This window comes from Pimephales promelas, chromosome 9 (assembly GCF_988280905.1).
Source record: "Pimephales promelas chromosome 9, fPimPro1.hap1.1, whole genome shotgun sequence".
NCBI lineage: Eukaryota > Metazoa > Chordata > Actinopteri > Cypriniformes > Leuciscidae > Pimephales > Pimephales promelas.
The window spans coordinates 33138769-33210857 of NC_142777.1; the positions used below are offsets into that span (position 1 = coordinate 33138769).

Consider the following 72089-nt stretch of genomic DNA (forward strand, 5'->3'; position numbering starts at 1 on the left):
AAAATACTGTTTAGGTAGGCAGCTCACTAGGCAATGGAACAGAGCTACTATTTCTCTCCCATAAACCGTGCTGATCAGCTGAGGGTAACCGGCTTTATCTTATGCTGTTTACTGCTTAAATGTGTCTTGATGCGTTTTGCGCTGTTTTGTCACATCAACTTGGAATCTTCTGGCATTTGGGTTTCCGACTGAGAGCGCGTTGTCCCTGCTCCTCTGTATCTGTAAAATGGCTAAGGACATCGACTCACTAATTGAGGTCACAGGGTCTCTCCAGCCGTGCTTTTCTAATCTCCATAGGCTTCAATCTCGCTCTTTATAACATGCTGAAATGGAGAAGTCCTCCAGGGGTAACCTTTGAAATGAAATAGCCCATATTTCTACCGTTATGTGTCAGTGCCTGTCATTATGAATTTTTATTAGGAGGTGGGGCCTGTAAATGTGTGTGTGGCCTAAAAGTGGCAGGTCCCAAAAGTGACACTGCTCTTCCATCCCATATCACATGTTCTTTTTTACCATTTGCGTGTCAATGGAGCTGTCAGTCATGGTTTCCCCAGGCCACAAAAATGGCTATCATATTTAATTTCAGAGGTTGAATCTCAATTCCGGGGCCAAAAACCTCATCTCTCAATGTGAAGCTGCTCCGATGGAACTCTCCCCCCAATCTTTCCTCTTCAGTCTCATTTACACATCTAATCTCAGAATCTATTGAATGCAAATAGAAATGTCCTGACTGACAGACATGCAAATTTATCGAGAGACAGTCTGGATAGGTGTTTGAATTCTTATGTTCTTGGAGTGATATGTTCATAGGCAGATTTTAGAGAATTCTTGCTAGTCATTCATCATGATTTGAATGAATTCGAATTTATATTTATTTAGTCAGATCATTTATTGCCAATGCTAATATATTTCGCATATTACGATTCTTGGAGACATTCATGCTAGTGTTAAAAGTGTAAACAACATGCAGTCATAGTGCTTAGAGACTTTGTATTGCTGTTCTGGTCTTGTATTAAAATCTTGAACTCTCGACGACTTTTGAAAGTACAACGTGTGATTTAGGGCTTCAGAAATGTGTACACAAAATGATGGAAAGGGGCCTTTAGACTTTTACTTTTTCTGGTATGTCAGGAGCAATAAATTCTCAATACAAATGATAAAAGCTGAAAATGTCTGATCTGACAGCTTGCACTGCATGGTCAGCTTGAGTTGAAAACTGCCTGAGGCATTAGAGGTCCAGTTCCATGTATGGTTACGTATATCCCAAATGTCAATGGAGAAATTGTATTGAAATTTTACTTCTGGCACCGGCTTTGGGCGGGACTGTGATGCTCTATGCAGAGGGGAGGGGAATTTTCAGATTTTGATTAAAGATTACGAAGCCAAAACGTTTTTTTTTTTTTGTGTGTGTGTGTGTGTGTGTATGTGTGGATTGAATTGCATGGATGAATTGTTCACCCCAAAACGATCAATTTAGGCAAACAAAGTATGGTCAATTTTGAATTCATGGGGACTTTAAAGCGATAATTCACTCAAAAAATAAAAATTCTATTATTACTTACCCTCATTAAGTGACTTCCTGGTAACACTTTAGATTACAGCTGGGAATGTACATGCGTAATTAAAGGAGTAGTTCACTTTAAATAAAACTTTTGCTGATAATTTACTCACCCCCATGTCATCCAAGATATCCACATCTTTCTTTCTTCAGTCGAAAAGAAATTAAGGTTTTTGATGAGAACATTCCAGCATTTTTCTCCATATAATGCACTTTACTGTTTTTTTTTTAATTCTCCTTGTTTTCCCTTTATTCCCCAAACTTTACATAGTTCCCTTATCCTTACATGTATATACTTTATAGGTACACTATAATTACCAAAAGTTACACTTTCCGGGCTGTAATCTAAAGCGTTACTGATTTTCTTTCATAAAAGATCCCCACACACATTCAAAGGGTGAATAATTATAATTAAATAATTAAATTAAATTTCATTTTTGGGTGGACTTACCCTTTAAGATAAGCTGAATTCAGGTTGTGGAGAAAGCCACCTCGAGAGATTACCTCAGAAACTTTTCTTATGTAAGATGGGATAAGGGTCTCCTCACTAGCCTTACATAGGACTCAATAGAGACCGTTTAATTGACATAAACTTTTCATGACCACACGACGCCAATTGAAGCCTGGCTCTCCTACCAGCAGAGTGCTGTTCTGAGACGTAGAAGGCAGCTGAGTATGAAAAGGCCACCCTTGAGCGTAAATGATAATGGAATTGATTTTTTTTTCTCCAGCAGTCTCATGTTTTTTTGTAGAGCAGGAAGTGGAGTGTGTGCATCGGGACAAAAGCACAGGCACGGTAGTAAATGGATATGCATGAATTCTCTATACTACACAATTAGAGCTCTAGTCTCTTGATTTCCCCCTTGTGCAGTTTAAAGAGCAACACAGGAGCTATAAGTCGTCTGAAGCGGTTTACTTTCATTAATGGTTTTAGACCAATGACAATTTGGTGAACCAAAACAACTTTACTGTGTAAGTGCTAAATAGTATTTAGGTTTTATCATGCGATTTTAAAACTCAAAATCACTTACTGAATGGTTGAGGGGGTGCCATCTTAATATTAACGTCTAATATGTTTTCTAAACTAGCAATCATGACAAAAGACTTTAAATGATGTTACTTTTCATTGCATTTTGATTGCAATTTTTTAAAAGGTCTCATTTATCTTATTCAGGGTATATTTCATTTTCGACTGGAACGTAAGCAAAGCTGTTATAGGGATAGAAATACAGTGTGTTCAATGGATCAGTGTACCGATTGTTCGATTGATGAAATCTATCCAAAAAACTTTCAGTAGACAAAACATAAAAAGATGTGGGTTGTGTAATTGACACGATATAAGACCTTTGTACAAAAGAATGTATAGGTTTATCTAGCCTTGTTTTATTCACATAGAAATTCAATTTGACTTCAACCCTCACCATGACTAAGGTCTATTCTATATGTTTTTGTAAATGGTAGAGTACTTACACACGCATAGCATAGCTTATAAACGTGACCAGACAATGAGTGCAGGAGAAGGTACCATATACATAACAAACTGACAAGATAATTAATCAATTATGTAAAGTATTAGAATTTTTTTTTCTTTTTTTTTTTTTTGCAGTGAGATTTACCAGTTTCATCTTTTGGAAAAGAGAATCTAATCATCATTTGAATGAGACAGATTGTTCTGTTCAAAGGCCTTTAACTTTTATTGGATTTTTTTTTTTGTTGAAAATCTTTAAATGTAGCAGCATCGAATGAATGCAAAATGAGAAATGAATGCAGAAATTACAGTATACATTTTTGGATTTACATATACAATTTTCTATGTAAAACGGTTACACTGCAATTTTTGTGTCATGTTTTTTTTTATTGTTTTCCAATAAAACTAAAAACCCTTGTATCACTGCACAAGACTCGTTTTCAAAGAGTGCATCTTGAAAACAAATGTATTTTGTCTTACTGAACTGGTTTAATAGTAAAGTCAAAATACAGCTGTATTAAAGATACACATATCTTAATATTTTCTACAACTGTTGCTTTTGAACTAAATCATGTTTCAAAGATTTGAGAAATTTTGACTGGAAAAGACAAAAATACAGTAAGACTTTTTTTGAGAGCGCGCGAAAATGAGTTTTTATGTGCATATGAGACGCAGTTCATTTGCGTGTACTACACACGCACCCCAAACCACTAATTCTACCCAAATGTAGCCTATAATACACACGCACCTAAACCTACCCTAACCTTTAACTTTAGCGTATATATTACACGACAATACACATGCGTGCTAAGACGCATTTAGTGTGATTGGTTTGCTTTATAAGCTATTATAAGCTATAAGAATCCTCTTTGTAATATGTCTTGTTTGCTCTTCATATGCTAAAATGTCTGTTTCTGTTTTTCTTTAAACTCAAATAACAGGAGATTTTGCTGCCCAGCCGAAAGCAGGAACACACAACCATAAAACAATTATATGAAATCACTTTATTATCCTTGTGTGGTGATTCCATTTGGCAGGAATGTTACAGTCTAAAATCTGTCTATAACGGGCATGCAGTGAGGCCTACAGGTGGAGCGCTCGAAAAAACACAGAGGACACACAGAAATATCATTTACAACCTCACCTACAGTCACATCATATGCATGCATACAATTCATCAACAGAGAGAGAGAGAGGGAGGTGAATCTACAGTGACTTAAAAATGCACCAAATAAGAAACAGAATTTTTCCAAAATACAACCACCTACAGTAGAGACAGGAACAGATTACAGACTGAAAATCACACCAAGATAACCAAGATAACCACATAGGACAATGCAGTACAGTAGACACGTACATTCATATAACAACAATGGAATATTTCATAACGTTACTGTGTTAGGCAGTATCTTCATTAGCATCTGAGAGACACGGAATGACTGAGTAAATGCATGTCGAATGTTGATTTACATTTAGAGAACATCGTGATGATTACGCATTTTTTTTACTTATAACATACAAAAGATGGTCAGGGAATGGGAAAATGTTTGTTGTTGATTGTTTTTTTAAACTTTAAATTGAATTGTGTGATCATTTCGTTCGTTCTTTGTTTTAGTGATCTGTTTAAGACAATCACAAAACCCAAAAAGCCCAGAGAACTGACATGGGAGTCACATATTACACCACTTTAGACAACAACGTAAAATTAAGGGGGGGAAAAAAGTTAATTTCACAAAACAGGAACAGTCTTTGGTTTAATAAAACAGGTGATGACATAGGATGAGTGATGGGTTTCGGGCAGTATTAAATTTATCAGTGCGGGGCTGATGAAAATTCACCACGTCACACCGATCACACTGTAAGAGCGGCAGAATCGAGGGCAGTTGATATTCATTTAGAAAAATCATGATTGTGCTCCAAAAATGGCCTCTGTTGATTGTAAAGTACACTCTGGGTGGCAGAAATGTGAGATATTAAGTCATTTGTACGTATTTTGTTTAATACGCTAATGTTTTTAGCTGAATCTCATCTTTCCGAAAGTGGTCACTTCTTGTGAGTAAAGGCCTTAAACACAAGTGGCAGTAAATCTGACAACATTCAGGATGATTGACCACTGGCATTAGTCTGTTCAGCTGTTGAAGGACGCCATTCTAAACTGTAAGCACATTCATATAATAAACTTTAATATAAATGTAATCAACTCCTTGTTTCATGTGGTACATGGCAGGAAAGCTATATGACATCGATGTGCCTGTGTGCTTTAAAACTATTTTACTCTCAAAGCCACGGCTTGTATGCTTTACAGTAACACAGTCTCATCCCAAAAAGTCATATAACTGACGTTTTGGGACGTATTTTGACCATACGTCAATATCAGCCTTTTTAGGGCCCCCTTAAACGTCGGATCCCATAACCTCATCTACCGACGTTTAAGGGGGCCCTAAAAAGGCGAATATTGACGTATGGTCAAAAGACGTCCCAAAACGTCAGTTATATGACGTCTTGGGGTGAGACCGGGTTGTTTACAGAGACACTGAAAAAAAAAAAAAAAAAAAAAAAAGGCCAGCATGGATTGGGATATGTTCAAAACAATGGAGTGGCCTGATTCCTAGTTGTATTTACTTAAATGTTGTTTAAATTTCAACATACACATCTGCGCCTTACAGGTTTTCCTGAATGCGTTGATATTTACAATAATTGCAGACATAATCTAATGAGAATACAAGCACACGCTATCAAATCACATCCAAGTAGCTTATTTTTTTTATTTTCTTAGTAAAAAAGAGAGGATGGATAATACAATCCGACGTTGCGTCTTTCAAATCTGATTTTCTGAAATCAGTTCCGCTGTTTTCCCTCTTGTCAATGCAGTCACAACAATGAGAAATAACGTCATACATAATCTAGCAACAAGCAGGCATAAAACACGAGTCAGATCCGTTCGTAGCTCATAAAATAAGAGCCGGGCTTTGTTTAGAGACTCTAAAAAGTAAGAATCGCTCGACTGATACTAGGAAGACGACACAGCATTTGCAGACAAACATTCTCTAGCAAATAAGCTGAATACATAGCCATGAAGATTGTCTGTTATTGCTGATCTGGGATCAGAGTCCCTTAAACAACCAACGGACACAGGACATCTTCATTTAGAAACAAATATTGCACCATTGTCACTGTCTGTTTACGTAATGTGTGCTCACAACCATGTTGTGAGAGCTAACGTAAATAAATGTAGACGCTAAAGAACTAGATTCTACTGTACAGCAGTGAAGAGGAAGAGATTATATCATTATTTTAATGTATAGCCCTATTGATCCAATTGTAGTTGTATGTGATCGATGTCACCCCACACGATCTTATACAGAAAAAGCACAAACAAGTCAATTCAAGAAACACCTAGCGCTATGGTTTCTCTCGCTGTGGCTATAGCTAACACATGTGATTCCTTTTTAATCAGTCAAATCCAGTTTACAAGAGTGTGATGTGAATGTGCATGACAACGTAATGAGGGACGTGTATGCTTTTCTCCAAACAAAGATCTTGTGAGCAATATGCCATTTAACACTGGACAACAACATCCAAAACCATAGTTATTGCCTTAAATTTCAGTGTATTTCAGCTAAAAATGCTAAATTAAAATGGATATAGTTTACTGATAAAAAAAAAAATGGTAGCATGCTTAGAAGAAACAGCAAAACAGCCAGATCATGTACGTACTCTTTCATATTACAGTTTTCAGTCATATCAATCGGATACAATGTGATCATGATGACAGGAACTGTATACTAGTTTGAAGTATGGATGTTAAATTAATCTGTATACAGTTTATATCTATAGGTAAACCACATGGATTCATTAATAATATCGATAACAGAGCAACAATCAAAAATATGATATAATTGGCGAAATCCCTCCAAGATAAATTATGGCTTGTACTCATAGTCATTGTGTGTGTGTGTGTATATATATATATATATATATATATATATATATATATATACACATACATATACAGTATATATATATATATATATATATATATATATATATATATATATATATATATATACATATACATATACAATATATATATATACACACATACAGTTTATAATATATATATATATATATATATATATATATATATATATATATATATATATATCCTAAAGTCATATACAGTTATTTTTTCATTTTCTATTTACAAACAAAATTAATGAAGCATGAGGAATATTCTTGCTCTAAGGTCCGGACTCAGGGGGCATTCAATTTGTCTTTAAGCAGAGCGTTCGCAATGTAACATTTCTAGTGCACAAATTGTATTTTTCCTCATTCTTTTAATAAAAATAAAAAAGTCACTTGTGTCGCAGCTAAAAACAGATGTTATGGCACACGATTTGAGTCCAGAGATCTTAGAACAAATGCGAGAGAGAGAGAGGGGAAGGAGAAAGAGGAGGTGGCTTTCATGACATTAATGATTCCCGTTTTATCACGACTTGTCATGAAATGCTGTTACTTTTTATTGAACATATCTTGAATCGAGCCTGGGAGAAACTTCATGACGGTGTCCACGATGCTCTCCTCCTCCTCTTCTTCATTCCCACAGCCGGCAGGGATTGCTTTCTTGGGACGGGTCAGACTGCCCTCTGACGCCTGCTCCATGGCTGCCTGAGCTTCTGCCTCCTTCTCTTCCTTCTTCTTTATTCCATACTGAAAAACACATACACAGCAGCATGTTAGGCCCTTTCCACTAGAATGTCACCTCTTGCTGTTAACTCGTTTTTTAAACTAGTTTTTGGTAGTTTTTCTGCTGTATCATTTTTAAGAAATCCCAAATTTTAAAGAGGACATATTTACATTACATTTTCAGCTTTCTTTAGTGTGTAATGTTGCTGATTTATTCTCTATATCAGTGTGCGCTGTTTCAGAACTCCCTGAAACGCCTCGTAGTCTTGAGTTTTCTTCCGGGAAGAAGCACATCACAGTATTCCTCATTTAAATAATTCACATGCACAATAAAGGGGGTCAGGCATGATATGTATACTTTGAATTCAATATAAGTTACTCTGAATAAAAGAATATGCTAAAAAGCAGATGAAAATAAATGAACATATTTAGGATAGGAAAGGATAGGATAGGAAAGGATAGGATAGGATAGGATAGGAGGATAGGACAGGATAGGATAAGAGGATAGAATAGGATAGGATAGGATAGGATAGGATAGGATAGGATAGGACAATAGTGGGATGGGATGGGATAGGATAGGATAGGATAGGATAAGATAAGATGAGATGAAATGAGATGATAAGATAAGATAAGATAGGATAGGATAAGATAGGATAGGATAAGATAGGATATGATCGGAAAGGATAAGATAAAATAGGAAAGGACAGTATTATATAGGGATGGGATAGGATAGGATAGGATAGGATAGGAAAGGATAAGATAGGATAGGAAAGGACAGTATAGTATAGTATAGTATAGTATGGGATGGGATGGTATGAGATGAGATGGAGATGAGATGAGATAGGACAGGAAAGGACAATATAAATCCTATCTTAGGAAAGGACAGGAAAGGATAGGATAGGAAAGGATAAGATAAAATAGGAAAGGACAGGGAAGGACAGTATGGGTCTATAGGATATGGTAGGATAGGACAGGACAGGATAGGATATGATAGGACAGGATAGGACAGGATAGGATAGGATAGGATAGCATATAGGAAATTATAGGACAGGAAAGGAAAGGAAAGGACAGGAAAGGATGAAAGGACAGGAAAGGATAGGATAGGAAAGTATAAGATAAAATAGGAAAGGACAGGATAGGTCTATAGGATATGGTAGGATAGGACAGGACAGGATAGGATAGGATATGATAGGACAGGATAGGACATGATAGGATAGGATAGGATAGCATTTAGGACATTATAGGACAGGATAGGAAAGGAAAGGAAAGGAAAGGAGGAAAGGACAGGAATATATAGGATAGGAAAGTATAAGATAAAATAGGAAAGGACAGTATAGATCTATAGGATATGGTAGGATAGGATAGGACAGGATAGGATAGGATAGGATATGATAGGACAGGATAGGAAAGGAAAGGAAAGGAAAGGAAATGAAAGGAAAGGAAAGGAAAGGAAAGGAAATTTCCAAGATGAATCACATGAATCATGTGACTATTTCCTGTTGATTAGCATACAATTTTTTGAGCATTGGAGAATTCTGCTACACTAACGTTCTAGATTGTCTCATGACATGAATGATAGAAACATTTAAATTGGGATGCTGTATGTCCATAAAACCTTGGCAGACTGCCATTTGGCAAGTCAGTGTAATTATTTGGGCTTGGCAGTTAGCTTAGCGATTCATAGAAGCTTCATTTCGATCAGAGACACTTTCTCATTTACAAATAAATGCCCTGATTTAAATGGTATGCTGAATATTGGAGAGGAAAACCACTTCATTAGAGAAGTACTTAGATGACAAATGGTCCATTTCGTCTTTGTTTCACCCCCAAAGGGTCTTTCACCCCCCAAAGGGTCCGAGGCTCGTTAATTCTTGCCCATTCAACTGTTTTACACTTTTGGCTACACTAGAAAGACCACAAAGAGATTAAGGAATCTTCCACTTTAATTGTGCTCTTGCTGTTATTAAAGTACTGTAACTGTTTTCTATTTTAAAATATAATGTATTCATGTGATCAAAGCTTAATTTTCACCATTATTACTCCAGTCTTCAGTGTCTGATTCCCTTCATTTCTGATTTGTATCAATGTTGAAAACAGTTTTTTTCTGTTTTACATATTTTTTTGTGGTAACTATCATACATGTTTTTTTTTTTCCGGATTCTTTGATGAATAGAAATTTCAAAATAACAGAATTTATTTAATATAAAAGTATTATGTGACATTATAAAGTATGTCACTAGTAATCAATTGAATGGTTCCTTGCTGAATAAACAGCAAAAGTATTAATGAAATTGATAAAAAAAAATCTTAATGGCCCTTTAAATACTTTAGAAGGTGTACATGTTTATTGCTTGCATAACTCGTACAACCTGCAAATGATGGGTTCTACACTGTTTCCTGTATCACTCCGGGAATCATCCAGAGGAATGATGTATAGTAATGGGAAGCAAGGAGATGTATATCCCTTAGGATTCTCAGCATCTCTGAGACATAAAATTGTGACATCTTGTCAATAAATGGATTAAACAATGGATGGTTTCTTCCTCTGACTACTGAGGTCACAATAGCTTGTGCAATCAGCAGCTGACCTTATTAACAATAATTTTCTTCTTTTCTTAAACTATTAGGAATAATATGGATTCTATCCCTCATGTAGACATGAAATCATATTAATGCAGCTTAATTTGAGAAATACTTAATGGCTTACTTGAAGGGAGCGCATGGTAAACCCATCGTGAACAGTACATAAGGACTTCCATCAGTATTGCAGTCACATTTTGTACAGAATATGAAGATTCTGCCTTAATCCTTGTGGTAAATTAGACCCATGGGGTGATGGCTTATAGCAGAAAAAAGACAGGCTTTCTTTGGCCTCCCATCCTCTCTTAACATGGCTTTGCATAAAAATGTATCTGTTTTACTCCAACTCAGTTTGTCAGAAAAGGAAATCACCACTGAGACTCGGGAGCCCAAGGTAAATTATCATGACAAATTCGTAAATGCCAAGCCTGTTAAGCAGAATAATTATTTTTAGCTCTGACTTTAGTACATCTGATGAAGCAAATGTTCTTGATGTCATTTACACAAGTTTTCGGCCTGTAAACTCAAGAAGAACATTTTAAGTACTCATCCAATTCAGCTGTTGTGGTTTGATGAAGTAAACTGGTCTATATATTGTGGTATTTTTAAAGTCACTCAAAGACCGTTTAATATACTGTAATCTGCCTAAAGACTATCTAACAATTTATAAATTAACTTTCATTAAAAAAATTATTAAAAAAAACATTCTGTAATAGCTCATTTACATTTAAGTGATCATAAATGAGAGCAAATTTTCATTGCAGTTCAAGTATATGAATGTAGATTAACTAATGCTCTGCATTGCATAGCGTAATAATATTTGTAATAATGTAATAAAGCTGTGAAATATCACTGTCTTTTTTTAGAACATTTTCATTTGAATAATCCCTGGGTCTTCCCTTCCATGACACCTTTTTCTTTTCTTTTATTATAAGCAGCCATATGGCAGTGTGAGCGCAGGGACTGGAGCACAGTCAATCTCCACAGCCTCCACAGTAATGGAATGCTTGCCAGAGCTAGACTGTTATTTTTCCAGTCCCTCTGGTTCACAGCATGCACCCTCAGGGCCCGTCCATTCTCATACACCACGTTTCCACTCAACTACATCCAGCCTCCCCAAGAGTGAAACAAACAAAGAAGAATGTATGTAAAGGAAAAAATGTACAGTATAGTACAGTATTTATACACTATGTACAGTATTTTTTCCTTTACAGTATGTATATTGTAGTCTGTATAATTCACCATTCACTGTGAACCACTATTTTACAACATACTGCCATTCAGAAGTTTGGGATTGGGAAGAAGTTTCTTCTGCTTACCATAGATGCATTTATTTGATTAAAAATACAAAAGAAACAGTAATATTAATGAAATATTATTGCAATTTAATACAACTTGTTTTTATTTGAATATATTTTAAAATGTATTTTATTCTTCTGATGCAAAGCTGAATTTTCAGTATCATTACTCCAGTCTTCAGTGTCACATGATCCTTAAAATTCTAATATGCTGATTTGATGGAACATTTATTATTATTATTATTATTATTATTAATGTTGAAAACAGTTGTGTACATTTTTTTCATTCCTTGATTAAAAGAAAGAACAGAGTTTATTTGAAATAAATATTTTGTAATTTGTAAATATTTTGTATCACTTTTAAGTGATAATAGGTAGTGTATTTACAACAGCTTTATATTACAGATAAATGCTGTTCTTTTGAACTTTCTATTCATCAAAAATTCCACACAGCTATATAGCTATATTCAATATTGATAATAATAAATGTTTCTTGAGCAGCAAATCATATTAGAATGATTTCTGAAGAATGCTAAAATTTCAGCTTTTCCATTACAGGAATAAATTACATTGTAAAATATATTCAAACAGAAAAGATTTTTTTTAATTTAAAAAATAATATTTCACAGTATTACTGTTTTTTTTATTGTATTAAATAAATGCAGCCTTGCTGAGAAGAAAAGACTAATTAAGAAAAACGTAATAAACCATTCTGAAACTTTTGAACGGCAGTGTAGCCTATTATTATGATGCTACGTTCACACCGGACGCGAATAGCGTGTCAAATTTGCGTTTACCGCGTCTAGTTTGACGCTTGACCACTTTGTGTTAATTTGTGCGTCAAGAGTGAAATTGACGTGCGTAAAAACAAAAGTTTGAAGGGAAATTTACTCGCGTCAGAATCGAAATCCATTGGCGGCCATTTTGTTTTATGTCGACCGAGAGAGTCTGTATTTTCTCTGGAGAGCAGAACAGGCGAACCGTTTGGCGAGTTTCACCATTTGCTCGCTCCAGGAGCTGTGCAGGATGACAGCCGCTGTCAGCGGTACTTCCTCCAGTTCCGCGCCCAGTTTGATGACCTGTTGTCCTGCATCGGAGCCAGGATCACCTTCGCCCTCATCCATCAGATATTTCAACTGGTGCGACAGACACGAATTCGCGTCAAACACGTGAATGCACAAATAGCACTAACTAAATCATTTGCGCATAATGCGCATAACGCGGCAGACACTCAATTCACGCCATTTGCGTGAACGAGGCGTATTCGCGTCTACTGCGCCGCAGGAATTTTTTACGCGCGTAACGTGTCTTTGCATTGACTTAACATTGAAATCATTCGCGCCTGATGCGCTATTCGTGTCCGGTGTGAACGTAGCATTGCACAACTGGTATATTTTAAATACAAAGATAAGAGATTCTCAAACAAAAACAAAACATGATCATACAGTATACTTTTAAATGTTGCCTTGGCGAGAAGCTGAAATAAAATAAGTTTAAGTTTTCCTCATTTTATTTCAAGTAATATTGGTTTTAGTTTGAGGTTTAGCTAACGATAATAACCCTGGTCTAGACTATACCGTGAGTGATCACACCAACATCTTGACACCTCATAACACTCAATTATCTCACGGTATAGATTTACCTTGTCCCTGATGCCCTGTCGAAGCGATTCCCTCTCCGCTTCCATTTTTGCGTACTTTGCCTTCCTCTCCTCCTCCTGTTGCCTGAGGGCTTCCTGTCTTTCTTCCTCCTTTCTCTCAGCATCAGGGTCCTTCTCCTCCTCGCCCCCCAGCATTTTCCCCATGTCTTTGGTCGCTCCTATGAGAGAATCAGGAACAGAAAATCACTCAACAGTTCACAAACTATACATACTCAACACATTCTCACCCCAAGGCGTCACCTTTTGACCATGCTTCAATATTCGACGCTTTAGGCGCACTTTAGCGTCAGTCACATGACGCGATCCTACGGCGTCATCTAACTGACTCTAAAGGGCGCCTAAAGCGTCAGATATTGAAGCATGGTCAAATGCTTTCCAACACTGTAAATAAAGATGATTTTTTGGTTAAGTAAATACTAGTGAAAAAACCCAATGTAATTTACTTGAAAAAGTTAGTTCAGGCAAGAATTTAAAAAACTAAGTAAATTCCATATCAGTACTTATTTCAAGCGAGTATGAATGAAAATGTAATATCAACTCAATAAAATTAAGTAAAAATTACTCAACTTTTCTGATACTGGGGTTCCCATCATGCACTGGACATTGAATAACTAATGAGGTTCATTTTTCACTGGTTTCCAGCTGTATTTACACTGTTTTATCATTGATTTTTGTTTTCAGTATTAGTAAATTGCCATTTTGTGACATTTCGAGTAAATTTTTTGCTTAAAACGACACATTTAAACACAAAAACGATCCATCAAATGTTACCACCATTGTGTATTGTCTACCAAGTATTGAGGTGTTTGCATTCACATAAGGCTTAAAGTCTGACATGATGTATATATAAATTACTTAGATGATCTAAGTAAAGAACATACAATAAATGACTAATTAAATTCAAGATAATTGTTTTAGTAAAGTGCAATACAAAGGCAAAGGAAATCGGTATTAATAAACCTTTTACAAGCAAGCTGAGTTAAAATTACTTATTTTTTGTAAAGTTTACTTAATTCCACATTCCAAGTAAATTTAACTTAAAGATTTCTAATTAAAGCTACTGATAAATATGTATAGGTTTTTACTTGCCAAATCTTTGTAAATTTACTAGCATTTTCTGAGTGAGATCGTTTAGCAAGGTTTTTTCAAGTAAATCCTACTCCAAATTTTTTACAGTGAAGGCATCAGGTGGGTGATGCCTTGGGGGTGAGAATGGGCTGACATACTGGATCACAAAGAGGGACTTCCAATTTCCAAAGACTTTTGGAGGGCAACCTCTCTCAAGGTGAATTGAACAGCTGATAAATTAGTTCTCACATGTCATCCAGCTTCTCTTATAAATACTCTCAATGGTGACTGCTCTCTTTGTCGTCAGGAGATGCGAGGAGGGCAATAGCCAAGAAAAGCACAATGGGTCAGATTGTTGTAACAAAAGGGCTCCATTAGGGCCATGAGAATACAAGATTTCGACAAAGCAGATAATAAGTTCTGATTGCATCCGCAGCTCACATTCATCTGCCATCACGTCGCTTGTTAGCGCTCCGCAGTGAGACTGTGTATCACTGTTGGTCAAACCGTGCTACACGTTGTTAGGCTTTGTCAGTTAATGAGGGAGTAATTAACATTTAGCAAAAGACGAGTGTTTAAAATCACACATGGTGAAGTCTTAATAACTCTTTGTGGGCATGCAGACAATGTCATGCCCTTTAGGATGGGGGAACGTTACTTTTAAACGTAGAATTGCATTGAACATTATAAAAAAAAAAGATGAACTTTGTAACTCTTCTGTAGTGATATATATATATATATATATATATATATATATATATATATATTAGGGCTGTGCAAAAATAAATTGCGATTAATCGCATCCAAAATAAAAGTCTGTGTTTACATAATATATTTGTGTGTGCTGTATATAATTATTTTGTTTATAAATACACACACATGCATGTATATATTTAAGAAAATGTGTTATTCATATATAAAATATTTATATTTATATAATATAGATTATGTATATATATATATATATATATATATATATATATAGAATTTAAGCGCAAATAATTCTTAAATATATACAGTACATGCATGCATAGGTATTTATATATACATTTAATTGTAAACAAACAAATTTATTTTGGATGCGATTAATCGCAATTAACTTTTGCACAGCTCTAATATATATATATATATATATATATATATATATATATATATATATATATATAATACATCTTTAGCAGTCACCAATTTCTTGTGGTCAGTAAAGCTGAGCCAATATTCAAAAATATTCAAAATAATACTTTCTGCCACCTTTGTGTCTGAGTTAGGCTGACAAAGCAGAACTGAAGTTATCCAAGTTCATGCAATATGTATTCATGTCACGTCGGTTTATGCTGGGAGACAGAGCTCCATGTAAATGCATGACGGGTTCTGTTTTCAGTCCAGGAGTTTTGTTCTCCCTGGATCAGCAGTTGAGGACGGCACACTGCCATTGCCCACCAGTCCATGAGGTCTGCGTTCAACCTGCGTGACACCATGGTCTCGCATTTACTGCTCTCTAGAAATTGATTTTAATGAGGACTGGGTGTCTCTGACAGCAGAGACGTGTGAAGACTTCAGCTTAGATCTCTTTCAGCCTGGGCTGCTCGTACACATCATATCTACATGAAGGTTGAGAGCTTGTGTTTACTCTGGAAAGGGTTGGGGAGCGTATAGCCATATGCTTTTCATCAGGCATTTATGAGAGACCCACTTCGAAAGTTAATGCCTGAAAGAGTTTCTACATGTAGAAAAAGCTTCTAATGACTAGAAGTTACAGCTACAAAAACTAAAGTTTCACTATATTGATTAAAGTTAACATAGCAAATTGAGCTTGCACGTTCCTAATCTTATTGTGTATAATTCATGCCATGTAATTTCGAGGAAAACTTTTTTTCCCCCCTTTTTGTTGTTTATTAGTGGTAGGGAAAATAACTTTTAGGTTCCTCCTTAAAAAGGAAATAATTGTGTTACTAAGTTACTTTTTTAATGAAAAGTAACGCAATACTTTACTTTTGCGTTACTTTTTCTCACCTGGCTAGGTTTGATTGATTGATTTTTAATAACTAAACAAAAGTTGGTATTGTAAAGGCTCTTTCACACCATAAGTGAAATGAATAAACCTTCTGCTGGATTGCAGAAGAATATGATGCTGGAGAAGACAGTTCCACAATCTTATTTTAGCAATAATATATATATATATATATATATATATATATATATATATATATATATATATATATATATATATATTGCTTATTAGCATGCTTTAAGGTCAAAAGCGAAGTCATTGGTTAATAAAGTGAGATTAAGTAAGTGTATTTGTGTAATTTAACGTCTAAGAACTACAAAACCCATCATGTTCACACACAGCACACACAACGCATCGGCATGCTGCGTTCATGTGCTATGGAAATTATGGTAAATACCAAAAGCCAACGTGTAAAATGCACATGAACACCCCCTCATGTGGTATTTTCCACTGGGCAACTCGTAGAATATTTTGATGGACGAGTTGCCGAGATGAGATGACCTTTGAACTTTTCAAAATGGCGGAGAGCACCGCAAGAGTCGTGAATGGTTAAAATATATACTATTCATGATCTAGAAAATATATAGCATATTATTTGCCTTTTGAGTTTTGATAAATAATTGCTGTTGCAGATGACTTAAGCAATCTAAAATAGTTTTAGCTAAATAACAGGTCTGGATCTCCATCTTTTTACCACATTACGACAGCAAAAGCACTTGAACACAACACAATAGTAAATACCAGTTCACAAGTGGAAAATATCCTACTTTTCATAGAACGTGAACGCAGCATTACTCACGATTCTCTTAACATGTGGACAGGAGAGCTGCCAGTCAAAAAACAAAGTAACTTGTGTTACTTATTTGAAAAATTAAGTCAGATATTTTGCTGTAAATGTAAAAGTAATGCACTTTTACTTGGAAAAATTAAATCTGATGACAGAACTTGCATTATTTGTCATGTGTTACAGTACTACCCCCTTCACTGGTTGTTATATCTAGACCACACAGGTTAGCAAATGCTAACCATTAGCATAGCTCTTTAGCTCAAAAAAAAACTTGCCAATCAACTGCAAACTCACATTTTTGATGAATCAAGCTCTACTTTTAGTTTGTCTTGGAAATAGTTGCAAGAGATGGGGGTCATAACATACATTTATATCACAAACCAATTGACTTTTCAGTGTAAGTGACTCACTTCTGTCTTGCTGTAATTCCAACAAAATGAAACAATTATCCCCACTCACATTATACTGGACCCAGCCATTCAGCGTCAGCACAATCAATAGCTTATAAGAGTCAGAACTGTACAACTATATGAGCTTGAACAAAACATGCCCACAAGCACTGCAGGCTTAATACTGTTCTCAAATTGACTTGAGATGGGAAAAATGAGAAAAGTGAAGGAAACATTGGTCTCAATCTTTAACATTTTCGAACAATTGATTTGGAGTTTTCATTTTAAAGTAGGATTAACCTATGAAAACTGACTCAGAGGCAACTGAACTGAAACTACCCACTAGGGCATCCATGGAAAGGATTAGCTGACATTACCGAAAACTTGCTGAAACCGAGAGATTTTGTAGAGAGCTGTCATCCTGAATTACCAGTCGAGTGCAGAGTATATATCCCTGTAGTGAACAGCTTTAGCAAACTCTAGGTTTGAAATGAGGAAATCTGGTGTGTATTCTCTGAGAATATCTTTAGCTGCAGTAGGTACAAACAGTCCTTCTCTCACTGCAAAGCATATTTTTGAATTGCTCAACGTGGGCTGTATTTGTATAATTTCAATGTAAGAAAGAAAAAATTAATGCCTGATATTTGAGGTTGGAATTTAGCATGGCACTCTCTTAAAAAGACCTAAAGCAAAGATATTTTATTAATTCTGTGGTTATTTTTTAAATATATAAGGAATTTTGCATTTAAGTCAACATGAGACCCATTTTACGCCGGTCTACTTCTGAAATGAGTGCATGAGGATATTCAACAAGTAAAAACTCATGGGTAAAGCCATAAACTGTAAAAAAAAATACAGACAAAGCGTCTGTTACGTCACGCAGACTTTCTGAAGAATGGGTTTGAGGCTGTTTATGGGGGTTACGGGCGGCGCCATACTGTTATGAAATACAAAATACAAATTTTCAGAAAGGATGCAGAGGTGTTATGATGTGTTGTGTCAGATCATGGCCGAGACGTCAAATTCCACTCGGTGCAGCCCGTTATCAGCTGTAAATCAAAGTTAACCGCCTTTATTTGTCATACATTTATATCTAAATTCACAGTTGTCGGGCACTCGAAACCTATCGAAAAATTCAATAAAAGTCCATGGGACCAAACTGTAAAAACACGAATTTATGCTGTGAAAACGGACATTTTAACATGGACATCTGCTCACTTTTGGGACCGGCCTCTAGTGGATTTTTGATGTATTGCAGTTTTTTGCACTTCCAGGTAGGCTTCATTTTGTCAGATTAGTATGTTGCCGCTTGGGTGAAGCCCAAACACACCAAAGACGAAAACTATAGCTATAACGTTTTAATAATCAATCTAATTCTCTGAGAATAGGAAAGTCCACAACTATAATAACAACGACATAGAAGAACAACTTTCTTTCTGAACAATTTTTTTTCCATCTGAATGATAAAAAGCATTGACATCCTACCAGAATACCACAAACTTTGAAGAGCTTGAGTAATTAAAGCAGCAGATGAAAAAACTGCAGCATGTACTTATAAAAAGCAGCCGCTAATATAATTATGGTTATAGTTATCTTAACAGTCATTGTTCCGTTTCTTGTATTGTTTGTTGAGCCTTTGTCTCTAAAGACAATTTTCTCCCTCATAGACAAAAAAGCTTTTTGAATTTGAATTAGAATTTGAATGTGCCTTAAGACTTAATTATATCCTTTGGGAATTTATTTTAGACTGAATCTAAAGAAAAAAGAAAAGAAACATAATTAACTTAAAATGGATAATAACTTTGGTTGGACCATGCATGTGCCCTAACCAAAGACATGTGATGAAAAGACTTGTTTCGACTCAACTGAACTTCCAGTCCAATTAATATTAGCCCTTATTTACCCCAAAGTTTTTGAAGATCACAGGCCCGAGCCGTCACTCTTTCTCCCGTTTGAACTCTAGTGTTTTTCATTGTCTGTTTTTAATTAGAGCTGTTTTCAGCAACTTGTCTCAGCTCCTCTGCTTCACGCGCTGTTAATCTGCGCTGTTGAGGCTAATTAGCTCATCTGATCGTGACAAAGTCTCCGTGTGACACACAAACTCTTCACGATGTCTCTGTGCTGCGTGGCGCTCTCTACTGCTCAGCCACTTGTGCAGACCAGACCAGAGTCCCTAAAGTAGATCTCTTCACAACAAGCAGCTAACCACGCTAAAGCTAACGCTGTTCAAGGGTTTCCTCTTCATGCGTCGCGGTACGCCCGTCGTCCGGGAAGCCCTGTGCGGTTTGAAAGACCGCAAAGTGATGCTTGAGTTTTGAAAATAGTACAGTCACTTGGGCTGGAAATGGACTGTGTTATATAGAAAGAGTGTGTATGCTTAAGTATGTGTCTGTTGTAGCGGAAAAAGTGATGGAGATGACGTACTTGACAGGTGGCGTATCCTCACTCCTTTGTGTGGCTGTCAGTGTGTGTCTGTGTCCTTACTGTGAGAGGAAGTGTGGGTAGATGAGAACAAAATGTGCCACTCTTTGGTCGAGTGCCTGTGTAGGAAAGGAAAATATGCCCGTAGGGCCGTGCCGTATATATCGTGTGATAGTTGAAATGTGCCAGCTGGTGCAGATTTTGCTAAACCCTTCATCCCACAGTAGATGTTTTAGTGGACGGAAGGTAACATGGTCTGCCTCAGCACTTAGATTTCTATTAGTTGCCATAGCTGCAAGAAAAAGCTTATTTGTTCGGCGACCCGATCTGTTTATTTAGCTTCATATACAATTTTATTACATTCCTCTGTAGTCAATCATTTTATCCCTTAAAACTCATCTTTGATATTCAAAATGACATATTTAAGTGTTTTTTTTTCCTCTTGAATGCCTTAAAGCAGCACTATGTAACTTTCTCAACCTTTATAATATTTTTCCAAAACTTACAATGGGTTGTTATTGCTTTTGTACTACTTACAATAGTCATTTCCTTACTTACAATAGGTTGAATGACAGGTCTGCCATAGCTTGACAGTGTCTGTATCGCTTTTACTGGCACTCTGTAACTTCGGATTTCGGGTAGGAACCCGAGCACAAAAGAACTACAAAATTCGACTGCTTTACGGTATACGTCAATTCCCCCACTTCCTCAAATTCCGACGCGAGAGCCCAACAAGCGTTTTTTCTTTTGTCTTTTTTTCACCATGTTGTAAGGGCTCCGGTCCGGTACATCAATCTTCCCCCACCTAGCATCCCCGTAGAGCTTGGGAGGGCAGCTCGAGATGTGAAAGTATACTGAGTTATAGGGGCTACATTCTTGCAATTAAATAATACATGATTATTTAAATATTATAATTTAAAAGACGGACAAAATAATCGGTCAGGATAACTATCCTATGTCTGCAGGCTGATAGTCATGTTTGTTATTTATTTTTCTGGTGAAAGTGTCTTGCCTCAGATTATAATGCAAATCGATTTTTCAAATGTACATATTCATCTATGGTAGCTTGACATTATAATATTGACGACATGGCTATTATCTACCACACAAATCATGAATTGAATTAGCATATTATTTTTGTAAAACAGTATCAAATAGGCTAACGTTACAATAAAGTCACTGGCTTGTAAACGTAAGCTACGCGATCTTTTGACGTTTGAAAAAGATAAAGCCCATGACACTGTTTTCATAAGACATGCTGAAATCTATGCCAATGTACCTGGAATGAAGACGTTTCACACGCAACTCTGGCAGTCAACCCAAGATGTGAGAAAGTCAGTGTATTCCCAAGTGTAACCATGGTAGATTTTACGACAGCTGTAGAAGACAATACTGTTTCCCAACTGTAGGGGGACCCCGAGAGCAAAATTTCAAAAGTAACATAATGCTGCTTTAAAATAGTGTTCAGTATATGCAGTTCTATGAATATGCAAATTAGCCCCGCCCTCACTCACTCACACCAGCTCAGAGATCCACTCGTTGACGTGATTGGTTACAAGGTAGTCTGTGACTGTGACGATATTTCAAACCGTGTTCTTTGGTTCGCTACATTTTTAAGGAGAAAATACTCAGCAATGGAGTTGACATGAATTTACACCTTAAAGTATATTAAAAACACCACACAGACATATAAACAACTTTAAAAAACTTGATTTTTTTTTTTTTTTTATCTCAGCGGGACTTTAAAATGATGTCCCTGGATGTCTTGTCAGATTTAGCTCACTTTGGGGAACAGCAGTGGTAAATATTGCTAAGTGATATATAAAGTGTCATTTCTTATGAATAATTGAATCTATTAGTTTGCGTTCTTGACAGAGAAAATAAAAAAGTTTATAATAATAGAGTGCATTTTTATGTGTAAGGCATTTCATTCACTGAAAATACTTCCTCGAAAGTAAAAATACATTGCATACATGATGCTTCTATTCTTTTCAAGGTTCTTGTTCCTCTGTGTGTGTGAATGTGTGTGAGAGTGTGTGTGCGCGTGCATGCATGTGTGTTTGTGTGAGTGTGTGTGTGAAGGTCATCTACACACTGAAGGACTGTGAGAGGGGTGATCAAGTCCCCCTGTGGAGCCCGGGCACATGGAGAGAGTGCAAACTCAAGGACTCTGTGTTCCCTTCTTGCTCCATCTGTCTTAATCTCACACCTGTTAAACAGCGAGAGCCCAGTGGCACACCTTCCTCCCTGCGAGGACATTAATGTCCACCGACAGATCAGATACCACACAGGACACCCACAAACACGTCTCTTCCGCGGTGCCAGGCAGCAGAGAGGCCATGACCTCTGCACTACTCTCCATATGTTAGCGGTAATCACGTGTCTCGTGTGACGTACTTAATCCATCCCAATTAAGTGATGATTTATGGGGAAAGTGCCTCATCTTGAAAAAATCCAATTATCTTTGAGGCTTTGTAAAGAGATTTTTTAAGACTTGGCATCTTGTTCTTGATTATCTCCATAACTCCAAAATAATGATGTTTTAATATTAGGGATGCACAATATATCGGCCAGCCTATCGGTATCGGCCGATATATGTTCATTTTTAAAGTTATCGTTATCGGCCTGGTAAGAAAATGTGGCCGATATATTAAAGCCGATAAATAATGTATTATTCCCTTCAGCTGAGACACTTGTGTAGAACTGTTTATGTTTTTGAATTTCTTGAAATATGATTGAAATCTCTTCAAAAATTGAAAATACGGTTCGGTACAACATGTGCAGCGCAAATCTGTCATATCGGCTATACAACACTATAATGAGAACATCATTATAATTGTGCGCTTGGGACATGGATTTAATTGTGAGACTTTTGTATTTGTAAAAATTTGGATTTAAGTTTATCGGCCGATATATCGGTTATCGGCTTTCAAATATAAAGAATTATCGGTTATCGGTATCGCCCAAAAATTTCATATCGCTGCATCCCTACTTAATATTATAATAACTTCAAAATAGAGCATGTGATTTTCCATTTTTTTTATACAAAGTTTATTTTAAAAAGTTGAATGAAAAAAAAACACTCTTTATATCAATGCCAAGTACTAACTTTTTATTTTATTTGAAATGTTCTGCTTATTTCTAATTATTTAGAAATTTCATATTTAGACAGCAGAAAATGGATTTAGGGGTTTGTTGACTTTGTAGGAAAGCTGTTGTGTGTTTTATATCATCACATCAATAACAACTCCCTAAATTCTAATTTATAATCATGTCATGATTATCCTTTGGTCTTTGATCATAAAACTTCATGTGCTCCTGAATTCTATCAGATTGTGTTAGACAGCTTTTACTCTTTTGCTCACCACACACACACACACTATTCCCAGTATTGAGGAAACCACAAAGAGAAGAGCAGTATGATATATGTCTTTCAGGAAAGGTCACGGTAACTAAGAACTGTGCAAAAGCCTGGAGCCAAAATGGAAGGATTTGGCCAGTATGCTCTAATGAGTGGAGGATTTTTTTTTTTTTTTTTTAGGGACTGGGTTACAGGAAGTGAGGTGTATCCTAAATCTCCCAAGAATAGATAGGAGAAGGTGTCAGGAGTGCTATCACGAAAGCCTTTTATCACCCATTCTCTGCATTATCTTCCCTAACCAGAGTGCGAAGAGCCAGGAAATGGGACCGATTTTGCAGGGCTGGATAGATCCATCACCCGTCTGGGACATTTAACTGGCCACCATCGGTCTGGATCAGTGTTTTTGGAAATAATTTGACTCATTACAAAAGAAAAATCAATTATTTCTACCTTGATTATACGTCTATAATTTACCTTGAGTGGCGCAGGTATGTCTATTTCCCACTGATTCCTTCGAGATTTTTTTCCTATATGGGGTTTTATAATGTTTTTTTTTTTCAATTCATGAGCAAAGTAAAGCCTGTGGTAAACATAACTTGACGATACTTTATCATTTTGATCTACAAAGTACACTGCACACACTCACAACTTAACTTTCTCACTTAAAGGAGTAGTTCACTTTTTAAAAAAAAAATTATTTTGCTGATAATTTACTCACTCCCATGTCATCCAATATGTCCATGTCTTTCTTTCTTCAGTCGAAAAGAAATTAAGGTTTTTGATGAAAACATTCCAGGATTTTCTCCATATGATGGACTTCAATGGGAACCAAACGGTTCAAGGTCCAAATGAGAGTTTCATTGCAGCTTCAAAGGGCTTTAAACAACACCAGATGATGAATAAGGGTCTTATCTATAGTGAAACGATCGGCCATTTAAAAAATAAATCAAAAATATAAGTTTTATAAGCACAAATGCTCGCCTTGATGTGTTCTGCGAAGAGCGTTCGTGACTCACCTGTTCAAACTCGTTCATCAAAATGAACAAAATGAACTTTTTTCGAGTCATGACTCGAAGGGTCCTAGATAAGACCCTTATTCATCGTCTGGTGTCATTTAAAGCCCTTTGAAGCTGCACTGAAACTATCATGACCTTGAACCGTTTGGTTCCCAATGAAGTCCATTATATGGAGAAAATCCTGGAATGGTTTCATCAAAAACCTTAATTTCTTTTCGACCGAAGAAAGAAAGACGTGGACATCTTGGATGACATGGGGGTGAGTAAATTATCAGCAAAAGTTTTTTTTAAAAAGTGACCAATCCTGTAAAGTGGTTACTTATTAGAAACATATGTTTTCACTATGGGTGTGTGTAATTTATGTTGTAGAACAAAACGTCAAAGTATAGTCAAGTTATGTTTAACACAGGCTTTATTTTACACATTAAAAAAAAATATATATAAATCCCTATAGGAAAATATATAAGGAACCAGCTGCAAATTAAATTTTCGTGTTCTGGGATCATAACTGCACCACTCTATTGATCCTATTTTAAAGCTGCAGTGTCTGCCTGTCTGCCTGTCTGTCTGTCAATTGAATTTGCTTGGAGAATTACTGGCTTTCTTGCATTGTAAACCGTATTTGTAGCGTCTGTTCTCAACCTCTCTTGTCGTGCGTGCTAGAAGTACTGCAGTCCTAGGCAGCTCAGCATGCTGATCTTGGGCTGCCAGGAGTTATGTACGACTGCAGCTGCCTCTCTCACACTAGTGCTTTCATCTGACACAGAGTTATAGCGGGAGGGCGAGACCGTCTCGACAGAAACCACTGCACAGCATCTTAACCTGGGGTGAAAGGATTATTCCAATGAAATTCAAAGTGCTGCCATCGTTGCCCACTGATTACTCTTCTTCAGATGCTTGTGTCACGCGTAAAGGCTCTGCGAAGGGAAATGAAAGGGAAGGAAGTGGAGGGCGAGGGGATTGATTTTGAGGACCGGCATCCATTGGATATTTAATCTTCAGCTGAAGGATTCAGGGACACTGCTTTGTCTCAGTAATGGAAGTCTGATCAGAGGAGCTTATGTTCTTGTAACTTTGAAGATTCTTTGGAGGGACTATGATGAGCTTGTAACACAAATCTAGTGTGGTAACCTTGCATGCCAATTACCAAGAAGCCTGCCTTTAGTGTCCTCTGCTCTGGTGTCTAAAGGCACAGGGGGATATTTCAAAGCTGATTATTTTTAGATTCAACGGGTTAAAAATAGTCCGATAAATGATGGAAGCCGTGAAAGTGTGCGGAACAAGATTAAAAATTTACATTCTAGAATTACATTCTTGGGTCTCAGGGTCTTGAAATTCAATATAAAAGACTTCCTTCTCTCCCGAGGAGGTTGTAAGAATAGATCCCACACGTTGTTTAGGAAGAGTAATTCATCAGCAAAATGAAGCATCTCAACCAACTTTGCAAATGCCAAAGAAAAACCAATTTTCTTTTTCCAAAAAAGAAGAGAGAGAGAGAGAGAGAGAGAGAGAGAGGGAGAGAGAGAGAGAGAGAGAGAGAGAGAGGGAGAGAGAGAGAGAGAGAGAGAGAGAGAGAGAGAGAGAGAGAGAGAGAGAGACATGTATGAGATGACACATTCTTATTTATGTTGCCTTGGATACGCCAAACGCATGTGAAGCTGTTTAATTATGCTGTTTTCTTTTATGTTTCCGTCATTTGTGACCTTGAGCATTTTCATGAGATTTTATTTTATGTGAGATTTTTACACACACAGGCAAGCTGTGCTCTTGTATTAAAATACACAATGCCATCAAACGGAGCTCAACATTAAGGGTTTAACTAAAGAAACAAAAAAGCACCTGTTCCAAAACCATAAATTCTGCTTCCTAAATTAAAAACAAATAATATACACTTCTGCTTTGGTTTGTTTTATTCCAGTTTACTTTTGAAATTCAGTGGAACCAGTCCATCTATCTATTGGAATTGTAGGAATATCTATCTATCTATCTATCTATCTATCTATCTATCTATCTATCTATCTATCTATCTATCTATCTATCTATCTATCTATCTATCTATCTATCTATCTATCTATCTATCTATCTATCTATCTATCTATCTATCTATCTATCTATCTATCTATCTATCGATCGATCGATCGATCGATCTATCTATCGGAATTGAAGAGGGCCCACATACTTTTTGTGATTTTTTTTTCCTTGTTCGACAGCTAACAATTTTAGGTTTTGGGAACGTTAGTTTTTTGTTCCCAGGTTCTCAGGAAAGTTTTGTTAACATAAATAGAACATTCCCTTAAGGTTAGAGGAACGTTCTAGAAACTTTATGGGAACATTCCTTTTAGGAGAACCTAAAAATAACCTCCAGGGAACGTTCCCATAACATTCTTATTTGGTTTCCAAAAAAATAACCAAATACGGGAACGTTAGGGGAACATTCTGTGTTTGCTGGGAGCAAAAAATGGAATATGAATGTAACACTTGTCTGTCTTAATCATAACTACAGCTAATTGTAAGTATAAATATCACTGAACAGATGATATGTCACATAAATGGGAGTCAGCACTAATTGTTGATTGCTTTGAAAATCGTGCTGTTCGCAACAGGTTTCACAGAATCTTCTGTTTCTCCACATCTGTGAACAAAACAGGAATTTGACAAATAAAATAAGCCAGCCTACTCAGTGTAATTAAGGCATCTAACTCACCTATTTACTCTATAATTTAAAGAAACCCATACGAATGAACTATAACAAGATGAGGCTCATTTCATTTCCATATCAGATGCAGCTACACATGCCCCTAATTGTGGATTCGACAGCCAATTAAAAACGCTTCTCTGGCAGGGTCACAGAGATGACGCTGGTTATAACACCTACTCTAACACATTTACACATTAGCATTCAGCCAACCAGGAACTGGTTCTGACTCGCTTACTAATTACATGCTGCATGTTTGCATTGTGTGGTCTCTTAATTGTCCTTGTCATATGCAATTAGGACTTTTCTTTAGGCGAGCTATTGGTATAAAAACTTTGAAGTATGAAGTGTTTAAGTTCAACTTTCTTTTCAGACTTCGTATTTCCGTCACTGGTAAAGTGAGGTGTTAATAGGGTGTCTTTTCAAAGAGTGCAAAGACAAGTTTGGAAATATCAAAACAGCTGTTTGTTAGTGTTCATGTGTGCTGTGCTGTCACCTAACACACTGTGAGAACAGATTCAGATGTGCAAATTAACACATACCTGCTTGCACTTGTCCTGACGTGCGTACACCTTTTGTAATTGCACGAATACGCTGTAAAATACAACTGCTGATATTTGAGAGTGGCTTTTAATTGGAATATTTTAAACTAGAAGTGCAACAGAGGTGGTGCTAAATGCCCAGCGACAGGATTTATGGCATCTTATAACATGCACTGTGGTTCAAATATATGATTCAAATGTGGGGTGGTGATGAGACACATGCCTTTGGTGTGAGAGACCCGGGTTCGAATCCACTGTGAGACACCAACTAACCCCTAGTTGCTCCAGAGGCATGCGACCTCTGACATATATAGCAATTGTACGTCGCTTTGGATAAAAGCGTCAGCTAAACGAATAAATGTAAATGCAAATATTTGCATATTAAAAACAAAACTGCATGTGTGCTGTATAGCAGGAGTTGTGCCAGTTCTATTCTCTGCATCTGATTGGCATCTACTAAAATCATATTTTCCTCATGACTGGAGGCTGTGCTGTTTTTTTCTCTGCTGAGTTCTGTCCTTTATCATTTCTGTTTTTTTTTTGTTTTTTTTTGGAGCTCTTATTTCTACCCTGGATCATATTATGTATTATTAGCCAATATGGTTTCTAAATGATAAAAAAATTTGTACTGCTGAAATTGCTTTTTTATCATAGAGGGAGTTTCACTTTTGTGTTTTGAGGAAAAAGAAATTCAAGGGAACAGGTGGTATAGAAGCTGTGCATTTATACAGGCTTTTTAATGCACGCATTGTAGGCTGCAGAAATGTATTCAAACAGAAATCGCACTAAATTAATTTTATTTAAACAATTAGCTCTTGCCACTGGCCTATGTTTTTTTATTTTTCATTTAACCCATTTTTTATGTAGTTTTGCAGCAGATTTTTTTGATAACACTTTACATAAACCCTTTTTTTATAATGCATTATAAAAGTATTTTGTATGCATCAATAATGCATTGATGTGGTTATATAATACACCTTTGGAAAGTATAATGCATTAAAAAAAACATATGTAACAAGGAATCTGTAACTATTTGAATGCATTTAAACTTTGGTTACAATGGCTTATGAAAATATATAATGCATTATAACGTACATAATGAATACCTTTATAAAGCATTATGCATAAATGTTCACTCTAAAAAACGCGGGGTTGTTTTAACCCAATTTTGGGTAAAATATGGACAAACCCAGCCATTGGGTTACATTTTTAAATTACATTTTTAACCCAATGGCTGGGTTTGTCCATATTTTACCCAAAATTGGGTAAAAACAACCCAGCATTTTTTAGAGTGTTTTAAGTAAATGGTCTTTTTCCTTAAGTTATCTGCAGTATTAAACCAACACTGCTTGTCACGTGTCAGTATTGGGCTAGACTAGAGTGACTGATAGCTCATTACTGGGCCTGGTAAATGTCAAAAATAGCTTGAATAAGGTCAGCCTTAAGGTCCACTGTCTGACACAAATAAAGGTCACAGAGAAAAGTCAGACTCAATGATCTGCCATTAGGACAGAATCACTGGAGCCCTAAAGAAACCAGCACCACGGCAAGACTAGCTATTGGCTTCTGTGATTCCAGGCATAACACGTACACATACAAACACCATATCACATCACATATATTTTCCATGTAAATGCCACGACTTCCTCCCCATATTGTTTTAAAGAAAAATCACTTGATTTAATGGGATTAAATGGGATTGAGACGGCAATGTGAAATTAAATGTGAAGCATTTTTTCTTTTTTTTCCCCTCCAGAATCTCTGATGCTAAAAATCTCATATGTGTGGGAGGGGTTGCATTATAAACCCAATCAGCCTGGCTCATGAATATTAATTAGCCGACATAATGTTTACCAAGTAGACCTGATGTGCTGAAGGTACATTAAGATCTCAATTACGACTCATAATGTCCTCACATATGGCGGACGCATGGGCGTCACTAGACACATTTTAGGAAGGCTTTAGCCCCCCTAAAAAATTGCAGACACATTCGTGATTGCCTCAGTCCTGTTTAAAACTCGATTTTGGCTCCTCTCCGTGTTTTATAAATGCAGTTTACACAATATGATGCGATAGCATTACAAGATGATTATCCACATTGCAAAACGTTTTTGCTGCATTAACCCCTCATCACACTACAGGTGTTTTCCTTCAGCCTCCAGGTTTGGGAGGGACACAGTTTTAACCTTATTATCCTGACTAATGCACATTAATTAGGTGGCAATGTTCACCCAGGCTAGTCCTGATTTGCTGGAAGATACATATAGATCTCAATAATATCTCAGTGTGCTCAGTTTCCATTAATATATATATAAAAAAAAAAAAAAAATTCATCAAAATTGTCAAAGATCAATAAAATGAATGCTATTAAAATTAAAACAGCTGCGATAGATGCTTTTAAGTCAGAATTTTAGAATTTTTATAAATATAGAAATAATATAGATTCTATTCACATGCTAGTACAAATAGTAGATAGATGCTGTTTATATTTATTAATACTATTTGCACCTCAGAGTGGTTGTACAAATTAAACGATATGCAATAATAACATAGAGTGTAAATGATTATATTTATTAAAATTATTAAATTAATTGTGCCTTATCGGGACAATAAAGCCTATACTTACACCTACTCCTAAGCCTAACCGATAAACACTTTATTATGAAACACACTTTATTTCCACTTTTCGAATATTTTCATTTTTAATTGAAAATAAAGGCCTTTCAGATCTGAAATGTGATGGGAAAAGTGATAGGAACGAGTTTGGTAAAAGGCGGGTCGATTTGCATCAAACCATTTGACCTCTACAAATTGATACTGCTAACAAATAATGTCTTCCATAATTTTGTCTGGTCTGAACAGACGTTAGTGTGCTTGGTGTAAATAGCCTCTGATAACAAGGCAGGCTATTTGCACTTAGTGTAAATAGACACTCTGTAAAAGGCCATTTTTACAGTAATTTTCTTGTATTGCATGTCAACAATTGTCTCTGTTTTTATTTCCCCTGAGAAGTTTTAGGAGAGGCATCTGAAACAGTTGATACTTAAACAGGTTTGAGAACTCCATGTATGTTAATGAGCTATAAAACGAGCAAAATCTAAGCAGTCAAATTCTCTTCTGTTGTTCACTGGCACTTGACTTTGGCATGGTAGAGTATTAGCCGTCTAAATATGCCTTTTCTTACCCTGTGTAAACATATCAGCCTCCTCACTGTGACTCCCAGAAGTCAGCCATCGATCTCACAGCCGTTCTGATTCCCAAGATAGCTAACATCATTATTCAAATTTGGGCTCGCCTACGTCCCTCCCAGCCTTTGCCAGTGTGTGACGGAATTTGTTTGCATTCAGTTAATCGTGAGATCTATGAAAACTCATTCAAGGACAATCCTGTTCCCAGCATGGCGCTCATGAGAATGCTACGGACGGGTCAAAGGCACACTCAAAACGCTCTCGAGTGAGTCTCATCAGAATACATTATTCAAATGCACAGTGTTGGTTCAGCGGCTTGGTATTTTCCTTCCTCTTTCATCCTTTTCTCCCGGCAGCCTTAATAAACGCCATTCGGCGAGACATTGAAGCATGCATTGAGCCAATAAGCCAAGTTCAAGGACAATTGCAGTCCATGCAGGTCACGTCATTTGTCGATTCAGAGGATTAGACTCACTTTATCTGGCTGACACCGTTAAGGTGAAGCTGTGCTGTTTGCCCGGCTGAATTGAACAGGATAGCTGGTCACCACTTGGCTTCTTAACCAGAAAGAAACATAAAGTATCACCAGTTTTACAGGTGAATTGCGTGGCTTTGTTTGTCCATCAGCTTATTTTTATTTTTTTTTACCAAACTTATATTTATATTTAATAGCTTTTATGTTTTTTTTATAACATTAGTCTAGCAGTACAGTAGCAAGGTCATGAGTTCGATTCCCCTGATTAAATGTACATGTACCTTTAATGCATTGTAATTCCCTTTGGATAAAGTGTCTCTGCCAAATGCACAAATGGTGTCTAGAGTTATAGGTGTATATTTTGTCTCGAAGACCAACATGAAATGCATGATCATCAGTTGATGAGCTTGTTTCTTTAATGTATTGATTATTATTTTCATGATGTTTTTTTTTTAATTAACGGAGTAGTTCACTTTTCAAAAAAACTTTTGCTGATAATTTACTCACCCCCGTGTCATCCAACATATCCATGCCATTTTTTCTTCAGTCGAAAAGAAATTAAGGTTTTTGATGAAAACATTCCAGGATTTTCTCCATATAATGGACTTCAATGGGAACCAAATGGTTCAAGATCCAAATGAGAGTTTCAGTGCAGCTTCAAAGGGCTTTAAACGACGCCAGATGATGAATAAGGGTCTTATCAAGCGAAACGATCGGCCATTTAAAAAATAAATAAAAAAGTTTACGTTTTATAAATGCTTGCCTTGCTCTGTTCTGTGATGAGCGTTCGTGACTCTCCTGTTCAAACTCGTTCATCAAAATGAACAAATCTTTTTTCGAGTCATGACTCGAAGGGTCCTAGATAAGACCCTTATTCATCGTCTGGTGCCGTTTAAAGCCCTTTGAAGCTGCACTGAAACTCTCATTTGGACCTTGAACCGTTTGGTTCCCATTGAAGTCCATTATAAGGAGAAAATCCTGGAATGTTTTAATCAAAATCCTTAATTTCTTTTCAACTGAAGAAAAAATGGCATGGATATGTTGGATGACATGGGGGTGAGTAAATTATCAGCAAAAGTTTTTTTTTTAAAAAAAGTGAACTACTTTAAGACCTGTGAATGACCAGCCCGTTCTCATCCTTTAACGTCATATAGAACGCTATATGCAAAAACGGCGCTATACTACGCACACGGCTCCCTTTATCGTTAATATAACACGCGAACCCAAGACGTTATAAATCCTTTAGCGTGAATATGACACGTACACCCTACCCCACACCTAAACTTAGCCCTCACAGCACGTGTTATATTAACGATAACGGGTGCCATGTGCGTAGTATAGCGCCGTTTTGTCACTAGCGTTCTATATGACGTTGAAGGATGAGAATGCGTTGGAATGACATAAACATCAAAGTAGTTCAATTTATTTTATTTGAACTTAGTCACATTTGAATATGCATACGTATTTATGCGTCCTGTTTGTTACCTCACTTTAATCTCAAAAATTCAACCTTATATTCAAAACCTAGTGGACATCAGACACAACAAGTTGCTTCAAAATAGTAGTCAATTAGAAATGATGGAATGCAATATAATATAAGCCATCTATCCGCACTAGTGTCATCTCAGTTATCTATGTGTCGAGATGTGCTGCAAGTTGTACAAAATGTTCAAATGTTTCAAGGACAGTTGGTGACCTTACAGCTATTCAGAGTTATTTCAAATGTCTCATTCCGTAAGCGAGTTGAAAGTGAAGATTCTATAACCGTTGGCCAAGACTCTGAGGCGTTGGTGTTCTAAATATCAAGAATTCCCCAATGTGAATGAGAGCCAAGCATGTTGAAGGTTTTGATATATGCTGACTCATTCACCGTGACCACCTTCTCCCAGCATGCCCAGAAATATCAATAGCTGTATCTCGCAGAGCCAGGGTGCTTACTTCTCCCAGGTTTCCAAGCTTCCGTTTGCTATTGCCTCGTTTGGCTCATCTTTCACACAGAGCGTTTTAGACAAGGACCGCAGCAATGGTACAGGAATACCCAAAAGGCACAAGAGGGAGGTCTTATTTTAACAGCTCTCCCCTTTTGTTTTCAGACTTTAACTTTGTTCTCAAGGTTGTCAGGGTTTAAAGAGCAGTGTTGGGTTTTTTAACATGTCAAAAACTTTACTGTAGACTTCATTCTTTAGTTAGCCAATGTTATTGGTGATGTCCTTAAAAAGATGTCTTGATGTTTTGTCAAAACATTTTCACATCTGGCAACTGATGTTTCGCTAAGCTCCATCCTCCTTGGTTATACTATCGCTAGCTTAGACAAGTTTTACAGAATGTCACTTCAGAATCCTTTCCATCAACAGTTAAAATTTAAGGCAACCAGGTTACTTACTTTTTTAAGTTAAACCATCAATATATTTTTTTTTTTTACAGTAACTCTCATTATGTTAGGGTTCAAATAAGTGGACAAAGTTACTTATAGTCAACATAATGTTCAAAAGGGACCATAAAAATAAAGTGATACCAAAATATGTTCATAAAGAGATAACAATTTATTATTCTTAAGTATAATATAAAAGTATAAAATTCTAAAATGAATGGAGGCAATGCAAAACATTTTTCTTTAAACAAATTATACAGTAAAATTATCACAAAATACAATCTTAACTATTTGGGAAAATATTTTACATTATCATATATTATTATAAAAGTGCAGCAACATAATTTTTTTTCATGTCTGTAAAATATAATTTAAAATAATAAAAAGACACAGAATTTCCATAGACTTGCATTAGAAAAGAGCAAGTGGTTCTCTATTGTACGATTGGTCAGTTATGTTTTAAGGCGGGGCTTAGCGATGGCTCTACATTAAAAAAATATATATTTTCTTACTCAGTATTTTTGTATTGTTTCCCACCATACATAAACCTCTCGTCTCAGGGGGATGTGAAGGTGGAAAACATGGTAATTCGAAAATACTACAGGTTTCCTACTAATACAAAACACTTTAAGATATTGAATGCTTTAAAAAAGATCACACACACTGTGGAATAGATGAACCTCTTGTGACTTGTTTAACCAGAGATATTCACTTTTCATTCAGCCTTGCAGGCTCATTAAGTGATGGAAGCCTTACACACACTGCATTTACTGTACATCACACGGTAGGCCCGGAAAGCTATCTGACTCAACACTCAATGAGCCATACGGTGAGTGTGTTGACCCTCTGGCCGTTGCTCAAAGACTCAAACACAGTCATTGTAGAGATGCAGTCAGTGTTCACACTACCATTGTCTGGATCTATTACATTTGTCATTACTGTAATGCATCTGACAGGACCTGCTCACTTGGAAGATTAACCTTTTTATCCTTTAGGGGAGACTAGCAACTGGGCTGGTTTTGTGTTTTTCTGTGCAAGATGCTAAAGAAAGCAAGAATGAACATGAACGTTGATTTATCTGGTGCCAGAACCATTTGGGTTGTACGCACACTTGTGGTAAAAGCCTGAGGCCGAACAGTACAATGAAAAGTAGCCTCAAATCAAAGCAAACAAAAGCCCACAACAGCCAGAGCACCAGTAGGACAACCGGCGATAAAACTATCGTGCATCTGTTATTTGTCCGAATAGACGTGTCAAGAAAGTTCTGGAAACCTTAAGGGCTTATACGCTTTGTGTTTTTTATGTCACCAAATTGCTTTGCCAAGGGAATACAGAATCAATGCAGTGATAAAATGCTAAAGTTGTTTAGCAAAAGACATCCAATCATGAATGCCTCAATGGTTGCCTCATTAATTATTCATGCAATTTGTAGTCCCAGAAACTTTCATGTGCTGTGCTTAGTTTCAATGGCTCAGCTGAAATGTACAGTGACATTTTTTAGTTTTTTTGTTCACGATTTGGAAGATTTTGGACACCTAATCTGTGTTTTTATATTGTAAATAACTAAATAAAATATCCTTTTCTCAGTGAGTAAATTTGTGTTATTTTCCTGTAAGATTATTGGCTTAATAAAACAAAACTACATACAGTTTTTACCAGTCGCTTTGGTACATTTCTTGAATCAGCCGTAATATTTGCAATCCAGAAAGTACATTTGTCAAAACAATTCATACAAACAGCTCCACTCAATGGATTACCAACAAAAGCCTGTAACTTGCTAAAAATCTTTTGTTCATGTCTCAAAGTGAGTATTTATATCAGTGAATATCAGTGCCATTACAATGAAAACTCATTGTTCACAAACAAGATAGTCAAATTCTTAGTCTCCATATCTGTTATTTTTTTCAGATGTAAACTATGGCTATGATTTTGATGACAATGATTGAAAATGCACAAGACTGCACTTTATCTGTATGGCATATTTACATTTAAACACATTACGCTATACTGATTGCAAGAGACAAGATTCACAACTACACTTTTACTGTTGTTCTGTCGACAAATTACAGTAAAAACCCATTGTGGTAATAAAAAAAGACAAGACTATATACAAACACACACACTCACACAAGTATTGAGAAATACAGTTGTGATCCAAGAAATGCACCAAAGCGACTGAGAAAAAGATTTTTTTTTTTTTTTTTAAGAATTTCACTGGTACAGTTTTGATATCATCATATTTCCAACAAAATAGGCTATTGTGATTTTTTTTTTCCAGAAATGAAAGTAGAGGCTTGTTAAAGAGCTTGTCACATTGTTGCATGCAATGTGAGAAGATGCAATAATGTATAAACTATTTGGCAACCCAATGCTGCACCTGGTGCTATACAGTCCAACAATGGTATCCATTCTTTACAAACTAAGAACACACTCTCAAACCCATTCCAGTTTTTGTGAGCATTTGGACCCAAACCTGTCCAGCGCTCAGGGTCACCCAGTTACAATGCATGATGGGTAAGTGCATTTTGTCTTACTGTACATGCAGATTTTGTACAAGAGCAAAAATCTGCCAGTATACTTTATAGTGAAGGCACAGCCAAGTGTTAATATCTTACGCGGTGATGCTTATCAAGTAAAGGATGTCCTGGAAAACCAGTCAAATATACTAATTAACTCATTAAGTAATTTTTCTGCAGTGTGTAGAAGAGTTTAAATGTGGGAAGTTGTAAATGAGAGACTCTAGCACTCTGGGAACTCCAAACATGTAGCTTTGATTTTGGGGTTTACACCCACATTCCTGGTTAAATAATCTATTTTAAGATCTTATCATGTAATGAGCAGATTCTAATTAATCAGCTTCACCCTGATTGCATTCCAGCATCCCTCTTCCCTAATCGGAATCATTGGTAATTACTGTAACCGCTTCAAGCATGTACCACTATTGTCCCTGTCTCACCCCTGAAGCCTATAGCATATCATTTTGGTTTCCCTCTCATTAACAAAGCTCGGCATGAATCCAACATGGCCCATGGTGACATCATGCCCTGTGGTGGGACAGCCTCTCTACTATAATGTTTGCTTTTACGAATGCACTTCCAGAACCACCTCCTCTTCTCGTTGATTGTGGATTCTGATATGATAATTCAACTTGGTGATTTTTCTTGATGCTCAAAATGAGCTAATTAAAAAAAACAATAATAAATGAATCATCCCTGGTAGAGGTGTACTAGTGACATAAATCACTATGAATGCTAAGTAAACATGTTGACAGCTTGCAGAGGAAAACAAGTGATTCTTCTTTCACAGGATCTCCAGAAAGTAGTGTTATATTTAATCTTCCATTAAATTGTTATCTAGGTTATGTGAAGTAGTAGGAATATATTATTTTAGACAGACAGGCGGATAGATAGATAGATAGATAGATAGATAGATAGATAGATAGATAGATAGATAGATAGATAGATAGATAGATAGATAGATAGATAGACAGACAGACAGACAGACAGACAGACAGACAGAGAGATAGATAGATAGATAGATAGACAGACAGACAGACAGAAAGAGAGAGGGATAGATAGATAGATAGATAGATAGATAGATAGATAGATAGATAGATAGATAGATAGATAGATAGATAGATAGATAGATAGATAGATAGATAGATAGATAGATAGATAGATAGACAGACAGACAGACAGAGAGATAGATAGATAGATAGATAGACAGACAGACAGACAGAAAGAGAGAGGGATAAGATAGATAGATAGATAGATAGACAGACAGACAGACAGACAGACAGACAGACAGACAGACAGACAGACAGATAGATAGATAGACAGACAGACAGACAGACAGACAGACAGACAGACAGACAGACAGACAGACAGACAGACAGACAGACAGACAGACAGACAGACAGACAGACAGATAGATAGATAGATAGATAGATAGACAGACAGACAGACAGACAGACAGACAGACAGACAGACAGACAGACAGACAGACAGAGAGAGAGATAGACAGACAGACAGACAGACAGAAAGAGAGAGGGATAGATAGATAGATAGATAGACAGACAGACAGACAGACAGACAGACAGACAGATAGATAGATAGATAGATAGATAGATAGATAGATAGATAGAAAGATGGATAGATAGATAGATAGATAGATAGATAGATAGATAGACAGACGGACGGACGGACGGACGGACGGACGGACGGACGGACGGACGGACGGACGGACGGACGGACGGACGGACGGACGGACGGACGGACGGACGGACGGACGGACGGACGGACGGACGGACGGACGGACGGACGGACGGACGGACGGACGGACGGACGGACAGACAGACAGACAGACAGACAGACAGACAGACAGACAGACAGACAGACAGACAGACAGACAGACAGACAGACAGATAGATAGATAGATAGATAGATAGATAGATAGATAGATATATAGATAGATAAATAGATAGATAGATAGATAGATAGATAGATAGACAGACAGAGAGATAGACAGACAGACAGAAAGAGAGAGGGATAGATAGATAGATAGATAGACAGACAGACAGACAGACAGACAGACAGACAGAAAGAGAGAGGGATAGATAGATAGATAGATAGACAGACAGACAGACAGACAGACAGACAGACAGATAGATAGATAGATAGATAGATAGATAGATAGATAGATAGATAGATAGATAGATAGATAGATAGATAGATAGATAGATAGATAGATAGATAGATAGATAGATAGATAGATATTTAAATTTATGAATTTTCTCAATTTACCCACCATTAGCAAGAGTTGCATTATTTTCGGGCTAGACGGTCAGAGAAAAAGCGAACCCAGTTACCTTTGACCTGTTAATGTAAAGTAACAGCCAGTCTGTTATTATGCAGTGGATGGTCTCTGTGTCGGCCTCCATTTTCAGCTCTTACACACAGCTGTGTCTGTGCATTAGCCACAAATGGGTTTCTAATTACATTCTTACATTAGCTTTGCTCGTCCACTGTCTGCTGTGACTTGCAATAACAGCAAATGGCCCTGGTGCTCGGGCCTCTGCTGATGTTTGCTTTCATAGAGGACTCCGTCGTGCACTTTCCGAGACGTGCCTTCAACGTAAATGCCGTTCATTGTTGAAGTGTGCTGGAATATTGCGGTGCAATTCCATTCACGTCTCTGACCTTTCTGTGTGTAGCCATGCATGACTCTGGAATCGTTCACCTGCAGGATTGCTTGATTGCAATTGATTTTGCTCCCATTATTATTTTATGGGAGTCACGCTATCTGTCTATGTCTTTCTCTGTCTCCATCCATCCACCTGTTCCTCCTCCTGTCATGCTCATATGATAATCTAATGCAACACAAACCACGGTGCATCAAATAATCTTAAGCATTTCTTAAAACTTTTTGTTAATTTCCAGCTTCAAATTAGATGTTGAATGTCACCTCTACCTTTCAGATTCCATGTTATCTTTGTTTCACAGGACTGGTCAGTTTTGTCCAGTGGATTTGGCATGTAGTCAAAAGTGTTTATGCATTGGAGTGTATGGACGAGACAGATATCACTACAGCTGTTGTTTCAAGGACAATGCCACACTTTGATGTCAGTCCCAGAAGTCCACCTGTCTGCCAGCCATCCAGATGAGCTCAGCATTTATAAAGACACAAACCACCCTGTTGTCTCCAAAACACAGAGTTGAGTTTTGAAATCAAGTCGATCTGTGCTGCGTTTGCTGGTTTGACCCTCTCGAAGGAGATATTGTTTAGTTTTTAAAAATATTTAGGGACTCATATGGTCGTGGAAGGAACAAGATTGATTCTCTCGGTTTCATTTGCCCTCTGAACCTGCCTTTCTTATTTTCCTGAATGCAGGCCTGTCTGGTATTTTAGAGGCATCTAGGATCAATTGGGAAATCTCAGCTTGTCAGAAAATAATTGCTTTAAAGTGATTCAAGCTTTTGCATCTTAGAATTTTTTTGGAATATCGATTTCTTTCTCAGATGGATCAATTTAAAGGGATAGTTCACCCCAAAATGAAACCCCAGTTTTTATGAATTATTACTTTTATCAATGATGGTGCAATGCTACAAACTTAACGACATTTTTAATGGCATTCCAGCGTAGATTTTCCAGTAACAAGATACTTAATACAAATGATAGCGTGACAAAATAAAAGTAGGCTGAAATGTTCATTCTCTCACCCTTAAAAAGCACTGAGAAGTCCGATTAATTTTTAGTGAATCAGAGAAAACAGTAATGATTCACTGACTCTTAAAGGGATAGTTCATTTTGAAATTAATTTTTGGTATGTTTTAGCTTTGTTTCTTTGTTTCCGCAGTAGTTTCAATTTTGATATTTTTAGGTCAAACCGTTCTTGTCTGTCAGTCATATAATGGAGGTCTATGGTCACCACCTCAAAGAGCATACACAGAGAAGTCCAAATTAAACATAAATGTAAGTACACATTGATGGCCTAAGACACGAAACGAGCGGTTTGTGTGAGAAAACGAACAGTATTATATAGTTTTTACCTCTTGTAACCACAGCCACGTCCAAGTGATCTAAAGGCATGGGCGCTTAGGTCTGCGCAAGCGCCGGAAAACGCCAGAAGTGATCTCTTGTGTGACTGCGAAAAAAATTCGACGTTGTCTGTTGATATATCGAAATTGTCTTCCATTGCAATTTCCTGTCTATCTAAATATGTTTAGATCTTCACAGTGAAGGGTAACACTTCTGAAATCTCTGAGTAAACAAAGATTAACGTACACACGCGAGAGGTCACTTCTGGTGCTTTCTGGCGCTTGCACAGACTGATCACAGTTGTGGTTATAAGAGGTAAAAACGATATAAAGACTGTTCGTTTTCTCACACAAACCGCTCATTTCGTGTCTTAGGCCATCAATGTGTACTTACATGTACGAGTCATTAAATCATGTTTAATTTGGACTTCTCTGTGCATGCTCTTTGAGGTGGTGACCATAGACCTCCATTATGACTGACAGACAAGAACGAATTGACCTAAAAATATAATAATTTAAACTACTGCGGAAACAAAGACACTTACATCTTGGATGCCCTTTGAGGTAAGCTAAAACATACCAAAAATTTTTAAAAAATATGTATATATCCCTTTAAGTCCCATCATTTCCCAGGACGACAGTACGCTTAAAGTGACAGTTCACCTAAAATTATGTCAATTATTTCCTAAAACTCACCTGTTCTAAAATCTATTTAGAGAGATAAGATAACTTTGAGGTCCAAACAACATTTGAACCCATTTGAATTTCATTTTATGGATAAAATATTTGAGAATATCTTCTTTTATTTGTGTCTCTCACAGAAGAAAGAGAGTTTTGATTTCTTGGCAAACTATCCCTTTAATACTCTGTACCTATAAGTGTTGTTGTGGCATGAGGTAAACAGATCTAATAAGGCTGGTGTGTTCAGATTCATTATTCTTGTTAGTGAAACACATTGAATTGGCAAGCCAATGAATTTGAGCGAATCGTCAAAACACCAGCTGCAGCCACAACTGGCGATTTATGTGTTTTCCTATCTTGGTGAGTAATTTGTCATTTTGCTGTAGCTTTATCCAGAGGAACATACAGTACACTTATTACAGGCACAAGCTTGTTTAAGGGCACAATGCTTATAATTCAGCTCAAACCTGTATATCTTTACAATTACCTTTCCAGATTTATTTTTTATGGGGACAAAATGTCCTCACAATTATTCAAAATCCTTGTCCTTGTGGGTACATCATTTGTTTGTTCCCATGAGGAAAACAGCTTGTGTGTGTGTGCATACAGTAAATAGTGATGTTTTATAAAAATCGTGGGTGGACTCTACGATAAAATAATAAAAATATAACATATGAATAAAGAGGCTATAAATCACTGTAGATTTCAGAAGACAGGCATTAAGCAAAAGTCAACTGCAAGTAAAGAAGTGTGTTTGGCAGCTATTGCTCTCCCTGGCATTGAGTGCTAGCTAAATGTGTTTGTTTGGATGGAGGTGGTGCTTTCTGACGGGGCTCTGCAGGGACTCTGTAAAGTGTTGGTGGGTCAGCAGAGGACTCTCCAGACGCCCACTACTGACTTATTCTCTGACGCCTACCTTCACCATGTGGGTACCGCTCCAAACACAAGATTAGTTCTGAGACCTTCAACTCAAATGGAGGAAAAAAAAACCTCCATCACACAAAAACTGTTTTCTATCAAAGTATTTAAAGTAATTTTAAAGATCACATAATTCTGTATTGATTTTTTTTATTACTCTTTCAAAGGCGGAATAACTGTTTGGCCTTTGAAAGAGTATATTAAAAGCACATGCTTTGTAAGGATGCAACCTTTTGCAGCCGTGTTATCATTGTAAACACAACCACGTTTGGAGGCCATGGACTTCCTTTTTTATATTCCTGTGGTTGCTCACAGCGCAAAGCTTACTGTGATGAATGATTTTGAAATGGTGTCAGCGTAGGCCATAACTCTCCACCAGTGTCACGAAGACCACAGTGACTGCACATGCTGCACAATTTCATATACACCGTTTGTTAAAAGCAAGGCCGCTTTCTCTCTCTCCAGGAATAGATTTTAGTGGGTGTGTGGGGCCAGGTGAGGAAGTGCTGAATAGATGCTGAGCACTTCTTTATGCTTTACTTTTTCCAAGGTGTTTGCCTTTTCCAATAAAAATATCTAAACATCATTGAATGAGATAAAATAACTTTTTAAATTAACTTTGGTAATTTTGTTATATTGAAGCATAACACAAGAAAAAAAAAGTTTTTCCATTCCATTTCACTACACTTTTTCATTGTTTTTCAATGTAAACATACGCTAAAGATAGCATGATACTGCAAGAAGTTCCACTTTTAAAGGAGTAGTTCACTTTTCAAAAAACTTTTGCTGATAATTTACTCACCCCCATGTCATCCAAGATGTCCATGTCGTTCTTTCTTCAGTCGAAAGGAAATTAAGGTTTTTGATGAAAACATTCCAGCATTTTCTCCATATAATGGACTTCATTGGGAACCAAACGGTTCAAGGTCCAAATGAGAGTCCAAACTGTTCAAAGGGCTTTAAACGATTCCAGATGATGAATAAGGGTCTTATCGAGCAAAACGATCACTCATTTAAAAAAATAAATAAAAAGGTTTAAGTTTTATAAGCTCAAATGCTCGTCTTGCTCTGTTCTGTTATGAGTGTTCGTGACTCTCCTGTTCGAACTCGTTCATCAAAATGAACAAATCTTTTTTCGAGTCATGACTCGAAGGGTCCTAGACAAGACCCTTATTCATAATCTGGTGTCGTTTAAAGCCCTTTGAAACTCTCATCTGGACTTTGAACTGTTTGGTTCCCATTGAAGTCCATTATATGGAGAAAATCCTGGAATGTTTTCATCAAAAACCTTAATTTCTTTTCGACAGAAGAATGAAAGACATGGACATCTCAGATGACATGGGGGTGAGTAAATTATCAGCAAAAGCTTTTTTTTAAAGTGAACTACTCCTTTAAAAACACATCTCTAGACCTTGTGTTTTTTCTATTATAACCCGCATCTCACATTTGAAACAGCAAAAACTGGCCCGTACACTTAATTTCAGATAGCCTATATTAAAATAACCTTAAAATCTAGTAAAAAGTGAGTTAGACTTTTTTGAGGATTTGCTGTTGTAACCCTTCCACCTGCGTCCTATTCGACCCTCGATCCCCGGCATTAGAGTCAGGCGCTCTCACAAGGAGGCTAAAGAAGCCTCTAGCATTTGTCGCTAGAGCGCTTATTGAGATCAGAGGAGTGAGGTTTACTTGCACAGCAACTACTAGCTAGCCTCCGTTACACAGTGTAAACATAAATAGAAATGTATTACTACAGCATTAGTATTTTAGGGAGTGTTTTTTGAAGTGGTTTGGACTCCAGCTGCCAGCAAACGTGAAGCCAAAAATAGCTAGCAATGATCAAAACGTACTGTAGACACTCGCCTTTGTTCAGTTCAGCCAACTCCTTTTAGTCACTTAAGGCGCAAAAAATATGTATTACAACTTTCATAAGAGGGGGAAGGAGTTTCCCCGAGACAGATGGTGAATGACGTAGCCTGCTGTGTGCACCAGTGGAAGCTGGGGTAATGCTGGGATCCAGTTCTGTCTGAAACTACTGAAGATATCATGGTTTTCTGCCTTTAACATATGGAGTGATATTTGCTGCTGGTGACATTATGGTATACTCTATTCGCCTGTAAAGGTGAAGTGTGTAATTATGCTGATGCTAAAGTGCATTAGATTGATGTCTAGTGACAACTATAAGTAAACCGTTCACGTTGAAGTGTGTAGCTCTGTGGCACTTTTAAAAACTATGGCTCAGGCAATTGGGTTTTTTTTGGGAAACCTGTCTAAAAACAAAACTTATTTTATTATTTAGGTTTAGGACTGTGGCACAGAAATCAAATACTTCACCTTTAAGGGTTCGTATAGACACATTGTGGGATGACTTTCAAAAAATAAGATATCAAGACCTGTCAGTCTGCACATTTTGTTCAAAGGGTTGGGGTTGATTATATTTTTAAAAGGTTTTTGAATGATGTCTAACTGTGCGTTCACACCAGACGCAAATAGCGCGTCAAATTTGCGTTTTTATCCCATAGAATGGTGTAGTTACAACATTAACCAGCAGGGGTTGAAGCATGCAAACCTGTTTAACATGGGCTCCTTGAATCTGAGCTGACATATATAAATACTATAGGTAAAAGTACTCACATGACAGGTCATGTTACCACATTATTGCTGATTTATTCGCTTGAACATATCACCCAAAGAGAACCCAAAGCATCACGCTCCTGATTGGTTAACGCCGCACGAATTTGATGCCAAAGTTCAGATTTTGCAACTCGGGCGGCAGGCGCAAATTCGCGTCAAACGCGTGAATGCACAAATATCACTAACTAAATCATTCGTGTGTGCGCTTACCGCGTCAGACGCTCAATTCGCGCCATTCGCCGAACGGCGACATTCGCGTCTACCGCGCCACGCTCTACGCCTCATTCGCGCCACAGGAATTTTTTACGAGCGTAACGCGTCTTTTCATTGACTTAACATTGAAATCATTTGCGTCCGGTGTGAACGCACCTTTATGCTCACAAGGCTGCATTTACTATTTATATATCAAAAACAAAGTAAAAAATATATACTTTGTAATATTAGTACAATTAAAAATACGTAAATACATAAATATGTTTTCAAATGTAATTTTTGCAAAGGGGAATTTTCAACATCATTATTCCAGTCTTCAGTGTCACATGATCTTTCAGAAATCTGATCTAATATGTTGATTTAGTGCTTAGGGAACATTTCTTATTATTTTTACCGTTATTTCATTATTTTTTTCCGGATTATTAAATGAATATAAAGTTCAAAAGAAAAGCATTTATATGAAATATACATCTTTTGTAACATTATACATGTTTTCCTGTCACTTTTGATCAATTTAACACATCCATGCTTAATAAAATAATTAATTTCTATATTTTTAATAACAATATCTAAATATAATCGGTTATGTATACTGATATAAATACCGATTTTATGAAAAACTGTTTTAAGTAGAAGTGATACTTTTATGTTTATAGGATTTTTTGTGTTGCAAGATGCTTTTTGCCCATAGAATAGTGTAGTTACAAGATTAACCAGCAGGGGTTGGCTCCTTTGAATCTGAGCTGACATATATAAATACTATTGGTAAAAGTATGACAGGTCATGTTACCACATTATTGCTGACGTATTCGCTTGAACATATCACCCAAAGAGAACCCAAAGCAATTAGATCAGATTGAATTTCCAAAGAGATCAAATACAAAAGACTCAACCGAAGAATTCACATTAATAGACATTCACTCTGATAGCATGTTTCTGTATTGTTAATAAAAGGACTGACTTCATCTCTATGGTAATGAGGCTGAAATAGACATCCCATTAAAGAGTGTGATCACATAACGTGGTGTTATTGCCAGCAGTCCAAACGTCCACTGACGTTCACACGTACACTCTGTCTCGAACACACACACACACACTGACAAATGGTCTAGTAGTTCATCACAAAAGCACCAGACTGCTTAATAGACCTCCATGCCAGCCTGTGGGTCATACTGATGAGCGCTAGAGAAAAAGTCGGCAGAAAGTAGCATCTGTGACCGCAGTCACAAAAAGGGATCGGCTCACAACCTTTCCAGGCCTGCTGTAGGATTAACTCTGCAAGGGATAGAAAGTTTGCCAAAGATTCTTGCTGGGCCGTGACCGCCATTTTGGACAGTGGTCAAGGGCAAGTGGCGTATCGGCCAAAAGACCTCTGCCCTGTGCCAGCGAGCGATGGAGTTCTCTCGCAGGGATACCGGATAGCAGCTCGGAGACCCAACCGCTAGAGCGTGACACGTCAAGGTTATCTAACGGCCGACGTCAGCAACCTATTTTCTGCTTGCCGAGGTTCCTTTACATAATTTGCATCGCAATGAGAACATTAAGGGTGCAAGGAGTTAACTTTCACTCATTAGTTGGAGATTTTATTTAGAGCCTGTTCAATTCTCAAGAGACATCCACAAGTTTATTAGGTCTGGATCTATTTCTATGCACGAATATTCCTAAATTAGGTCAGACGTCTTCAAAAAAAAAAATCTTAAACAAGGACATTTGAAAGTTTTTGTCATGCAGGCAGACATATAATAATCTACACAGAGGAGCTCTGGGAGACTGCGCATGATAATTGTTCCCTGGGTCGGGGCTGTTTTATGGCTGAGATTAACCTCGCAATGGTATCATGACACTGGATTAATATTAGGCCGACTGTACCAGGAAAGTAACAGTTGAGGAGAGAGCTTTGAGAGTTGCCTGTAATGAATCAAAGAAATGAAATGTCAAACAGGTTTTAATAGGGCCATTTGGACAACGTCGAGCCCGATCAGTTGGTACTAAATCATTTTTTCCCTTATTTTAACTTTTTAATGTCAGGCGAGGCAGTAATGACTGTGAGTGCATTGGGGAAAAAAGAATTAGCTCTTTTTTTTTGCACAGGTTCTTGTAAAATTGTCATTAAATAAAAGTAATTTAGTTCTGATTATCAAATATCAGTTTGTAAGTTGAGATAGGAAATGTTCAACGAAGCTGTAAAGTTGCCATGACAAATGTTAGGGCGAGGAGACAGCCCATTCTCACCCCCAAGGCGTCACCTAACTGACTAATTTGGACATGCTTCAATATCTGACGCTTTAGGCGCCCTTTAGCGTCAGTTAGATGACGCCCTAGGATCGCGTGTACCCTACCCCCACCCCACACCTAAACCTAACCGCGTCCTCTAACTGACGCTTTCCTTTAGCGTCAGTTAGATGACGCTGTAGGATCGCGTCATGTAAGTGACGCTAAAGGGCGCCTAAAACGTCAAATATTGAAGCATGGTCAAAGGTGACGCCTTGGGGTGAGAATGCGTTGGAGGAGAAGGATGACGTCAATAATTGGTGATGGTAATGAGGCTTACTGACTAAAGAGACATTTCTAATCAGATAGAAAGATAGATAGATAGATAGATAGATAGATAGATAGATAGATAGATAGATAGATAGATAGATAGATAGATAGATAGATAGATAGATAGATAGATAGATAGATAGATAGATCGTATTTTTATTTTATTTTAAGATAAACAAGTTAAAAAAGTTAATTTAATGTATTTTGTTTTAAGTTTTTTTTTATATTTTTCTGCAAAACAAGTATAAAATAAGAATAATTAAAAACTCATTAAGAAGACCTAGTGCAACATGAGATGCTGCCCACCCACGACACATGGCAGGATTAACTGGTGTAACTGGCACCAGTCTAAGCTATTAAACCAGTCTAAGCTGACTAATCTTGGTCTTTTCAGCAGGATCATCATTAGGCTGACATGGAATCAATGTAATGACTTTTTTTGGGTTGGAAAGTCTGAAAGCATTTCGAAAGAAAAATTCTAATAAAATGAAAGTGCACTTGACGATGTATGACATAGGATGCTTCACTTCAGAAGGCCTTTATTAACCCTTTTATCATGGATGGATGCGCTTTGATGGACTTCCAAAAACAAAACAAAAAAAAACCATTCAGTGTCATTATAAAGCTTGAAAGAGCCAGGGCATTTATATATATATATAACTCTGATTGTATTTATCTGAAAAAAAGAATGTAATATACACCTAGGGTGGCTTTAGTGTGAGTAAATCATAAATCATCACAATCCCTTTAAGAATCTTTAACATAGAACTTTTCCATTGCATAAAATGCTCTTTATATTGGTTCTTTAGAAAAATGTTCTTCACACTAAGAAAAAATATACTGTAACCTCACTAAACATTATTTGGGGAACTGGTTCTTCTATGGCATGGCAGAAATCAGGGATGGGTAGTTTGGGAGTCCATCTTTCATATTATTTTAGGAGAATTCATATTTTGCAGAAATAAAATAAGTAATTTGGTTTTAGAGAAACTTGCAACAACAACAAAAAACTGTTTGCTAATGAAGATCACTTCAATTCCAGTTTTTTCTCTAGTAAAGTGCGCTTTGCCATGTCGAACTGGCAAGGACGATTTGAAGCCACATGGCAGGTCCATGGACCGGTCCAAAGTCATGACGCATCTATTTATAATACACATGAATGGCTTCAGCTTGACCCGATATCGAACCGACAGTCATTCTGGGGACAGAGCCCATCTGTGCTGTGTGTCTATGTGTGCTTATAAAGTATGAGCGTGTGCAAATGTGACACTGCATATGGCTTGGCTATCAAAGGATATCGATTGTGAATTGATGTGTTGATCCATCCACATGGCATAATTTGGAGATGAGCAGATCACAATGTCATTTTGATGCATGCATTGGTGCATTGTGGGTGTGTGGCATGATGGCAGGTGTTTTCTCAGTGTGGAACTGAAAGGGCCATTGCACACATGTAGTCCCTGCAGCTCAGAGCCAGAAACCTACAGCAGGAGAACCTGCCCATATGTCCTACCATGTGGTCATCTGCTGACCCAAAAGAGAAATGAATTGAGATAGTGAAAGAGAGAACGAAACAGAGAGCGCTCTGTTCTACTCAAAGGTGCCCTAAGGTCAGGCACGATTCACAGCAATACAATTTCTTTTGCTACATCTACAGGAGGGACAGGAGAACATATTGCATCCTGTCCCGGAGAGCCATTATAACAGGTGTGAAAGTGTGTGAATCATTACAGTCAGTGCATGTGTGTATAGTTTTACTGTGAGAGGGGGTTCTAAAATATAAAGGCAGCTTTATAATTTAACGTATCAAGACACTTTTATTCTGTATGAGCAAATATTACACATTACAACTTTCATGATTTTAAAAATCCGAATGAAATATTAGGTAAATATCATGTGAATATTAAAGGTGCCCTAGAATGTTTTTTAAAAATTATTTTATAATGTTTCCTGGATTTCCCTTATAATGTTAGTATGTTTTTTTTTTTAGATCAAAAATAGTCATAATGTAGAAATAAAAGGCATTTTTCGTAGCCTGATTTTAGCCTCTGATTTGAACGCTCTGTTTGAAGGGGCGTGTCTGCTGAGTGTAAACGGCCTCTGCTGTGATTGGCTGACATGCTTGCATAAATACGTTTTTTTTTTCATCCTACTAAAAGAAACGATGTGAAGTTGATATTTTAGTCAAAAATGCTGGGTTTTTTTAACCCAATTTTGGGTCAAATATGGACAAACTCAAACATTGGGTTAAAAATGTAATTTAAAAATGTAACCCAATGGCTGGGTTTGTCCATATTTGACCCAAAATTGGGTTAAAACAACCCAGCATTTTTTCCAAATGTGTGGCTTGACTTACTGATGCATAAACAGTATTGAACGATTTTGAGAGAAAGATTACCTGTCTGAACAACAATTACACATCAGAAAGTGTTGCTTGGTAGCTTGATCCGAGGCCAGCTCTTGGCCCAAGTTGAGAAAACAGTCGTCGGTGAAATGTTTGGAAATTTCCAGAGAAAATAAAACGAGGCTCGGATGAAGGAACTAAAAAATACTTTTGTGTTCATGTGTACATCCGAACACTGATCAACGGCCATGCTTCGGCTGTGCAGTTCCGCCTGTCATTGAACATGGGCTGGCATATGCAAATGTTTGGAGTCGTACATATTAACGATCCCGACAGTCGATGTGGAGATTTGTCTATTTTTCAGGGGTGTTTTTCAAAACCGAGATTTAAATAAGAAGGAGAAAACAATGGTGTTTTTGAGACTCACTGTATGTCATGTCCATGTACTGAACTCTTGTTATTTAACTACAGAGATGTATAGTAACGAAGTAGAACTACTTAAGTACTGTACTTAAGTACTAAAATGCTGTATCTGTACTCTACTACAGTATTGTTTTTTTTTTCTTTTACTTCAGTAGATATTTTCGATGAATTTAATACTTTTACTTCGATATTTTTTTTTAATGTTCTGCTAGTTACTCGTTACAATTATAAAAATGTTACGAATCATTCGTTGCAAGTTGGCTTTCATGCTGGTTAAATCACACGCCAGTTTTATAGGGTAATGGTATTGATTGACGCACACATTGACAACTAATGCAGGGGTTGTCCTGCAATGCCATTTTTTGGCGGCCGACAAAGCAAATTTGGATCCCGCCAAAGCGCCTTATTTGATTGCTAGTTCAAACTTTTGACTGCTTTCTTTTATAATTACATGACACAGTACTTGTACTTTTACTTTTAGTACTTAAGTAGTGAATTTAAATATAAACTACTTGCAATACTTAAGTACAAAAAATGCTGAATACTTTAGTACTTCTACTTAAGTGTGGTGCTTTACGAGCACTTTAACTTCTACTCAAGTCACTTTTTTGATAGAGCACTTGTACTTTTACTCAAGTCCGGGTTTCTAGTACTTTATACATCTCTGTTTAACTACAGGTATGCCAAAATAAATTCAATTTCACATTCTAGGGCACATTTAAGTAATAATAAACAATTCAGTAAATGCTAACATTTCTCATCTCAGGTTTTCTGCCGAACTCAGTTTGAAGGACTAACTACTTTGAAGGCAAAATTACAATATATAACAAAATTGCAAGGTTGTAGTCGAGACCACCTCCCTCGAGTCCGATTTGACACCGAGACCAGAGAGAGTCGAGTCCGAGTCAAGACCGAGTCCATAGAGAGTCGAGTCCGAGTAGAGTCCGAGACCAGAGACGGTCGAGTCCGAGTCGAGACCGAGACCAGTGAGGGTTGATTACCTAATTTACTTTTATTTACTTAGAGAAATCTTTTTTTTTTATATATATATATACTGAATTTACTTAGAGTTTAAAAAATATGATCAGTTTAGGGTAAAAAGGCCACATAGTAGGTGGTGTTAAAAGTAATTTTATTACAATTTGTCATGCGCATGCGCACTAGAAAATCACCAATCACTGGGTGTGTCAATCAATTTAAAGAAATATTTTATTAACATACATTAATAATCATGAAAAATATTTTTAATTGAACTCGAGTGGACTCGGGAATAATTCCGAGTCCTAAAAAAAAAATGTTCGAGTACGAGTCAATTCCGAGTCCAAATGCACACGAGTCCATGACAAGACCAAGACCATTAAAATATGGTCTCGAGACCGAGTCCGAGTCTCGAGTACTACAACACTGCAAAATTGGGCAAAGCATCAATCAGGACGTTTCATAAATATAGTTCATTGGTCCTTCTAGATTGTATCGCCCCTGATTTCCCTCCCTTCGCTCACCTTAGAGGCTCACATTACAATTATAAACTTGATGACTGTCAGGTTAGTCCATGAGTCCGGCTCCATGAGCTCCTAAAAGCCTTATAATCAATTTAATGTTTGTCTGATTCTGTCGGATCCAGCGTCTAACCTCCTCCCTTGGCCCGATCTCAGCTGGTGTATTGATTTCAGCACATTGCATTTACCGTCCTTCTCATTACATGGTTAAAAATCATGCCGGCGGAGCGTAAGTGATCAGCCGTTTATAGGTCAGCACATAAATCAATGGGCGTCAGCTCTGGTGCTGAACCGAGCTGAACATCCTGACGTCACAGGGTTTGTTTTCCCCTAGCCTACAGCAATATAGAGAGACAATCTTCATTGTCATTGATGCACATGGTTACTGTGGTCATTTGAAGGTTTGGCTTTTAGCTCATGACTGTTAGCTTTTAGCTTTTATGAGATTTTGACTCATTTGTGTCCAATAAAATGCTCTGAACAGAATGAATAAGGCTGTGTCCAAAATCTCCACTCAAACCACTACCCCCTACCCCCTATGTAGGGGGTAGGGCGTAGAGCACTATATAGTGAGCTCACCAGCATAATAGAAACACCACTTTCGGACACTACTCGATCGTCTCTCGGCGCCGTCGATTGCGTCATTGCTGTCGCCCGTCCGCCATTTTTACGTTCAGCGCAGTGCATGATGGTATGTAGGGATTGGGATAGTGACCATTGCTTGTACACTACTTTTCAAAATGCATTCTGGGATACATTGAGTGAACTATATAGGGTACAATAATCATCACTATGCATTCGGACAGCACTACAAAATGGCGAGCTCACCATATAGTCCACTATATAGTGAGTAGTGGTAGATTTCAGACACAGCCTAAGTAAATGAAGTCACTCCCTCAACACCACTTGCAACCGTAATGCTAATTTATTAGCTATAAGGCATGAGGCTTTTGAAATGCCCTGCCAACACAGGACTTTTTTTTTTAAATGGGAAAACATGACATAAGTAATAGCTTGTTTTCACGTGATTAATTTGTTCTGTCATTAATGTAAATCGAATTAACCCCTGTGACAGCCGTGATGTGGAATTACAGCACAGTTTTGCACAGCCATCAATTCAATAGAACTCAATTTAGTTCATTTCAGTTGACTTGAAGTTGCTTTGTGCTTCTGATTAGGGACATTTGATTAGATTAAGCATTTTCACGACCTATGTTAATGTGTGACCCTTTTGTCTGAGCGGCCCGCCAGGAGGTGCGAGAGCACTGGCACTAGTGTGTGAAGGTGATCTGATTCAGGTCTGAACGCCTCAGCGTAGGCAGTTGTTAAAATTGGATTCAGGCGAGCAGCTCCTGCATATTAACGACAACAGGTGTTAATTTAACACAAATGAGAGCATCCCATTTAATCAGGAAAATTATATATATAGTGAGGCATGAGAGCACATTGAAATCTGTGATTGTCTTAATTTAAACCTGGAAATGAACTTTAAAAATTAAAGCACAGCCAGGCATGTCGAGCTTATTAACAACGCTGGCCAACTCTACGCAGCCGGAGAGTTGCAAAGAGAGCGAGAAAGGGAGGAAGTGGTCAAGAATATCAGGGTTGAAAGTGGAAGGGAACACTGCAAAGGTGTATGTGCATGTGAGCGCTATACTGAGCAACCGATCTGAAAGCTGAAAGAAAAGAAGACAGAGCAAATGTGTGTGAAATTTAGCGGGAAAGTGAGATGAGTAAGTGTGAGAGCGAGTGTGTGGATAAGGGTAGACTCCCACTCCGGTTGCATTCTGGTTGATGCTGCAGGGATGCCCAAGAGATTTCTCTCACATAACCGTGATTAGTCTTACATCCGTGAGCTTTAGTACCGAACTCTCTCGCCACATGCTGACCTGCTGCCTCTAAATCTTTTACTGAGCCAGACAGGCCCATTATTTCACTTCAGCCTGAGCTTTATTATCTAATGTCGGTCAGAATCGTGTGTGGGGGGCCTGCCAAAACGGCTGCTAGCAAATGGAGATATCCTGTTCCGTGATTTACAGGATCAATCAACAGTGGAGACTATAAGCACACATTAAACCCACATGCAGCAGTTTTACACTGGGCCAATATAGTAATGCATTTGTAGATGAATTTATGTATGCATCCTAAGGATGCAATAAAAGCTTTAGAGCAAATACATACAGCCACTTCTATTTATTTGGTATTCCAAGACCCTGCAAGTCATTGTTTTTTCTTTCCTGCATTGATTTGCATGGTAAATTGGGATTGTCCTCGTCTTCCTTGCATATATTTAAATGCTTTTTTTATTTTGCCTTTCCTTTAGCATAGCTGTCTATGTAAAAAAAAAATAATAATAATAAACAAACAAATATATATATATATATATATATATATATATATATATATATATATATATACACACACAACTTTGTAGTCCTGCCATTATTTTTGTGATTTAATGTAGCAATATTACCACGTTGCACATTTTCCCACTGGCTGCCTAGCAAACCCTTACCCCTTAAAGGGATACTCCACTTTTTTTTTGGAAATAGGCTCATTTTACAACTCCTCCAGAGTTAAACAGTCGAGTTTTACCGTTTTCGTATCCATTCAGTCGATTTTCTGATTTTTAGAAGAATATCAGTAACCAGACAGTTTCTGGTCTCATTGACTTCCATAGTATATTTTTTTCCTACTATGGAAGTCAATGAGACCAGAAACTGTCTGGTTATTGATATTCTTCTAAATATCAGAAAATCGGCTGAATGGATTCGAAAATGGTAAAAACTGTTTAACTCTGGGGGAGTTGTAAAATGAGCCTATTTCCAAAAAAAAAATGGAGTATCCCTTTAAACACATACCTTGGGTCTTTATTGCCCCTGGGATGTCATTCACTACCCTCCTTTTCATACATTTTTTAAAGGGGGCCTAATATGCAAAAATCACTTTCATAAGGCGTTATAAATGTGTGTCCACAGTGTGTGTAAACCACCCACTTCTTTTTTTTAATAATCCCCATGAATCATAAACAGTCTCCAAATGAGCAGCTGTAGATTTCGGAAGCTCCGCCCATGACTGGTGGCGATCTGCTCTATTAGATCCTGCACTGAGTGAGCCGCAGCAGTTTGCCATTTGTGTTTTCTTGCTGTAGCAGCTGGAGATATACAACGTCTGCTCCAAAAAAAACAAACAAAAAAAAAAACCAAATGTTCTGATGATCTACAAATGTTCTGTTATTGTATGTACCAATGGACATAAGAGTCTCCAGGCATCTGAGCCACTGAGAACACCGTTGATTTTCATTTATGAAGGAAATGTGCTGAAGAAAGTCAGTTTTATATATTTGTGCAAATCATTTTATGCCGACTGCTTCACAAACTAGGGTCAGATCAACACTGGATTTGTACAATAGTTTTTATAAGATTTTTATATTAACATGACGTAACATGCAAGTCCACTACTTAACTGCACAACAACTACATACATTTATCCACCAACCACTCAGAAACATTCAGTTTCTAAACTTCTAAACCGTAACTGAACACTGCTACTGACATTTTTGCTGCGTGACCATAGACTGTAAAAAATAAGCATCTGAGACGTCACCCATAGACTTTCTAAAGAACAGTTTTGAGGCTGTTTATGGGGGGTTTGGGTGGCGCCATATTGGAAAATCTTGAGAAATACAAAATACAAATGTTACATATATTTCATTGCATTACAAATTATACTTGTGAAAAGGGATATAATAGGTCCCCTTTAAAGTTAGACATCAACCTTCTTAGTATCCTCAATATATTTATTATAACATTATAATAATAAGAAAAATATATATTATATATGTATTATATATATTAGATATTATATATTTTTTAGAATATATATATATATATATGAAGAGTTCAGATGCAAAAGCCTCTAAATGCCATTTGAAATTTTCTTCTTTAATGACGATTTTTATCAAACTTGTATATTTAAGTTCAGTAATTTCACTTAAATGGCAATGATAATTACCTATTAATTGTTATTTAAGTGAAATTACTGAACTTAAATATACAAGTTTGATAAAAATCGTCATTAAAGAAGAAAATTTCAAATGGCATTTAGAGGCTTTTGCATCTGAACTCTTCATATATAAAGTGTAAAAAGTGTTTGCAAGCAACCCAAGGTATGTAATAGTGCAAGTATAATTGTTTCTGGGGAAAAATAATTTAATCTCCAATGACTTGAGAATATGGTTGAGATCGCAAATTTGAGCTCTGGTGATGACAGTGATGATGGTTACAATCATCTGCTCAAATTGAACCCTTCCAAGTTACAAAAGGTAATAAAATATGCTTTATTTGATTATTTTGTAATTGTTATTCAAATATCAGGGGAGTTTAATACTTTTGCAACAGTTAGAGAACCATCCGTGTAAGCTATAAATCCGGGTCGCTAAAGACCCGAATTTGTAATAATGATTGGGGAAACATTTGTGCATTTAAGGGTTAAAGAACAGTTGGGAAAGTGATTTATAATGTTGAGCAGATACTTTTTTCATTGTGAAGACAAAAAAAGAGAGAGAGAAGCAAATATAAAAGCCATGATTACCACAGACATAATGACATTTACAGCTGCTCATAAAGTCTTGAGAGCGGAAACCAGACTGGGCCAACTGACCAATCAGAGCAGACTGGGTGTTTCAGAAAGGTGGGCTTTAAAGAGACAGGAACTAAAACAGAGCATTTCCTGCAGATGGTGAAAAGAGGTGGTGCGTCAATGCGTCAGAGAAAAATAATGAGTGTTTCAAATTGGAAAACAGGTAAATGTATTCTAGCAGACCCCAAAATATTAACTTGTAAATGAGAATAAATGTGCACAAGCAATGTATATCTGATTCTTCTGTGCCAACTGAAAACAAGATGCACCATGAGTGTCATCATCATTTGCGCAGAACCGAAGCCTGAAACTAAGCTTACCTAAAACTTATTCTCTTGCTGCTTCGCAAGTAATGGTAATTCCTGAAGGAAATCCAAATCTAGTTATAGGCGACTTCAAATCTTTAAAACATAATAATCCAAAAACATCTGAAGCCAGGATCAATTTATCTTAGACACGCACTGCTACTCGTAGAAAAGGACGGGAGAGGATGAGAGACGAAACTTGGGAGTAAACAAGAAGTCGGGGACCATTCTTTCTTCTCAAGGGTGAAATCCCTTTCCGTACAGCTCAGTGGATTTCTCTCATTTTCTGTATCGACGGAGCAAGTGGACTGGGGCAGGACCCTCGTGGGCAAAGCAGCCTGCAGCTGGTTAATGAAACAGGTCGTACGCCACCTTTTTATAGCACATCCATGCTAATAAACCATCAGAATCCTCACATCTCCTGACATCCCTCGGGACTGGACTGTCAATCTCTAAGTGCTTTGACGAGCGGAAGTCCGCACGGATAAAATCCTCATTGAGAATGCAAAGGAGATTTAGATGCAGTTCTGTTTGGACATTTAATGCCAATATTTATGGAATTATTATCTTTTTGATTAGGCTCGGCAGAGCAAATTGTCAATAGTTAGTGATTCTAGTGGGTCTGGATATAAAATATGTCTTGCAAGAGTAATTAAAATGGAAATAATAACAATGAAAAACTACAGTAAATAGAGCAAAACATCTAAATTGGCCTCCAGCTAGAAAACAAACCCCTTTATCAAGAAAACAACAGGCAGTGTGCGGGTGCTGCGGCAGATTCTGAAATGCGCAAAGAGTCACGTCCTCTATCTGGGATGATATGACCTGCCAAACAGATCAACTGCTTTCTAACCCATCACAAGATTATTATAAAGTACATTGTTTGAATTATAAAATAAGATATGACTGAGATAAGGTATAAAGGAAAAAAGCAACACTTGGTTCTCTTTCTATATGTGTTAATGAATATAAAAAGCAAAAGAAAGGTAATTAATAAGACGATTAAACATAATTGGCACTGCTATGCAAGCATACTGCACATGAGTGTATCGTTTTGGTAAAACTAATCTTCTCCTAGTCTTCTCTCTCTTTCTCTCTGTGTGTGTTTGTGTGTATGAGTGTGATGTTTGGAGAAACGGGGCAATCTGAAACTTACCTCCCAACGCTTGCTTCATAACAAAATTCATGATGATGGCTTTTTATTCCTGCCTTCTTCAACCAAATATTACATTCAGGTTAAGCTTTTCAAGTAGTTCCTTGTCGCCAGATCTACAATGTGAAACAATTACACAATTACTTAATTGCAAAAAAAAAAAAAAAACATAAAAAGAGATATTCACTAGTATAAAAAAGCTAATATATATTAGTCTACCTCAAAATAATAATACAATATAGCGATTTTCTCATTAAATTAACCCAGTTGTTTTTGGTGTTATACATGAATGCATTTTTTTTATGCAAAACATTACAAAAGGCTGTAATAGCAAAGTCTGCATGGCATGCACAAAACTATCCAGTCGATCAATTCATAAGATGCGACATGAAGGACAGTAAAGGTCAATATACCACGCATACAGTTCACACAAAGTGCAGAGTTGTAAAATTACCACGGGCTACCATTAATGGCTTATCGGTGCCTGTATGTAACTTAACCTTCACTAAGAAGAATCGCGTTAATGACAAGCTCCGGGACAAGCAAACATCGTGTACATTTGAAATAAATCTGCAGGGAGCGTTTGTTCTTCTCGCGGGGAATGAATATCAAATAACATTTGAGGAAAAGCCGTGTTGTGAGGATCTTTTCTAATTGGTAGAGTTTAAGACTGTAAATCCTGGAATGCAAATTTAAAGAAAATTATGATCCAACGCATGGCCCCGTTCCCTTAATCTGTGTGTAAACTTTCCCTCGTCCATCCGAATTGAAACCCACACGCTTATAGTCCGAATGCACCGACTCGTCGGCTGATGAATCTCGTACGTTAGCCTACTGTGCTCCTAATATCTTCGTACGCCGTTCAAATAGCCCGTTTTAGTATTTACTCCCGTTCGAACCAAAACCACTTCCTCGTTCATTGAAGCTGATTTCAGCACCATTGCTGGTGGACAGCTCCCGCTCCATCCCACATTGAGCAAAAGCCCAACGCTCGCGTAACACATTCACACACACACACACACACTCACATAAAGGTCGTAATTACCTGAACGAGCGAATTCAAATGTTTCGAGAAGCTGAATAACTCCTCAGAAATGAAAGTTGAGCAGTAATGATAGAGCGAGGCTTTAACTGCTCGTTCCTAACATCTCTAGTTTCCAGGCAAAAGAAGGACGTCCTTGTTTCTCTTGCTCAGAGAGGCAGTGTGAGTGTGTGAGTGTGTCTGTGAGGGGAACTGCAGCTGCCACTGATAAAGGCACTCACCGAATCACATGGAGAGCTCCCATCTGAAGCGTCCCATGTTCTGAGAGATCAATTTTTAACGACTGTGGTCGTCGTGGCTTGGTGTCCTGCTGTATGCGCCCATTATTTGCTTGTGCAATCCCAAAGCTATTCCAGCCGGGATGAGCTTATTCAAAGCACATTACCTTAAGATGTAAGTCTTGTAGCATGCAAATGGGAAATGCATGGAAGGTTACATATAGGCTGCGGTGCAGTGCTTTATAGTGTTACAGTGTGATTGAATGATTAAGCTGCCGGTTTCTCTGCCTCACCTCGATTTGTCCTTGAAGCTGTTGGATGCAAATCTCTGTTTCCCCTGAAATGATTTAAGAAAGCGTGACTGATATGTTTACCCCGTGACGGTAATGAGTGCTGGTGAAGTGTTACAGATGTGCTTCTGGCTTCAATTAGCAGGTTGTGTTGAGTGCAATTACATAATGAAACCATCTATGTCTAATAAACCATTATATTTCATATATATCTAAAACTGGGAATATTTTGTAAAATACACTGTCGCAGAAGCACATTCGCCCTTATAAGTTGACCTTAAAAAACAGCAGTCTGTTTGTTGAGTTAACTCATTTAACAACTGAAAACTTTACAACTTTAAAAAATGTTGTTTTGACGACTAAAGATTGTTTAGTATTTAGCTAACAAACCTTGTTCTGCCATCATGTTTGATTTTCAAAGCCAAGGTAGACATTATTTGCCACATAAAATTATAGAGGCAAACATACACTCTCCTAAAGGATTATTAGGAACACCTGTTCAATTTTTCATTAATGCAATTATCTAACCAACCAATCACATGGCAGTTGCTTCAATGCATTTAGGGGTGTGGTCCTGGTCAAGACAATCTCCTGAACTCCAAACTGAATGTCAGAATGGGAAAGAAAGGTGATTTAAGCAATTTTGCGCGTGGTGGTTGTTGGTGCCAGACGGGCCGGTCTGAGTATTTCACAATCTGCTCAGTTGCTGGGATTTTCACGCACAACCATTTCTTGGATTTACAAAGAATGGTGTGAAAAGGGAAAAACATCCAGTATGCGGCAGTCCTGTGGGCCAAAATGTTGGATTTCTGTTGAGACATTCAGATGGTAGAGTCAGAATTTGGCGTAAACAGAATGAGAACATGGATCCATCATGCCTTGTTACCACTGTGCAGGCTGGTGGTGGTGGTGTAATGGTGTGGGGGATGTTTTCTTGGCACACTTTAGGCCCCTTAGTGCCAATTGGGCATCGTTTAAATGCCACGGCCTACCTGAGCATTGTTTCCGACCATGTCCATCCCTTCATGGCCACCGTGTACCATCCCCTGATGGCTACTTCCAGCAGGATAATGCACCATGTCACAAAGCTCGAATCATTTCAAATTGGTTTCTTGAACATGACAATGAGTTCACTGAACTAAAATGGCCCCCACAGTCACCAGATCTCAACCCAATAGAGCATCTTTGGGATGTGGTGGAACCGGAGCTTCATGCCCTGGATGTGCATCCCACAAATCTCCATCAACTGCAAGATGCTATCCTATCAATATGGGCCAACATTTCTAAAGAATGATTTCAGCACCTTGTTGAATCAATGCCACGTAGAATTAAGGCAGTTCTGAAGGGAAAAGGGGGGTCAAACACAGTATTAGTATGGTGTTCCTAATAATCCTTTAGGTGAGTGTATTACTCAAATGCACATATTCGCTACGTCAACACATAAATCTTAAATACGGTGAAGTCAACAAAATGTAAATTCTGTAAAAATATGAAATCAGAACCATATCCAGCTAAGTATCTACGAAAGGTGTCTATGTATATATATTTTTTGTGAATATGGCCATCAATGGAGAAATATGCCGTTTGTGTCCAAATGGTGTCATTCTGGCATTTACCAGCAGGGGCTGAAATATTTGAGACCACAGATGTGGCAAACGTTGACAAATTCAGTGAATAGCTCTCCCTCAAAAGTGATTATTGTATAAACCCTATGCATCATAAACATAATTTATAAACACTCAAATTCTCTCCAATTTCGACTGAAATGGCTAATCTGAAACGGCTTGACAGATGTATTTCCATCAGACAGTCTGTGGGTCTCTGTGTAGTAAGAAAAGTTTTTCATTTAATTCATGTAAATCAAATAGTGAGGGTGAAGCTTAATCCAGACTAAAAAGGTTTAAAGTGAAGCTTTGACTGTAAGATCAGTTCCACGATATGAGAGAGAAAATCCTTTCTCCAATCTTAAATGTCTATGCAAACAAAATGCATCAAGTGTAAAGTACACAGACGTGAATTTAGATTGTCACAGCTATATCTGCTCACGTCCCTGCAAGCTTGATCTGGAAGGCTACAGGTAAAGTGGCATATTGCAGCAGAATTTACAGTGCACGCAGTTGTAATATATCATCTTTTGCGATTTGACCTTCCTCTCTGCCCTTCTGCAGCAATATTTTATTTAGCTTTGTATTCAAATCCACCCATTTGTACTGATGCCAGAAGAGAAAATGATTCACATATGGGGGAGTGAAGGCTGGTAATAACCTGGATTACAGACCGCAGTGGGTGTCAGATTCCCAGGGAATTTTAAATGTGACATTTTGAGACATTTCGCCTCCCACCGTGCTGGTACAAACAGCAGTGAAGGAGCATTCAGCCTCAATCAGCATTGTCGCCCACACAAGAACCTCACAAATGCTAAACACTGCCTAAATACTTCACTTTCTGACCAACAGCAAGCAAACAATTGTGATGACGGTTATTTTTGCGAACAGGTGTGCTTTTGCATTGTTTTTTTAATGTATTAATGAATGCTGCAGATTTATTCCCCACATCTGTGTTTATCTGTGTCGGCTCTGTCTCTCTCACTTCAATCTAAACACATTAAAATGTAAAATGGCTTTGGGGTTGAATTGAGTAGCATTATAAAAACAGCCTGTCGCACTTCAGCAGCTTTTGATTTCTTGTCTCTATTTGTCGAGTTATTGCTACCTAGAATTGGAGATGGCTTTCGAAAAGTGTGACATTACAGTCACTATCCAAACCGTCCATCTTTGTCATTTTTGTCTAATGATGATGGTTTTTCAGCGACAGCGATGGTTTGAATTCAGAATTAGTTTTTAGCCAGTTTTTGCCACCCATTTCATTTTTAAAAGTAGTAGAATATCTCCTAATTCATGGCCAAATAATGGGAAAGTAACATGGATCAACTCATTATTGGGTCAACAACATGAGGATCATTTCATTAAAGCTCCCGTGTCATTCATCATGTTTTAATCACCCCAAATGGAACAACCTGTTCTTTACATTGGTATTAACAAAAATCCTAGGCTGCAAAACTGTCCAAATCATGAACTGTAGAAACCGAAACACCCACGCATCGTATTTTATAGCAGGTACCGCATCTTCACCCATCAAAGAGAAAATGAAAAATAGAGCGAGGCAGAAAAGACAAAAGTGTTTACTGAAGTAATGGATGTTCTGACTCATCTTTCCAAAGAAACCACACCAATCCTGGCTGTTAATCTCTTTCATAAAACGCTCTAATACTCAGGATATTTTCAACAGTCTTCTGAGTCTTCTGTGTCCTTAATATCAAAATTGGGACTGCGGTGCCACTGTAATATACCACAACCCCAGACAATTCTCATAAAAGACCCATGACCCATCTTTGCTTGCAAAGGCTGAGCCTTTGGTGAACGCTCCATTTATACCCCAAAACGACCAATTCACCTGTTAATATTGGATTATTTCAAAACATTTTAACTTCAATATTCTATAGTCTTTTCACTTTTATTTTGCCTCTGTCCCAACATTTTTGGAGTGTGTTGCAGTCTAAAATCAAAATTAGTAAAAGTGAAGTTGCAGCCCTCAACTGATGTTGATGTTGTCATGTTGTGTTTTGGTCTGATGCACCACTCTCCACCTATCTACCAATCAGGAAGTCAGTAGTGTGCCGAAATACTTCGTAAAAAAGTCCTTTTTTTGTCCTGCAAAAATGTCCTGATTGACTATATGATTAGTTAAGTCTGTTTTGCACATGCATCGCCACAGAGTTAACCATTTCAGACAGTACCGGACAGCCTCTGTCTCGTTCACTTGTCATCTGTGGGGGTTACACACAGCTCAGTGTGTCTGCTCCAATTAACCTTCAATGAAATCTAACCTTAGTGTAATTGACAGAATTACTAAAAAATATTTAGCTACCTAAAAGTTAAAGATTTTTTTAACAAAACTCAAAAGATAGTGGATGTGTGAAATTTCATGATTTATGAGTGATGTTAGTCTAGTAGAATTTTCTAAAAAAAAATATTTAGCTACCTAAAAGTTAAAGATTTTTGTGTCATGCATGTTCCCTCATAGCTAAAATGCATGTGGAGGGATATTTTTCCAATGTCTGGACTCCTTTATTAATGGAGTAGGCCTATATAAACAGACGTTTCAATATATTGGTACTAAATGCATTTTCTGAGAATTTATATTTCAAGTTTATACTGCAAATGTCGAAATGCGCGCTCTTTGGTCCATCTGTGCTTGTGTCAACATGTATCGGAAAACATTAGGTCAGACCAACATATTCTCATCCCAAGACGTCATCTAACTGACCCTTTTGACTAAACGTCAGCATCCAACGTTTTAGGGTACCCTTTAACGTCAGTTAGATGATGATCCTAGGGCATCATCCAACTGATGCTTTACCTTTATCGTCAGTTAAGCCGTGTGTCCACCAAAGCATTTTTCCACTCGCCTGGCGTTTGTTTTCAATAGGAGCGCCGCGTTTTTTTAACGCCATGAGCGTTTTTTCACGCTGAAGCGCCGAGCGCCCGGCGTTTTTACTGGTCGCTGGGAGTTGAAAAATGTTCAACTTTGGATAAAACGCAGCGCTCATCACTGTCACTTTTTACCCAGCCGTCCAATCACAGTGGAGGAGGGGCGGGACTAATACCACACCACCAACTGTCACAACATTCAACTGCAGCGGATATTCTGTATCATAGCAACGAAACGTCTCAACGGAAAAAAACGCTGCGCTGCCAAAACGCTCTCAAGCGCCCAATGCACGGCGTCTTCAGCAGAGCGTCTAGCGTTTTCAGCTAGCTAAAAACGCTTTGGTGGACACACGGCCTTAGATGACGTGGGTAGGTTTTAGGTCTGGGGTAGGGTTAGGATTAGATAACTGACGTTAAAGGGTACCCTAAAACGTCGGCTGTTGACGCATGGTCAAAAGCATCAGTTAGATGTCAGACATAATTCTGACCACTTATTACCTTTTGTTTTAAATGAGTTTTGTTTTGAATAAATTGTATCTTCATTTTAATCAATGTTTTCATCAACAAATTGACTGGATTAATAAACAAGAAGCAAATATAGTAGACAATCTAATTAGGAAAAGGAGGCGCCGGAGTGTGAACTGGAGCTAGTCTCATAAACGAACCGAAAACTGACAGAAAACGTCCAACGTCTATGGAGAGGGGATTGGCCTACACCGCTCTACAGTAATTTGAAAGTGATTGCAGCACCAGTTTTGGCCACAATCTTACGGTTCCTTTAAATAAAGGTTACAGAGAATTAACAAAATCACAAATTCTTGATTGTATTACATTTTACAAAATGTCCCAAATTTTCTGGAATTGGGGTTGTACTAAATGTGTCAATGCACCATGCGAATGAACGTAATGTGTCATGCAAACAAGCAGTCTAATGGTACCCTCAAAGTAAATGTAAAAAAACAACAAAAACCAAAGAACAGGATGTACTGTAGCAAACAAACCAGCACACAGTAAGGAGTAAGTATACCGAGCAATTTTCTTGCTCCAAAAACGAACTGAAGTACCCTGAGTAAGCAATGTACTCCATCTGCGTTGTTATTTCTTGGTCGTCGGTGTGCAGGTTTGCAATAATGACCAAGGGTAAGTGGACGCTGAGAGACCCCTGAATAGGATCATTGCAATTTTCCATTCCCTCCCAGTCCCTTCTCTTTGCTCTCCGGGAAGATGGATTTCAGAGATAAACGTCATTAGAAATGGGTAAGAAAGGTTCATTTTCCTTAACAAACTTGATTTGCCTCAAGGCTACAACTCTGCAATGTGATAAGATTTGTGTTTGATTATCTCTTGAGTGACTGATTTGTTTTCATTAAGAGCATCATCAAGCGCAACGGTCAGAAAAACAAGTTGGACCGTGAATTTAAACATTTATCAAGTCACGTGATGTAAAACAGTATCCTTGAGGTAAGAGATAATTACATACAAATCCCCACTGGTCACTTCCCTTTGGATTCCAGGCGTTTGTGAAAGTTGGAGCGTTTCAAGGGTTTAATAAAAATTGCTTTAATTATGAAAGATCTTATGTTCAATTAAACCCCCTGCGGTAATATGAAGGCTGTAGTAAACAAACCTGCTCACGTCCTTGAGCGTTGAGGGAAGAGACGAGGACTCAAGTATGCAGAAACAATGAGCTTTATTAATAAGAAATAAAACAAAGGCAAACCAAATGTACTCCCCATAGGGGAAAACAGGACAGTCAGCTGGACAATGCAGGACTGAGCAAGGCAAACAGGATCAGGACAGAACACAATATAATGATGGCAAAGGCTACGTTCGCACTAAGTCATATGGGAGAACATTAAAGAAGGTGATTTATAGTGTGATCTGCCATGGAAGATAGCTAATTATGCACAGGTGATTTAAAAACAAAGACAAAGAGAGCTTTTATGATACAAGCCCTTGTGTTTCGCTTGTATAGAATGTCACTGCTGGGTTTCCATTACCCTTCAAATTGCACAAACTGAAATTGTGAAAATATGATCAATCAAAACATCAATTATGCAAAAACTCACATTATTGCAAAAAAAAAAAAGTATTTATGCTCGCATCAGGTGGCAATTAACTGGTGAACTGTTTTTGTTTTTTTTAACCGGTTCATTGAAACGAACTGTCCAACTTCCCATCAGCTGAACTTAAAGAGCATCACAGTCCCGCCCACAGCCCGAGAAAGCGTTGGTGCCGGAAGTAAATTTCCCATTCATTTCTCCCATTGACATTTTGTAAAATCCATATCTGAAGAGTATTAGAGCATATCTGAGGATAACCAGCTACAACTGAACTCATAAGCATACAACATATCATTTCGAGTGAAAAAACAAAGAAAACCCCCCCCCCCAAAAAAAGTCAAGAGTCAAGGGCACAATAAAAGCCTAAACCTACCCATAACCAAAACGTATTGAGGCTAAAGGGTGCCATGTGCGTTGGATTTAGACTCAATGTCAAAAGCGCCACTATATGACGCCCTAGGATGAGAATGCGTTGAAACTAATACCGTTTATAGTTCACGAGAGAAATGTAGCAATCAGTTTATTGAATTGGTTTTAACAATGAATTGTTTGATCCAGTTGCCAAACAACACTTTCATTCTTCCATTGGCAGCTATTCAGATAACAATGTCTAAGGATAGACCGTAATATCTAGCTCTCTCCACTTCTTTTTAGTCGTGACTAATGGTTCTAATGATAACCCAATTCACAATTCAGGTCAATCACACAAAATTGGGCACCAGGACAGAATGTTTCTCTCTGATCGGGTGGATTTTTGTCTCTCTGACTGTCTCAAAAAAAGCCTGATCGGTTCACAATCACAATCAGTCCTATATTTTGGAACTATAGTTCCTGTAATTATACAGTAATTGTTCTAAGTTGTTATTAACAGTTCTGATGTATAATTCTGAATACAGTATTTTATCATAAAATGTTAATCTTGAAACGTTTTAGTGTGAACACGTGTGCCCCTTTTCTATGTACTCAAACAATATATGGTTTCACAACTGCTATACCTTTTTTTTTTTTTTTTTTTTTTTTAATCTCTGTTATAGTGAAATACAACGGTGTTGAGCTTCACATGGTTTTTGTTGTAACATGTCCCGAGATAATAAGTCTATTCGGCTGTCTTGTGTCTTTTTCTTTTTTTCAGTTATTTCTTTTTCTCTCGTCCCCCTCTCGTATTTATATTTAATTCAGTCAGTGTTTTATTTTTTTTACATTTGATTATTCTATTTAAAGTAGGATATTGTTTTTAGCAGGCTAAATAGTTTATTTTAATTGCATCGTTTCTCTATTTAAAATGGTAGTGTGGCAGCAATACAAAGGTTTTTACAAAGTAACCATGGAGACAGTTTCTCAAAACACGACTTTATTCTCGATATTTAAAGAGTTTATTCTCAAGATTGTATTTCGACTTTTTTCTCCAAATTTAATGAGTTTTTTTCTCGAAACACAGCGACTTTATTCTCGATATTTAATGAGTTTATTCTCAAGGTTGTATTTCGACTTTTTTTCTCGAAAATTAACACGTTTTTTTTTCTCGAAACAATGACTTTATTCTCTAAATTGAATGAGCTTATTCTCAAGATTGTATTTCGACTTTTTTCTAGAAATTTAATGAGTTTTTTTCTTGAAACACAACGACTTTATTCTCGATATTTAATGAGTTTATTCTCAAGATTGTATTTCAACAATTTTCTTCTCGAAATTTAACGAGTTTTTTCTCAAAACACGACTTTATTCTCCATATTTAATGAGTTTATTCTCAAGATTGTATTTCGACATTTTTCTCGAAATTTAACAAGTTTTTTTTCTCAAAACACAACGACTTTATTCTCCATATTTAATGAGTTTATTCTCAAGATTGTATTTCGACAATTTTCTTCTCAAAATTTAACGAGTTTTTTCTCAAAACACGACTTTATTCTCCATATTTAATGAGTTTATTCTCAAGATTTGACTTTTTTTCTCGAAATTTAACGTATTTAATCTCGCATTATAATGACTTTAATCTCGAGATGTTTTTTTTTTTTTATTGCTTGGCTGTAATCCTCTTCCGTACACAACTTTTACAAAAATAAATAAAAATAAAATAATAACAAAAAGGCTTTAAATACAAAATAACTAAGTAATTATATAATCAGGATAAGAATCACTGCTCTGGTGAGTCATAGGAAGCTTTACAGTGCCATTTTCAGTTAACGTCAGCAGATCTGTCAGACTCACTCTCGCACCATAATGTCTAATTCTGTGTCTGTGTAATAGCAGTTTGAAGACACAAGCCAAGAATCATCTCAGTTTTAGACTTCATTTTAAAGGCTACTTATATGAAGATGTTTAGATAAAAATGCTAAGAGGAGAGTCTACAGTATCATCTTTGGTCTGTGCGTAAAACTGAACAAAAGAACTTCTGACCTCCCAAATCCTTCTGAATTTTCATGCAGGTTTGGTTTTTGTTTGTTAGTGCTGGCATATCAGGTGGACCAGTTTAGCCATGCTGTTTTCCCAGCACCAACCAGTCTATACACTCTAAAAATGCTGTTTTGTTTTAACCCAGCTTTGGGTCAAATATGGACAAACCCAAACTTTGGGTTAAAAATGTAATGAAAAAATGTAATTAAAACAACCCAACATTTTTTAGAGCAGTCTTTTGGGTTGCCATTGTCATTCATTGCATTACTTCTGATAACCTAATAGCACTAACTCAACAGATTTGTGCAAAGAGAAGAGAATAAGGGCACGAAACCTGTGACTAAGGAGGGTGGTTTATTAATTTCAACAAAGGTGCTGATATTTAATGTGGCAGTGTGATCTAGACTAGTGGCCAGCTGACCCACTCACAGTGGTGTAACATTAATTATCTTTCCCCCAGAAGAAGTAAAATGTTAAGATGAGATGTCTTTACAAGGTACAGTATATGAGCAAGACTTAAAATATCAAGGCCAACAGGGGAAAAAAGTTAATTGTGTTCAGAAGTTATTTGAGGATAATGAATAGTTGATACATTTTTAGAGCAGCTAGTGGGAAAATAGGCCTGTTCCTGGCAAAATTATATCCGGGTGATGAAAAGTTATCATAAAAGTCCAGCTGCCATCATTATGCTGAGGAAAAGTGTGAAGGAAAAAGGCTTCTGCTCATGTTCTGCATGGCTAAAACTGTGGTTCATGAGATCAAACAGAACAACGAGAAATAGTGAGCCATTCATCTCCGTACTCAAAAGAGGAAGAAAACGGGGGTGTAGATTGGCAGAATACAAAAAGCATATTCAAAAGTCATTTCATGTGCATCATTTAGAAGACACAGGCATATAGACATATGAGTTCTCCAATATAAAATAATGACCTGCAAACTTTAAGATGCTCCAGTATCTCGTTAGATTCTGGAAAAAATGTCAGTATTTTAGCCTCTAAAATGTTTTAATGTTTTGGCCTGTTTTTTGTTTTTTTTTTCATGTAAATATTGGCATCACTTTATAGCAAGGTTTCATTTGTTAGCATACTAAATTATGTATTAATGTAAGTTACTGTTAATTTCAACATAGACTAATATGTTGACTACATATCTGTTAATATTATTTAATGTACCTACCTGAGCATCTTGGACAGTTGTGTTTTTATTAAAGGGTTAGTTCACCCAAAAATGAAAATTAAGTCATTAATTACTCACCCCCATGCTGTACCAACCCCGTAAGACCTTCGTTCGTCTTCGGAACACAAATGAAGATATTTTTGATTAAATTTGAGAGCTGTATAACTACCACATTGGCTCCTAAGGGACTGCCTCTTGACGGCCCAAAAAGTCAATGAAGAAAATGTTTAAATATCCCAAGTGACTACCGTGGCTCAACTATATGTTTATCAAGCGACGCGAATACTTTTTGTGCGAAAAAACAAACAAAAATAACGAGTTTATTCGACTATTTTTTTCTTCCTTGTAGGCCAGAACGAGACTTCCTTATAGATTTCCACGACGCATGCGCGAGATTTGCGATCTGCGTACACAGCTTACACTACTTCAGATCGCAAATCTCGCGCATGCGTCGTGGAAATCTATAAGGAAGTCTCGTTCTGGCCTACAAGGAAGAAAAAAATAGTCGAATAAACTCGTTATTTTTGTTTGTTTTTTCGCACAAAAAGTATTCGCGTCGCTTGGTAAACATATAGTTGAGCCACGGTAGTCACTTGGGATATTTAAACATTTTCTTCATTGACTTTTTGGGCCGTCAAGAGGCAGTCCCTTAGGAGCCAATGTGGTAGTTATACAGCTCTCAAATTTAATCAAAAATATCTTCATTTGTGTTCCGAAGACGAACGAAGGTCTTACGGGGTTGGTACAGCATGGGGGTGAGTAATTAATGACTTAATTTTCATTTTTGGGTGAACTAACCCTTTAATTAACTTTAACAAAAAATTGCTTGTAAAGTGAGTCATTTTAGTTAGCGCACTAACCAATGTGGAACGAATTGTAAAGTGTCACCAAAATAGATATATAAGTAGTTATATACATATAGTTACAATTAAAAATGTAAGATAAAATACACTGTAAAAAATATTGTGGGTTTAACTTAAAAAATTAAGTAACCTGGTTGCCTTAAAATTTTAAGTTCATTGAAATGGAAAAAATTGAGTTAATACAATGAAGGAGATTGATTTAATCATCAGAAACTCAAAATATTATGTTATCTGAACTATATAAATTATTTAAGTTGATTTGACAAAAGAAAAAATGTTGTGATTACAAATCTACAGTGTAGAAAATAAATACATTATTTTAATAAATAAACATGTGTCTGATCTATTTTAATTCTTTTTAGAGTAATGTTATTTCACAAATAGCAACATTTTGCTAAGTTGCTTCATGAATTAAATAATGAGGCTGCATTTTAGTTACTGCCCATATAAACACAAGGCAATTCTCACGTGACTTAGGAAAAGAGCCCATGTGTTAGAAAAAGCGAGAGAGTGAAAAAACTCACAAGAAGGAAAACAATGGAGGGGTCACTGCTCAGAAAACCTTGTTAAAAGCCTCAGGGTGGTCACAAAGCTCCATCTGATTTGAGAAGCAGGACATGATGGCGTTTTGCTCTCTAATGAGGGAGAGAGGAGCCTGAAGCCTCAGAGAGAGTCAACGTCTGGCAATCTGCGACACACATAGGGCCTGTCACACACATGCTCTTTTTCTCACTCCACTTTTCTCTCTATTCCTCTTCTTATTTTGCATATTCATTCACATACGCATTCGCTGAGACAAAGACAAGCAGGAAACCTCCCTCAGGACTGAAATTGGTCTGTGTGATAGACTATCACGGTCTCAGTGGGACACCTCGAATGGTTTCGCCATGGGATCAGACACTGATGACCAGTTTAATGAGCTTGTCACTCTCCTCTCCTTTTCCTGGAAGGAATCAGGTGCGTGAAACAGACCTGTGTTACAAACAACAGTATCTAAACGCTGTTTTACAATAACACATTTCTATCGACACTATAATGAGCATTTGACCTGAGGACAGAAGCGAGTGCTGTCATACTTCAATGGTTTGTGGTTAGGGAAAAAACAATATTATTCAATTGCTCTGTGTATTTCCGCAGGAGATTTTCAGTGGCACAACAGATTACTATAGAGCTTGAAATGCTCTAAAATATTTCAGAATGATAAAACAGTTGTCAAATGCATAACAATGTAAGGATAAATCATAAATAATCTTGACTCCATCAAATATATATTATTTCATTTATAAATATTTTTTAAATAATTAATATGTGTTGATATATATTTAATTCACTGTAAAAAAAAATACTGTTGGTTTAACTTAAAAAAAAGTAAGTAACCTGGTTGCCTTAAAATTTTAAGTTGATTAAACTGGAAAAAGTGAGTTAATACAATGAAGGAGATTAATTTAATCATCAGAAACTCAAAATAATAAGTTATCTCAACTAAATAAATTATTTAAGTTGATTTGACAAAAGAAAAAATGTTGTGATAACAAATCTCGAAAATATTTTATTATTTTTTAATATTATTTTTTACAGTGTTTTTATTACTTCAAAAAGTACTAGACATTTTGCATGATGGGATTGAACTGGTAATTTAACTTTTAAACCCTTCCCTCCCTATAAGATTGTGAAATCTGTGAAACAGACTCTCACTGTAAAAAAAATTGTTAGTTTACAGTAACATAAAAAGATAAGTAACCTGGTTGCCTTAAAATTTTAAGTTGACTGAACTGGAAAAAGTGAGTTAATACAATGAAGGAGATTGATTTAATCAACAGAAACTCAAAATAATAAGTTATCTGAACTAAATAGATTATTTAAGTTGATTTGACAAAAGAAAAAATGTTGTGATAACAAATCTTGAAAATATTTTTTTTTTTACAGTTCACTTCACAAAATAAGAACAGAAACCACAGGAGTTCAGACCAATTAAAATAAAATGCTTTCCTTTAAAATGTAAATGTATCATGTTGAAGAAGACTTTTTGTCACATCTCATAATGTAGAAGAAACTTTCAAGACAGCAGATGTGTAATATCCTTATACAGGACCA

The 72089-nt window shown here is 37.0% G+C and overlaps 1 protein-coding gene across 4 annotated transcripts; it reads right to left on the bottom strand.

Moving 5' to 3' along the window:
* Positions 1-4015: 4015 nt before the first annotated feature.
* On the bottom strand, positions 4016-58741 carry cplx1 (complexin 1). 4 transcript variants are annotated; one of them, XM_039649287.2, is made up of 4 exons: positions 58723-58741; positions 57463-57575; positions 13233-13408; positions 4016-7736 (listed from the first exon to the last, which is right to left on the bottom strand). In XM_039649287.2, exons 2-4 carry the CDS (start codon positions 57491-57493, stop codon positions 7539-7541), a joined length of 405 nt encoding a protein of 134 aa, XP_039505221.1. In that variant the 5' UTR covers positions 57494-57575; positions 58723-58741; the 3' UTR covers positions 4016-7538. The 4 variants fall into 4 exon arrangements, with proteins under 4 accessions (XP_039505221.1, XP_039505222.1, XP_039505220.1 ...); XM_039649288.2 differs by lacking the exon at positions 58723-58741 and adding an exon at positions 58505-58696; XM_039649286.2 differs by lacking the exon at positions 58723-58741 and adding an exon at positions 58285-58403.
* Positions 58742-72089: the final 13348 nt, after the last annotated feature.

Coding starts and splice junctions, on each gene's coding strand:
- cplx1 (XM_039649287.2), bottom strand. CDS start 57,493: ATGAATTTTGTTATGAAGCAAGCGTTGGGAG. Junction 13,409..57,462: donor TATGAAGCAAGCGTTGGGAG/GTAAGTTTCAGA, acceptor ATTCTCTCATAG/GAGCGACCAAAGACATGGGG. Junction 7,737..13,232: donor GACAGGGCATCAGGGACAAG/GTAAATCTATAC, acceptor TGTGTTTTTCAG/TATGGAATAAAGAAGAAGGA.